At 35.9% G+C, this 57,752-nt stretch overlaps 6 protein-coding genes, 1 long non-coding RNA gene and 1 pseudogene across 9 annotated transcripts in view; 5 read left to right on the top strand and 3 right to left on the bottom strand.

Moving 5' to 3' along the window:
* Nucleotides 1-1,094, bottom strand: part of LOC113061927 (zinc finger protein 40-like) — a 4,475-nt gene extending 3,381 nt beyond the window's left edge. The window contains exon 1 of the mRNA XM_026231440.1: nucleotides 1,091-1,094. Coding sequence (XP_026087225.1) covers nucleotides 1,091-1,094 — 4 coding nt within the window. The remainder of the gene's footprint in view (nucleotides 1-1,090) is intronic.
* Nucleotides 1,095-1,275: 181 nt separating this feature from the next.
* LOC113061975 (uncharacterized) lies at nucleotides 1,276-2,222 on the top strand. The gene is made up of 3 exons (XR_003278477.1): nucleotides 1,276-1,427; nucleotides 1,707-1,756; nucleotides 1,896-2,222. It is a non-coding gene; the product is annotated as an uncharacterized LOC113061975 (long non-coding RNA).
* Nucleotides 2,223-13,240: 11,018 nt separating this feature from the next.
* On the top strand, nucleotides 13,241-16,923 carry LOC113062184 (interleukin-11-like). Its single transcript, XM_026231831.1, has 5 exons — nucleotides 13,241-13,367; nucleotides 15,510-15,676; nucleotides 15,782-15,862; nucleotides 16,080-16,238; nucleotides 16,572-16,923. Exons 1-5 carry the CDS (start codon nucleotides 13,361-13,363, stop codon nucleotides 16,728-16,730), a joined length of 573 nt encoding a protein of 190 aa, XP_026087616.1. The 5' UTR covers nucleotides 13,241-13,360; the 3' UTR covers nucleotides 16,731-16,923.
* A 2,127-nt stretch (nucleotides 16,924-19,050) lies between these two features.
* LOC113062183 (serine/threonine-protein kinase SBK1-like) lies at nucleotides 19,051-24,780 on the top strand. 2 transcript variants are annotated; one of them, XM_026231830.1, is made up of 4 exons: nucleotides 19,051-19,438; nucleotides 20,545-20,689; nucleotides 20,837-21,039; nucleotides 21,728-24,780. In XM_026231830.1, the coding sequence occupies exons 1-4, from the start codon at nucleotides 19,433-19,435 to the stop codon at nucleotides 22,394-22,396; spliced, it is 1,023 nt and encodes a 340-aa protein (XP_026087615.1). In that variant the 5' UTR covers nucleotides 19,051-19,432; the 3' UTR covers nucleotides 22,397-24,780. The 2 variants fall into 2 exon arrangements, with proteins under 2 accessions (XP_026087615.1, XP_026087614.1); XM_026231829.1 differs by lacking the exon at nucleotides 19,051-19,438 and adding an exon at nucleotides 19,472-20,348.
* Nucleotides 24,781-27,432: 2,652 nt separating this feature from the next.
* LOC113062182 (adaptin ear-binding coat-associated protein 1-like) lies at nucleotides 27,433-31,774 on the bottom strand. The gene is made up of 8 exons (XM_026231827.1): nucleotides 31,534-31,774; nucleotides 30,423-30,523; nucleotides 30,192-30,296; nucleotides 29,998-30,079; nucleotides 29,491-29,596; nucleotides 29,140-29,278; nucleotides 28,238-28,331; nucleotides 27,433-28,159 (listed from the first exon to the last, which is right to left on the bottom strand). The coding sequence occupies exons 1-8, from the start codon at nucleotides 31,626-31,628 to the stop codon at nucleotides 28,099-28,101; spliced, it is 783 nt and encodes a 260-aa protein (XP_026087612.1). The 5' UTR covers nucleotides 31,629-31,774; the 3' UTR covers nucleotides 27,433-28,098.
* A 691-nt stretch (nucleotides 31,775-32,465) lies between these two features.
* LOC113062180 (epsin-1-like) lies at nucleotides 32,466-40,296 on the top strand (annotated as a pseudogene).
* A 265-nt stretch (nucleotides 40,297-40,561) lies between these two features.
* On the top strand, nucleotides 40,562-49,142 carry LOC113062181 (germ cell-specific gene 1-like protein). Of its 2 annotated transcripts, XM_026231825.1 has the most exons (8): nucleotides 40,562-42,960; nucleotides 44,676-45,064; nucleotides 45,359-45,582; nucleotides 46,515-46,715; nucleotides 47,325-47,372; nucleotides 47,449-47,607; nucleotides 47,700-47,811; nucleotides 48,123-49,142. In XM_026231825.1, the coding sequence occupies exons 3-8, from the start codon at nucleotides 45,387-45,389 to the stop codon at nucleotides 48,520-48,522; spliced, it is 1,116 nt and encodes a 371-aa protein (XP_026087610.1). In that variant the 5' UTR covers nucleotides 40,562-42,960; nucleotides 44,676-45,064; nucleotides 45,359-45,386; the 3' UTR covers nucleotides 48,523-49,142. The 2 variants fall into 2 exon arrangements, with proteins under 2 accessions (XP_026087610.1, XP_026087611.1); XM_026231826.1 differs by lacking the exon at nucleotides 40,562-42,960 and having other exon boundaries at nucleotides 44,648-45,064.
* A 561-nt stretch (nucleotides 49,143-49,703) lies between these two features.
* Nucleotides 49,704-57,420, bottom strand: LOC113062179 (visinin-like). The gene is made up of 4 exons (XM_026231824.1): nucleotides 57,345-57,420; nucleotides 54,234-54,621; nucleotides 51,119-51,230; nucleotides 49,704-50,914 (listed from the first exon to the last, which is right to left on the bottom strand). Exons 2-4 carry the CDS (start codon nucleotides 54,612-54,614, stop codon nucleotides 50,832-50,834), a joined length of 576 nt encoding a protein of 191 aa, XP_026087609.1. The 5' UTR covers nucleotides 54,615-54,621; nucleotides 57,345-57,420; the 3' UTR covers nucleotides 49,704-50,831.
* Nucleotides 57,421-57,752: the final 332 nt, after the last annotated feature.

The following is a 57,752-nucleotide window of genomic DNA, read 5'->3' as shown; positions in this document are numbered from 1 at the left end:
CACTGTGTATTCTGACACCTTTTCCACCAGAACCAGCATTAACTTCCTGAGCAGTCTGAGCTTATAGTAGCACACGGCAGCCATCTCTCCCCAAATACATACTGATTGGTGTAATTGGTTGAATGCTTTGTTGTGTTTATATTTTAATACTTATTAACATTCACTAAAATCTACTTGTATGTCATTAGAACCATTAGTATCAGGAAAAACAATTGTGGCGTTTAGTTGTTTTTTTGGTGAAAGTGGTTTCTTAGACTGTATGTGTGGTTTCATGTTTTTAACTAATTTAAAAAGAGTCTGTGCTGCACCTAACGCTGAGATACATACTACAGAAAATAAAAAAAGAAAAAAAAATCTGAGGTCAGACAGTCAGAAAAATGTGGATGATAATAGATAGATAGATATAACTATATGGTTAGTTATATTGTTTAAGGTCTTTAATTTATTTATTTTCACAATGCTAAATTCAAGAAATAATAACGTAAATCTGAAAGTTAACTTAAGACTAGTAATAAAATAATAATAATAAAAAAAGAATTGTTTTATTGCAGTGAAGCTTGAAAATTAGTTTGAAAAAACGATGTCTTTACAGTTTACCTAAATTTGAAGTAAATATGGGTACAAAAAACATTTAAAAAGAAAACAAAAAAAATGCATTTGATATGTTAAAGTAAAAGTACAGCAACAAGATTATAAGCAGAAAAGCATTGTGTATAAAATGTGCTGTTACTTGTGAATACTTAACTGTACATTATACAGCTCTATAGAATACTTCATTCTACTTGAATCAATTAATATCTTTAAAAGCCATCAAAATGAGCCAGATATCTCCATATCATTAGCACCTACATACCAAAACTTCCAGTTTGATTCCTATCTATATTCTATGTTTCTTTACAGGAAGGTTTGTTTGTGTATCATTCGCTGCTGATTGTAGACAGTATTTTCTGATTTATAGCGTGACAAAAAAAAGTTATATACAAAATCTCCAATATAAATCTAATATATCAATAAAAAGAAAAAATAGTACTGAACCTATGTCCAATGTTCAGATTTAGGCTATGTTATATAAAAATGTATGTAAACTTACACATACCTAATTAGATTCATTTTCATACTTCAACATAACTTTTGAGGAAACATGTAATGTGCAAAATAAATGTGCTGTGCTTAATCAACAAAGAAGTGTGGTGAAATTCATAGTTTTTTAAACGATATTCACTTGTGGTGTCTTGCCTTAAAAAGTCTCCCAACCATATTATACATAAAAATCACGTTTGACCTTAAGAAGAAGAAATGCATTTTGTAATCCAGTAGTTTTCATTTCTTTTTTTACATAACTACTGATGAAACTCCAGTATTTCCAGTGTTCCTCTTTTATTTCATTTGTTAAATTTTGAAGTGAACGTCTGACAGCTCCGCATCAGGTAAGAGTTTACAGTTATTTATGATTATAAACTAAATATTCAGTAGCCTAGTATTAATTTAATCATTTAATTCGTTTTTTTATATTCTGTGTTACTCTACAGTCTATGTGTGCTACATGTCTACATGTCTTTTTCTGTACATAAAAAAATCAATACAAATGTACAAATATAATTTTGCAGTTATTATAGCAACTGATTATTAGCAAAACACAATGCCAACAGAGGATATAACATTCAAAGCAACATCTGTTTACATAACTAAAAGTGATCATTTCTCAGCAGTATGAGTGGACTTAAAGTCCTGGTTGTCATAATCTGGATGTTGAGAGGTGAGAGACTTGTTTTTGTTAATCTGTTAGGTTTGAAATATTAGTGCTAAATGTAATCAATTAACAAATACTGAATATATGAGTTTCTCGGATGGCATAAGGAATGTAGAATGTGCCCTGTGTGTTTTGATTTATGCAGGTGCTGCCAGCAACAAATGGGAAATTAAGATGCCTAAGAAAATAGACGCGATAAGTGGCTTATGTGTTCAAATTCCATGTCAGTTTGAGATCCCCGACTCATTCAAACAGTCCCTAAAACAATCTTGTTGAAGGAATTTGGAAAAAAATAAGCGCAGAGGGGCCAAACGTACTTAGTTCAAAAATGAAAGTGTCTCTTCTAAAAGGAAATGTGACTGGCAACATCTCGGACAAAATTGCACCACTGTGTTCTACAGCTTTCCTGATGGATACAGTGAAACATTTTTCTTCAGACTTCAGGGTCCTGAAACTCTCTTGTACACATTTCAGCAAGAATAAACATCACAGTCCATAAAGGTAGGAATGCTTATTTTCAAAATAATACCAAAAAAAAAAAAAGCCAAAAATCTTATATATATATATATATATATATATATATATATATATTATATATATATATATATATATATATATATATATATATATATATATATATATATATATATATATATGTATACTGTATGTGTGGATATAGTGGTCAAAAGAATAAATATCTTGCAGAATATGCAAAATATGAATTATTTTACCAAAATGAGAGGGATCGAAAATGCATGTTATTTCATATTTAGTACTGTCTTGAATAGCAAATTTTACATAAGAGATGTTCAGGTTCAAACATGATGCAGTTTTACTATTTTGTTTAAATTATATATTTTTTTCACTTAGTACTGATCTTCTGAAGCTACAGGACATAATTGCATGTTTCCTATGAGGAAAGTAAATAAGTAAATTGACCCTGATCTTTGAAGATCTCTGAAATCCCCCCCCCCCAGCTCTGTGTTTCCTTCTGAACCATAAGTGAATGTTTGAAACGTTTGTAATAATTGCATATGACTCCCTCAGTTGTCAGTGTGAAAAAGACTGCAGCATGAACATCATTCAGTCACAGGTTCCAATATGCAAAATATATACCGTATATATATATATATATATTATATATATATATTATATATATATATATATATTATAATATATATATATATATATATATATAATATATGTGTGTGTGTGTGTGTGTGTGTGTATGTAGGATATTTTGAATATATGTATATCAGAATATAATATTGACAAAAATATATTGCAGCAAATATTTAATATTTATCCCAATTTTAAGACTGGAAATGCATTTATTTATTGCTGCATGGGTCTGTTGGACACACTAATGTGTTTACTCTCTTCTCAATTATAAGATGTTCCCCCGCCTATCTTGAGCCCATATGTTCAGGTGATGGAAGTTCTAGGGCACCAGGTTGACACTGACCTGCTCCACTGTGATCTCATGTCCCTCAGTCCAACCTCAGTTGCAGTGGAACCCACAGCTAGGAGAAAAGCTCACACCAGCCCTACAGGTGAAATGGAGAATGAGTAATGTAAATGACACAGTTCTGTTTCCTGAAATGTAATACAATCCTTGTATTTTTCTTAAGGAGGATGAATTTGGACAGACACTATTGGCCTCCTCTCAGATGTTCAATGTGACTCCTCTAAATGACCAGCTGAAAATCTCCTGCTCTGTTTTGTACTATCAGGGCGCCAAAAGACCAGCTGAAACCAGCATTACACTTAGAGTGTTGTGTATGTAAAACAGACAAAAAAAGCAATCATAAAGCATAAAATCTCTTATTTCTGAATGAATTTTATTATGAGTGATTACTCACAAACAAAAATGCATTTTGTTTTTTACCATTTTGACAAATGATGGTGTCCAAAAGTACATACAATAGCTTCAGCTTATTTGTATTCATTTTAATTCAGTTAAATTTACAACCCTGATTCCAAAAAGTTGGGACACTACATATTGTGAACAAAACAGAATGCAATGATGTGGAAGTGTCATGATGGAAAATGCAAGATCTTCCCTGAAAGAGAAGACGTCTGGATGGGAGCATATGTCGTTCTAGATCTTGGATAGGCTATACCTTTCAGCATTGATGGCGCCTTTCCGGATGTGAAAGCTGCCCATGCCACATGCACTCATGCAACCCCATTACCATCAGAGATGCAGGCTTCTGAACTGAGCACTGATACAACTTTTGGTTGTCCTTGTCCTCTTTAGTCTGGATGACATGGCATCCCAGTTTTCCAAAAAGGACTTCAAATTTTCATTCATCTGACCACAGAACAGTTTTTACACTTTGCCACAGTCCATTTTAAATGAGCCTTGGCCCAGAGAAAATGCCTGTGCTTCTGGATCATGTTAAGATATGACTTCTTTTTTGATCTATGGCGTTTTAGCCGGCAACGGCGAATGGTACGGTGGATTGTATTCACCAACAATGTTTCTAGAAGTATTCCTGAGCCAATGTTGTGATTTCCATTACAGTAGCATTTCTGTATGTGATGCAGCGCCGTTCTAAGGGCCCGAAGATCATGGGCATCCATGGTTTTCCGGCCTTGACCTTACACACAGAGATTGTTCCAGATTCTCTGAATTTTTGGATGATATTATGCACTGTAGATGATGATAACTTCAAACTCTTTGCAATTTTCTCTGAGAAAACTCCTTTATGATATTGCTCCACTATTTTCACTGGCAGCATTGGGGGATTTGGTGATCCTCTGCCCATCTTGACTTCTGAGATACACTGCCCACTCTGAGAGGCTCTTTTTATACCCAATCATGTTGCCAATTGACCTAATAAAATGCAAATTGGTCCTCCAGCTGTTCCTTATATGCACATTTAACTTTTCTGGCCTCTTATTGCTACCTGTCCCAACTTTTTTGGGAATTTATAGCTCTCATGAAATCCAAAATGAGCCAATTATTTGGCATGACACTTCAAAATTCTCACTATTCAACATTTAATATGTTATCTATATTCTATTGTGAATAAAATCTAAGTTTTAGGAGATTTGTCAATTATTCCATTCCTTTTTTACTCACAATTTGTACAGTGTTCCCACTTTTTTTTGAATTGGGTTTGTAATCAAAAATATATTTTAATTATATGAGCACGTTTTATGTACCATTAAAGAAAACTGGTCAAACTTCTCTTTCAGATGCTCCCAGAAACACCATAGCCCTGGTCAGTCCATCGGATCCAGTGTCTGAAGGCAGTATGGTGGTGCTGAGCTGTCATAGTGATGCCAACCCTGCAGTTCAGCGCTATGAGTGGTACAAAGACAGTGGATCTGGAAAGCTAGAGTTACAGAATCAAGGACAGACTCTAACATGATAGCCAAAGTACCGTTCAGGGTCTGTATGTCTGTAGGGTCTACAACATCCACGGGAACCGACCGATCAAGACCTGTCGCTGTGGGCATAATATAGTAAATATCTTTCTGTTTGCATATACTTGCCTTACACTTCTTTGAAGCTAGCTCTTTTTTAACTTTTTCCAGTGAGTAGTAGGCATAGAGTGATAAAAACAATAGTATTGGACTGTATAAAAAATGGACGTAGTGTCCGAGATGTCACCCGTAGTTTTTGGAAGAGCATTTTTGAAGTGCAAAGTGGGTGGAGTGTCCATCACCATCTTGGCAACACGTCATCACGCGTCACTCCCGGATAATTGAAAATGGGCGGGAGCTGGTTGCTGAAGCCACGCCCAACTAGCTCGACAGCAGTGTCAGCAGTGGCATTCCACCTGTCACTCAAGTGGCCACACCCAGGCTAAATATAATTTCAAATGGACGTGTCATAAAAAAGATTTACCCTCCTCACGGTTGTCATGAAGGGAAATATTAGCTATATAGACCAAAATATTTTTTATGAACCAGGCTTTAAACCAAGCTGCAACCTCCCACTCTCTCGTAAAGCCTAAACAGTGACTAAACTGCAATTCATCGACTGGGCGCTGGAGGCTGGCTGCAAAAGGGAGTTAATCCCATAGACTTGCATGTTAAAATGCCCAAAAAATACAGCAGAAAAAAAAACATGTTTACAGCCTGGTGCAAAAAGTGGTTTTGGTCTGATTTTGCCCTTCATGACAGCCTTGAGGGGGGTGAATTTTTATAACTCATCTGTTTAAATTATATTTAGCTTTAAAGTGGATTGCCACTGCTGTCACTGGGGTCAAACTAGGTGGGTGTGGTTTCAGCAACCAGCTCCCGCCTTTTTGCCCAATTTTGATTATCCAGGGTGACACGCTGCCAAAATGGCAATGGCCTGCTCTGCCTACTTTTGGCTTCAAAAATGCTCTTCAGGATTCTACGTCCATGTTTTTATACATTCTTTGCTTGAAAACTTTTTTTATGCTGTAAATTTGTGCATTTTAATATGGGGAGTCTATGGATTGAATCCCTTTTGCAGCCAGCCTCTAGTGGCCAGTCGATGAATTACAGTTTAAGTCACTTCCATGTTGGCTTCATGAGAGAGAGCGGGAGGTTGCCGCTTGGATAAAACTGAGCAATCTCAAGTAATAATTTAATATACTTAACATAGTATGTAATCTCTTTCTCATTCGAGCCATGGATGTCCAGTTCAAGCTGTAAAAATTATTCATGACAATTCATTTAAGTCCTTGCAAAGATTGTAGCATGTCTTCTGTCTTCTCTCTGTATATATAGAGATAGCAGCTTCAGTTAACTGCTTTTCAATAGTAAGAAATAGCTGTAAAAAACTTCACTCAATATCAAACAGAAGAAACGACATGTCAAAACCATAATGTGAACAATGAAGAATTCCAGTGAGTTGCCACTGAAAATATTGATTTACTGTGTCAACACTTGGGCTTATTCAGTTCAAGGGGTAAGAAAATGTTTGTTTGCATTCACCCCTTGATGTTAAATCCAAACTTTTTTTGTTTTCTAGTTCACATGTCCAGGAGCTTACCGTATGCTTTCTTTTCATCATCTTGGACATCTTTATGTGTCATTGATCCATAATCACTTTAGTACAGTGATTTAATCTATGCTTGACTAATGGGGAAGTGATTCATGCTGACAGACTCTTTGGAAAAATTGGTGGCTGTGTTGATGTGGCTGCATAGGGAGCAGTAACTGGACATACCATCAGTTCCTGGTGTAAACAAGCAATTAAATCAGAAACTACTTAAAAACCACAACAAAATACATTCATTTGAGTATCAGTGGGCAATTAGTTAGTGTAAACTTGCTAAGCTTCAGAATGTTCATTCTCAGACCATTTGTAACTGCATGTGGAAACCAATGTGTTTGATGTGAACTTGAGTTATGTATCTTCTTGGGTATTCTGCTATGCAAGTATATTTAATAATATGTGTCTATGTGTCATAATATAGTGATATTAAAATGAGCTACAGCTTTTTTTTCTGTGTTTCTTGTCTGATTTAGGTTGCCAGTGCTCCATTGCATTGTACACTATATGTGGACTTCTGACTCTTTTCCTAATTCTTATTACTGCAGTGGGTTTGGTTAAATACAAAAGGTGGGTTTTGTGAAGTGTTTACAAAAAACAAGATGTTTGCAATTCATATTGTGAAGTTCAGCCTGTTTTTATACATAATTCAGTGTAAGAAGATCAGCTGCGATGTACAGACGTTTATTTCCTTCAAACAAAACGTTTTAATTGCTACTTAATATATATGCCTATTATAATTATAATTTGTTCTTCTTTTTTTTCAGCCTGTTAAACAGACTTGAAGTAAGTATGACATCAGCATAAATCAATTAAGCAGATAAAAGATAAATCAAGCATTCTGTGTTAGTTCAGACAGGCCTCATAGTCACGCTCTGCTTTCGCTTGTCTTAGCTTTCATGGAGTTTATAAAAAGGAAAGGGAATTTAGAACAGAGCCATACTGCCAAATCTAACTTTGCAAGCATGCCAATAAAGGTGAAGTTAAAGGTTTGTCTATGGTCTTTGACTCAAGAGGTCCTGACTAAACAGAATATCATAGCACAAACTTTGCTTTCAAGTAAATTCGTAGACACAAACTAGGGTTTGCAGGGTTTTTTATATAAAAGATGACATGAAGCAAATACAGCATTTGTCATTTTCAGTTGTATTTGTCTTTTGTACTGTTAGGCGTCTGAAAGTTTGCGAGGACCCATGACTTACGCCACCCTCCACGGGACCAGTGACACAGTGTACAATGTAATACAGGTCAGTGTTCTCATATATGTTTTTAGTCTGTTCATATTACATATTAAGTCTATATGCAGAAATACCTTTCCAAAAGTTTAGTATTTTAAAGGTTGATTTTTTTTTTTAAAACTACACACAGAAAAAGAACACTTCTATTTGAACTTGGCATGCAAGTGTACTTTGAAAGATGCATTGAACACAGTTGAACTTCTTATTTCTCTGAAAAACAGCAGTTATATTCCATGTAAGTTGTATTTAGACACTATGGGGCTTTTTCATGACATAATTCGATCAACCGTTAAATCAACTGGCTGACTGGTAATCAATTTCCTGAGACAGGAAGTAGATAATAATTATTTCTCAGAAAAACTAGAGTTGTGCAAGCATATTAAACTCTGATAGGCTGATCACTATTCTCTGCTGACGTGATGCATGTGCAAGAAAACATTCGCATTGGAGTGTGTGCTTGCAAGATAGAGGGGGGAAATTTGTCCTGATTTCATACGAATTGTGATGACACAATGCCAAAATGTCATCATTTGTCATATCCTGATGTTATTTTAACCTTTGTCCTCAAATATGTAAAAAAAATATTCTTATCAAAAATACATTTTTCTTATCAAAATACATTGAGTTTATTATGTGTGTGTGTGTGTGTGTGTGTGTGTGCATATTTGCATTTGTAATGCATATTTTTCAAATGTATAAGTGTTTTATAATGAGTGATGTGTGATATAATGTATCCTCTTTGCTGCAGACAAGAGCCAGCAGAAGTGAAGACGACTATGAAAACAGAAACCTTGGTAAACCTCATCCCAAGTAGGAGTTGTGGCCTAGAAGCTAGCTAAATACTCAATAATGTGGTGCTTAGGTTGAAGATGCAGGTTCCAATCTCTCCTGAGGCCTACATGTCTCCAGCCATTTTCCATAGCCATTTTTGATATATACTGTATACACACACATTGGAAAGAAGTCTCGTGCTAATGGTGCATTTATTTGATCAAAATAACAGTAAAATAACAATATTGGGAAATATTTTGAGTGATGTTTCATGTATTGTGAAATGTGTGTGTGTGTGTGTGTGTGTGTGTGTGTGTGTGTAGACATTGAAATTGTTACAAAATTTCCTGGTTTAGTACAGAAGAATCGATCTTCTTCTTTTACCACCACAATTTGAGTCCCTCGTATTTGTGTATCATGTATGTTTGTGTATTTTACATGGGTTAAAGATATGTGACATCTACTCATAAATTTATTAGATAAAGATAAATTAGATAAAGATGTTTCCTCTCACTTTCAGTCACTCCTTTCTCTTATTCACATTCTGTTCAGTCATTGCCAAGCGCATCAGAAGTGTGATGAAAACGTAAGTCACACTCCCTTCCTCTGTGTGATGATGTCAGAGTGTTTGTGCATCACAAGAAAGTCCTTGTTTTACACACAGTGATGGGGGAATTGCACTTAAGAAGTCATCTTTGTATATTTCCATCTACAAGAAGAAGGACTCATAATTTGAAATAGATGATTACTATAGCAACTTTTGCCACTGCTGACACCTCTGAATCACAGCTTTTATACCACAAACATTTATTCTTAGAAAGGGATAAAGGAATGGAGGTGTAACACTTTTAGTAGAGACAAAACAGTGAATGGGTTAAGGGTCATGGAACAATAACAATGGCGCTTACGCTGCGAGAAAAGTCCTGTGATGTTGTCACAGGTGACCAGAGCCTGATTCAGACTCACTGATGATGACAGATGCTTGGATCATGTTTGAAAAATGTGTGTGAGAGAGCAATTCCGTCTCTGTGAAGCCATAGTGAGACATGCTGTCATAGTAGACTGCAATGACTAAAACTTACCTGTCCGGGCATGTTGGGCTACATCACTCAAAATATTAGAAGTAGTAGCTGGACATTTCGGTCATTCACTGTTTTCGCAATTTCACTTTGCTCAACTGGAAATAATGTAGTTTTGCTAAACATTACAATTGTAGGCCACAAAAGAGATTAGGGTCAGTAACGAGTTATGAAATCCACCGCCTTGCAATTGTTTTGGGATTCCCCTTCATTCACAGATTTAGGACTTTTTGGACTGTAATTTTAAACCTTCCTCCTGGCTCAGTGCCTAAGAAACACATCCTGGTAGGAATGATATGCTTTTACCTGCGTATAATATTTCCTTGTTCAAAAGAATAGAACAAAACAGAGACAAAGACAAAAAACAAAAAATATTTATGGTTGTAACAGTATCCTATAGTGACCAAAAATATAATACATTGAAATTGAATACATTGAAAATATAATACATTATATGATTTAATTAAAATATCATTTTATCTTCAAGTGAAACAACATTCTGGTGATGTAAATCAACACATTAAAATCAGCTTCAATCCAGAAAACAAATGATGGATTATTTTTTGATACACATCTTTTTTTGACACACACACACACACACACACACACACACACACACACACACACACACACACACACACACACACATATATATATATATATATATATATATATATATATATATATATATATATATATATATATATATATATATATATATATATATATATATAAGAGTGGGGAGTTTATCAGATGGCATCAAGTTCATTAACACTTTAATTGTCACCCCCGTCCTGAATACGGGACGCCTACTTTACTTCATTATATTACAATCAAATCTAATCTAATCTTGACAAACTATATATCGTTGGAAAGGTCTAAGACTCCCAAATATATATTTTACCAATTTTTTTTATTATTATTTAGGAAACGTAATAGATTAATTTATGACAAGAGTGCAACCTCAAAAATCTACATTATAACAGGTGTTTTGACCTTTGTTTAAAAAAAGAAAGACGTCCTTGTTTCCTTTTTCTCTATCACATTTTAGAAATCATCAGAAATTATATATCAAGTGATCCTTTAAAACCCATTTTAAAATCAGACATTGCATTACCATGTAAATGGTACATCAATATCATGTTACAAAACTTTTTCAATCATAAATTATAAAAAAATTTAGGTTTGCATCATGCACATTCAAGTCTATCTTCAAAAACGTGAGTGACAGTTAAGGGGTTCATTAACAAAGGAAAGGATGTTGTTTCAGCTTGATCATGCAATACTTTTAGGAATTTTAACATCTCAAAGGATCCACCCACTTGGACTAAAAATAGCTTGCCTTCTGGTGTAAACGCATCTCAATATGAAACAATGAACTTCTGCCTACAGAGCATTAACAATCCACCTCCCCGCCCCAGTGCTATGAAAAGACTGCTGTGTCAATGAATATGATGCAACTTCCGAAGCAGAAGAATGGTTCGCCTGGACAAAGCATGCACTTCTAAACGTTCAATGAGGTGCATGACTCCAGCAAAAGATTCAAATTTTCTGTGGTGAGTAACATTTTTCCCACTTTCTTTTTGGGAAGGGTACTAAGGTGTGTTCTCCATCCACCTGTTGCATCTGAGAAGATGATATCATCATCATGGGATCAACCAAATCCAATACTATTTTATCACAATTATCCATTATTGGACATGTCCCTTTCACTGGAAATGAATCACTTTTACAATGACATCACACAACATTACTAAATAAATAAATAGATAGATTAAAAAAAACAAAAAAAACAAAGGGCTGTGAAAATACTAATAATGGATATTTATACATATAGGGCTTTCACACTAAACCAAGAGTTATCATCGTTCTAAACCCTCATATTAAAGGGGTCATATAATGCGATTTCAATTTTTCCTTTCTCTTTGGAGTGTGCTCTTGCAAAGTTGCAAAGACTTAAATTCAAAAGGATATTCTAAAAGTTGAGGCTTCTCCACGCCCTCCTAAAAACACCTCGTTTTAAACACACCCCCACACTTCTACATCACTGTGTGGCATGTATTGCTTAACTCCGCCCAAATGTTCATGCGTAACTATAAGTGTAACTTTAATAAAAAGTGTAACTTTTATTCTCACTGTAGTATTGCTGTTGCCGCCGCCGCCATGTTGTGGAGATGCTGTGTGTTTTGTTGTGAAAGTGAAACTACTTAGTTTGGCCTTCCAAAAGGTTGAATTCAAGACTCACCCTCATGAAAGAAGAATCAACTGTGACGATGAGCACATATCAGGATCAACTAAAAGTTGGGTTTTCAAAAGTATGTGAAATATTTAAAGTTCGCAGCATAGAATCTTTAAAATACATCCGAGAGTTTTACACACCGGTCTGTTATTGTGGCGACATTTCCACGCCCCGAAACCTGACGCTGAATGAAACAAACTGTGATTGGTTGACATGTCGGTCAAACGGCCTCATGGATGGGCCTAGGCCAATGAAAGCTGAAATGGATTCCAAACCCTTAGCCGTCAGTCTGAAGGTATGGCTACGCAAGACTAATAATGACCCAGCAGGAATAGCTATTTCAAGTTTGAAAAGCCCTATGCGTAATCTATCACTGCATACTAAGTAGACGATACCAGACCACAAGATTCTAGGCTACTCTGACCACTTCCTGAAGAGGTACAGGATATGACCTTGTCATTTCTCTTATCATACCAGTCTCTCTTTTCCTCACAGTCATGGGCCAAACAAAAAAGGAAGACATAAGAATGAGTGGGTGGTGGAGAAAATGAAAGAACGATGAGGAATGAATGCACATATAGATTCAGGCATGAGGCCTCTTGTGTATACTGGATGTCTGAGTGGAAATAACAGCGTGATGTGTCAGAGGAGGCCAAGTGTGTAGACATAGGCCAAGTGGGTAGACATAGGTAGGGGGATTCAGATCTCCTAGATTAGTTTGTGAGTATATTATGTCTGTGTTCTGTCGTGAATTGCACCTAATTTGTCTAAACAAATTGTTTTAAAGCATCTCATCTCTGTGGCATTTCCCTATGGCAAACTGTAATTTGATATGACTGTAGTCTTGTCTGTGTTTATATCTCATGCATATGAAAGATAACCTGTCTAATCATGGAAACAAAGTAGTAAGTATCAGATTATGAGATAAATAAAAAGAAAAACGTCATCTTCTGGATGTAGAGTCTTTTACATACATTACCAGAGATGCTTAATATAAGGTGGTTTATGTGGCACACAAAATACACTAAAATAGAAATTAAAATTAGAAACATAAGGGGCTGGAGGAATCGAGTTGGCAGAATTAACAAAAACTCTCGAGTTCTTCAGAAAAAAAAAAAAGATATGTTTAGTGAGGGGGTGTGTAGGTCTACTATTTTTTTTTTTTTCCCTGAATGTGAGTGACTCACAGTTGTGTGTCATGGCCCATACTATAAAGGAGAACCCTTTCACTAGTCCTAATGTTAGTAGAGTGATAGCACAAAGTTTGTACACTGTGTTTACTACTCGTGGTTTGGGATTACCATGAAATGTAAGTAATTTTATCTTTCTTTACATTAACTTTACAGCACATGGATGGGAATGTGTTTAAGTGAGGGCAAACATGGAAATTGTAGAGGGTGGGTCTATGGTGTGTGGGTGTTTTAGCTATCAATAAATTCTGAATGAAATGTCTTTTCAGAGTAGGTACCAAAATAACCACTCAATCTAGTTAAGCAGCTTGGCTTGTCAACCTCAGTCTAATTCAGTTGATGTAAGTGATGGGTGCTGTGTCATTTAAATGACAAATGCAATATTTAAAAAATGTAAAGCATATTGTGTTAAACACTTTTAAGAAGTTATTTTAATTCATTATCATTATGATAGTCAGGGTTGTAACCACCATGACACTTAATATTACGATTAGTTCTCCACTGATATGGGTTTTTCAATGCTTAAATTATTAGTTACGTTGGGTCTTCAAATCATGTTCTGCATTCTTGATAACAGGTCACATTAAGGTCAAGGGTCAAGGGTATTTTCTCCTAATCAAGTCTTTGAAGATTTTTAACCTACTAAGACTCATTTACTACTCATTTAAATCAGCTAGTTTATTTAATTTTATTAAATATGATGCAATATGATATAATTCAAGACTAAATTTGTTGACTAAACAAAGGAAAATAAGAAATGTTGCCTCAAACTATATATATATAGTATATATAGTATATATATATATATATATATATATATAATAACTTACATTTAACTTAAAATTACCAAAACTGAAATGGAAATCAAAACTAAAATTAAAGCGAAAACCTGAAAAAAAAAGGTTATTCAGATATTAAAATATATACTAAAGTATTAAATGGGTAATATTAAAATAATACTGATTTATGGTCAAGATTTCAGGGTTTTGTAAAGCCGCTGCAGGATCAGTTGTAACCTCAGTCTTTAAACATTCTTACACTGCTTTTGCATGATAACTTCCACTTTTAAAATATGCACACATATTGAATTAGTGCATCATCAATAAGCTCATTTACTGAACACTCCAACAGAATAAAGCTAAAGCTTTTTTTATTGTGCTATCAGTCTAAAAAGTTTAGACAGATGATGTCTGCAAGTGAATCAACAACTGGTCGCAAGGCTGACTGAGTCAATGTGATCTTTGCATGCCTACCACGGTTTTTGATGGGGATCACCAGCATGCCATCAAATCTGCAGGGGTTGCACGCAATGGTTATCATTGACATGAACAATTTCTCCATGTAAAAAGATTTTAAAGGATGCTAATTGCGTAAATAGGCATTCATTTCCTTTGAATGCTTATCAAACTGTTAAATCACATTGTTATCACACATCTGCTGCATGTATTTGAAGGCCTACAATCTTCACACAGACTTCAGTCAAGGCTCATTTGAGTTTGCTGTGACTAAAGACTGGCACATACATCAAACGGGCCAATTATTAGTGGGTAAAAGAACTACATTAGGCCTATTATATACATTTTCATGAAATGTATTAAATGCTCCTCAAAGAATTATGTAAATGTGTATATATTCTTGCTGTGGATTTTAATCAGAGAGTAATTCTGGAAAAACAGGTTGACACTGAACATTTTAGGATATTTAATTGAAAAATAAGTAAGGTCTTAGTCATAAGAAGAGGATGCATGTCTCATTCATTAAAATGTGAGTTTAAGGAAACAGATTTCTTGAAAGAACTCAGAACTGGAAAATTCCTGAATGTTGCGATTCATTTTCCACCAGTTTTACAGGTTTGGTGAGATTTTAGGATCTTGTTTCATGAGCTCAGGCTTAACAAGGGTTAAAAAGCTTTAGGCATGTCATCATGCACAATAAACATTATATCCGGAAAAAAATGCTGACTCACAGCCGTACCTCCAAACAGGTCCTCTCTTAATTTTGTCCAGTCAATGGGAAGTTGATCACAATCCCAGGAACTGATACAAATGCATGTCATACATTAGAAACTGTTGGGATGAATTTTTTCTCTTCTCCAAGTCATCCCATCAGGTGTAACCATTACAAACCAAGGAAGAACTCTCTGTTTTTATGGAGTAAAACAGCTGTCTGGGACTTACACAGAATCACTTCTGACTCAGAGCAGCTGTTCAAATGACATTAATAAGAAATCCTGATTTTTTTTATTTTATTTATGCTGACAGTGTCACCTGACTCCACCTTTCCCCTCATCGTCTTGATGACTTGTGCTGAGCTCTTCACCTTCGTCACAGCCCATTCCACTAATATACCACAAGGAAAACAGGGTCTGCAGATGCTGTATCAAGACATGAGCGTGCTGCTGAAATTAGTATCTCAAGAAAGGGATAGGGTAAGTACCAGTTCTTTAAGTAAATGCTTTTCTAATACATTTTAGGATTAAATGTCAGAATAAAATATATTTTTGCTCAATAAGCTTATTGTTTGTTCTATACAGAATGAGATGACAGACTTTGAACAATCACTCACATCTCTACCCTTGCTGAACTACAGAACAGAAGACCTGAAATCACTCGAGGTAGAACATCCACATATATGCCTGTTTTTTTTTTCTCCATGTCTATGAAAGACAGACAGACAGACAGTTAGAACACACATCCTTTCACATCCCTCTTTTTAAAGATAGATAGATAGATAGATAGATAGATAGATAGATAGATAGATAGATAGATAGATAGATAGATAGATAGATAGATATGATTTGTGTGTAACATCTGACTCCGTCTGACCCACAGGTGAGCAGTACATTAGGACAGCTGTACTCTGGTATCAAATCCTTCAAGTTCCATCTTGACTGGATCCATCAAAACCAAGAAGAAATGGGGCTTGATTATCTTCAGACAAACAAACTTGATGATCGCATCCAAATCATCACCCAATTGGCACTCAAACAGGTTAAGAACCATTCAACACACCTACAGGAGGAAATCAAACGATATTTAAAAAAGTTATTTAAACATTCAAATGCCAAAACATAAAATGTACTTCAAATAGCATGAAAGTAAATTTTTTTTTTAAATATATTTTTGGTAAATGCAAAAAAAAAAAAAAAAAAAACAAGTACAGTATACAGTATATATGTATTGATTAAAAATATATATAAAAATTTTGGTAAAAAAAAATATGAGGTATGAAAAAAAAATTATCTCTTTAATATATATATTTTTTTAATTAAAGGGAAAAAGGTAAGAATTTGTTAAACAGAAATCTTCTAAACTTTCTTACAGATTGGGACGGCACCATCTGAACTGGTTTACCCTTCCCTGTCGCCTTTGAACACAGCCTGGAACTTGTACCAGGCCAATGTGGAGATCCTTGACAAACTGTATTTCTTTTGCAACTGGTACATTAGAGCACTGAGAGTCCTGAAACACAGACAACAGTGATCAACAGCATCATATGACACCAGTAGCACTCATCTCATCTCCATGATGCCTGTCTTGCCTTAATGTTTGACAAGCTGGAATGAATGTTCCAGCCTTTGTAAGTCATTCTCCATTTTGACAGTGTTCTCCGATTAACATTTCTTATGTATGTTGTTATTTTAATTTTATTCTTAATGTATTTAATATTTATTGAGCAGTTCTTTGTTTACAGTTCTTTGTTTACAGTGATTTTATAGTAAATGAGAGAAGTAGCACTTAGGATCTAAGATACATAATATATAAAATATTAAGTGTTCCATTTCAATAAGGGAATTTGTATGCAAAAATCAGCTGCAGGCAGTTGCTTATAAGGACCATTAGGTGGCGCTTAGAAGCCAATTACTGTGGTTATCAATATGATTAATATGATTATACAGTGTACATATATATATATATATATATATATATATATATATATATATATATATATATATATATATATATATATATATATATATATATGTGTGTGTGTGTGTGTGTGTGTGTGTGTGTACACTGTATAATTAAATGCATCAACATTCAGTTGAATCAACATTCTTGTTGTACAACATAACTATCTTCCATTCAAATTTTAAGGTTAAGGTTAGACTTTAGATACAGTTGCCACTTAAACAGCATGGTGGTTAAAGCAACTGTATACTTTTTTTTTTACCTTGAAATATCAGTTTCAGAATAATTCTGAAGAGATAACTTACACCTTTTCAGGTTCCTCACAAACCTCTGTTCTGTATTTGATGAAATACCAGAGATTGTCTTAATATTGGGAGATGTGAGGGTCTGTAGTACTTACCATTGGAAAAAGCGTACAGCTAACTTGGATCACATGAGGCACCTCATACAATATCCTGTGGTCTCCTTCTCTGCGTAGTGCCAATGAAGCAGCATTAGCATTAGCATTAGCTTTTTCAGCTAAAGTTTGCAGGCTTGCCTTCCAGTGGCTCTATCATTCCAGTGAATGATGTTGATCCAGGCCTATTTGGCAAAAGTACAATAGATGGAAGATAAAATTGGGCATTCAACACAAAATAAGTCCAGAGTTTCATTAGGGCTACTGGATGCTGTTGCTGCTGCACCATGGGTTTTTGTGAGCATTGCTAAATGCAGTATTTTGAAATGCACTCAGATTGTATTTTTTCCCTGTGATTATGTGCTTATTCTAAATTAAAGATGCCATCATATTTCAGAAATGCACTGAAAACAAGAAAAAGAGGCCTTACATGACTTGAAAAAACTTTGTTATTGTTCATGATATGTTCATCAGATTACAGTCAGGAAAATGGATTTACAAATGTATACAGCGCTTACAGTTGTGTTAATATCAGATAATTATTAGGTAAAATCATTCAGGTGAAGGGAAAAAGCACCTAAATTCCCTTTGTTTTAGCTTTGCAAGCCCATTGAGAGGAATGTGCTTCAGTTGTGTCCTGGATGTTGTTTATGTTTCATAATTTTTTATATACATATTTATATATTTTTTTATTTATATTTTTGACTATTTAATTGTTTTTGTCATTTTTTTTAAATAAAATTATTTTAAATAAAACATTCATGCCTTTTTTTTACTTGAACTGCGTCAGCAACAACTGAACCTTTAATAAAACAATAATCCAACCATCATCACATCATTTCTGATGTTCTGTATATAATCAGTTACATTAGGATTTTAATATTTGTTCCTTAAATAAACTTGGGTGTCTTATTTGTAGGTTTGTAAATCATTTCCCCCGCCTCATCTGGCTGAGCATTTTCACAGATAGATGCGCTTAACTAGATCCAGACAGTTAAAAATTGCCAGTAATTGTGTAATCAACCATGAATGTCAAAATCTTTGTCATGATGACTAATATCAAACGCTGCAGAATAGGAACTGGATATGGATAAAAGATATGTCATATGACTGCGTGTGAGAGAGTTTAAAAAGCTGAAAAGTCAGGACTTGGCACGTCCTGCAGAAAGAGAGATCTGCAATATAAGCGTTTTGTGTACCACTCTCTCACAGCTGTTGGATTTGTCATGCTCCCTGAGCGAGAATTCGAACATGCTGGCCAGCATCATAACACATTCGTCAGATCCATGATACAGAAAAACAGATAAAGGGCTATTAATTGATTTTCATGATGCAATTAAATCAGATATTCCAGTATTTGCTGTAAACAAGGGGGGTTTGGTTAATCACACAAAATTTTAATATTACACTGACAGCCTAAATAAGACATACAAAAAATACAGAAGGTACAAAATTTGAGAGCATTCATTTATTGACTAAAAAGGGTGGGGTGTATAGTGACAGTACTGTATAGTGCCAATTATACAAACTCTACAGAACATACTGTCAGCAATGACCACCGTAACATTCAAAAGGAGGGGGAATGGCGGCGAGAGCGCATGTGAGTGACCATACTGGAGAATTTAGATAGACACAGAGAGAGAGAGAGAGAGATAGTATAGAGAGACTATTGAACTGTATAAGCATAGGACAGATGCAGTAGCAATCAGGACATGTACTCAGAAGCAAAAGAAACTGTAACCTGCGAGTTGATTTATGACTGGATGACCTGCTCTTACCTGTTTGACCTGCAGCTTTCAGTGACTAGAGTTTATGGACAGACTGATCAATAGGGAACTGCACATCTAAATTCCCTTTCAGCCTTCAAACAGCAATTATGACAGTAAGTCTTTTCAATTCTTTAAAAATGTCTCTTCTATATGGATTGTGCACAGATTTTAAAAGATTTTTAAATAGCATGTAATGTAATTTAAAAGAAGACATTTATTCATGGAATGTGGGCTGTGTTCTATTCCATGGAGCCTTAGGCTTATATGTACACTGTCGTTCAAAAGTGAAGTAAGATTGTTCAAAGTTTCAAAAAGAAGTTTCTTACTTCCACCAAGGGATGCATATACTGTAAATGTGTATAGATGTTTTTAAAAGTTATAGAAGGGTTAAATAGCACATACCTGAAAGTTTTTTTAGAACATGCTATGCAATTCAGTGATTTACAACATTCACAACTAATCCTGAAGAACTTAGATGTGCTGCCCATTCGGCTGTACTTGACAAGGGGTTAACCACACACAACTTCTGGAGAGCTGTCTGTCCTCACACAACTGATGCCCAACAGGTGCATCTTATCCCTCTTATGCAACACTGTCCCCCATCATCCCGAACTGCTACATTACTAAAGAGTGTAACCTTTCTGCTTTGGGACATGAAAACATACAGACTAAAAACCTAAAAACACCGAAAGAGCATCCAGTTCAAATACAAATGATTACATTCAATCATGCTACATGAATAAATGTTGATCAGTTACCAATACTATTACTGAACAGAACACCTAATCCTATGATGCCCGGCTGAAAAGCACAGCTGTCTGGGGACGGTTAAGATGTGTTGACAGAATAGCCAATTCTCAGAACTGAGCCCCTAATCAAACCTTTCGCTGTAGCGACCTTATAATAGTATGCAGTGACAGATCCCAGCAGTATATCTCTGATCCAGCCAGATCCCGTTCACTTTCAACGTGGCATTTTGTGGCGTTTGACAGCTAGTGAAACCTTGTTGACATGCTGCAAAAGGTAGAAAACAACAACAAAAATGCCATGGGTATCAAACAAGAACTTTTGCATGCTAATTAGTAAATAGTGATGCTCTAATTTACTGTCTTTGAAATAAAGTGGGAAAAAAAGGCATGCAAATTCTCCCTCAAATTACATTATGTGTTGAATGTTTGGCACATCCATCTGCAACGCTGACTAGTTTTGCTTCTTACAGACTGCCACAAGACTACTGGATGAGCTGTGTCACCTAACGGCTCAGTCTCTAGAACCACTGGAGCCTTTAGATCACTTCCAACTTATTAAACTTCTTGGGGAGGGTTCATACGGAAAAGTCAAGTTAGCAGTGCACAAGAAAAGAGGTAAGTTATGTTGCTATTGTCTTTTTCTCATCTGATCTTATCCAAGCTATATCACATTTCTGGGAACTCTGCTAGAGTATAAGGTTTCCTTTTTTCTTTGCCTTTGACAATATCTCCATTATTCCTCCAAATTTCCATGGAATCTAGGAACCCCAATGGCCCTTAAATTCTTCCTACGAGACGACACATCTCTTCTGTCATTTCTCAGGGAATATAACCTGTCTTTGGCCTTCTGCACCCACCCCTCACTTACCTCTGCTTTAGGCATCGCATTCTCCACTCCTACTCACTATGTGTTCGCCCAGCAACCTTGCCTCTATGGCGACCTCTATGATGTCATCGTTCCTGAGGTTGGTAAAACTTTAACATCAGTTCCATGCCTCTTAAAGAGATAGATCACTTTGAAATAAAATGTTGGTATGTTTTAGCTTACCTGAAGGGCATCCAAGATGACCTAAGACAAGGAACGAACGGTTTGTTTGAGAAGACGAACAGTATTTATATCGCTTTTACCTCTTATACAACCACATATAAGTGATCTGAGGGCGCTTGAGCTTCCTGGTGTGTGTTCCTGTGCGCGTGTTCTGGCTTGGTCTGCACAAGCACGGAAAGTGCCGGAAGTGTTATCTCGCGCATGGACGTCACTCATTGTTTACTGTTTACCACACAATACGCCACCAATCATACGTAGTTGTGTACAAGAGGAAAAATATAAATACTGTTTGTTTCCTCACACAAACCACTCGTTTCGTGTCTTAGGCCATCAATGTGTACTTACGATGCGGGAATTGTTTAATTTGGAGTTCTCTGTTCTACTGGAGGACCAATGTCCTGCTGAGTTTAGCTCCAGCGTACCCCAATATATTTGCCTGGATGTTTCTAGTAATTCTGAAGACCTTGATTAGTTGGAAAAGGTGTGTTTAACTGAGAATACCTGCTGGGGCAGGCTGGAGCTAATCTCCAGACACTCCAGGAGCAGGAACAGACACCTCTTGGACACCATTGGCCAAAGTGGTAAACTGGTGTTCTTCGTTGCAGGTTGGTCTGGAAGAGAGCCGTGCCCAGGGAGTGGCTTCCCAGATCAGCGGCGCCCTCTCTCACCTCCACTCTCTTGGCTTTGTCCATCGTGATGTCAAACCAGAGAACATCTTCCTATGTGACCGTGAGTGTCATTGGGTCAAGCTTGGTGATTTTGGCATGGTGAAGGCAGCAGGCACCAGGGTACCTTGTGTGTGGTACTGCTCCCCTTACTGCACGCCTGAGGCTGAAATTGCAAGAAAAAATGAGGAGAGCCATTTGAGCCACTTAGGGGGGGAAAGCAATGGGAACAAGCAAAAAAGGGACTCTGGAAAGACTCAAAGGACGTTGGTGTCTGTGGATCCCAGTACAGACAGCTGGGCATTAGGCATTCTAATCTACGCCATGCTCATGGGGAGCCTACCATGGTCTGAGACCATTTCAGACAACCCAGCATATAAAAGCTATCTACAATGGACCAATTGGGAAGATTCAGCATCACAAAAGAAAATTTCAGATCAGCCTGTAAACTTTAACCAGGTGGCACCGCAGTTTGCTGCGTTCACCCCTATTGTGGGTCAGCTTTTTAAGTCCTTGCTCCACCCACAGTCCAGGCTTCGTGGCAGGCCAGATGAGGTGGATAGGTATTTGGGAGAAGCCTGGCTATTGGACAAGGATGTCAGTGGGTGATGCATCCCAAGGACAGGACCGAGATCACTAGGATGTCGTCATCTGGTCATTCACTCCATGGTGGGAACAATGGTTATCACTTTTGGAAGTAGTTAGGGTGTTAACAGGCAATTTTAATCAAAAGCCCGCTGTTTAATATGCTACATAGAAGCATTATTAGTTGAGAGTTTGTTTTCCCAAATGACCACTATATATCTTAGCTGTAAACACTAAGAGCGAGAATTACCAAACAGGGTAAATTAGTGTGAGAGCGCAATCCTATAAAAGCGCCGATATGAGTGGAAAGTTCTGTGGTTAATCTACTGACTATGTGCACATTAAAGACACAGACCCAGCCAGATTTGTTCCATAATGACCCATGCAAATTAGCACAAATTAGTGTCGTTTTTGGGATATTAAATTATTCCACAAATACCAGCAAATTGGCTAGCGCCAACCATATTAAATAGCGTTGCGTAATTCATTTTGTGCCTAACTCGGAAACTCCTACAAATGCAAAAAGGTAAGTCACAAAAATAACTGTGTCCACACCTTTTCAGTGTTTATTTTACACTGCCTGCCTTTAGTATATCCTGACAGTAGCTTTTAACACCAAAAGCGGGTTTGCACTGGTCCAAGCTGTAGAGCTTTGAGAATACACCCTTAAGAGTCGTTAGGGGTTATATAACTGAACATGGGTCCTACAAATATCCATGCTATAACATGGAATCTTTACCAAAAATGTTAGAGTGACTGCAAAAGATCTGCAGCCATCTTAATAACATCTGTGTTTTTAAGTCTATATAAATATTGCTGCCCTCTCCACCTTCTGAAGCCCAACTGGACTTCTCGGGAAAAGAAAATAGTGAAAAAAGCTGTTGTGAGTGGACGTTAACGTTTCTGATAAAAGATTACGAGGGTACATTTATAATAAATGTTACAATATTTTATCCTGGACCTCCCACATGCTTAATGAAGCAGGATCCCATAGGGGTTCATGGTGAAACTGCAGAGAACTATTGGTAGAAATTATAGAAATGTTAATGTAAAATAAATAAAAATTAAAAGTTTGCTCTATCATACAAAAACTTATTATGAAATCTATTTTCAGCAACATTTTGAACTCTCTCTCTCTCTCTCTATTCTATATTTGCTTAATGTCATAAAGATTGGAATGTTCACTCCAGTCTTAAAATCATATTTATGCTTTTAACAACCTACAGTATGCTCATGAAATGCCATCTTCACGTGGAGAACTTGAGCGCAAGAGTTAGAAGCAGCAAACCTCTCAAGTTTCAGCAGAAGACACATACAAACACTCAGACACTATGTGTCCCAGATTTAAAAATAACCCCCACACCATTAATAAAACACTTTCAGCCATCATCACCTCTGTCAGATGCACATTTGAACTCACATACACATGCATGGGCAAACACACACAGTCTTCCTGATCTTTAAGTGTCTCACACGTCTGCATTCAAACCTACCCCCTTCATTCATCAACACTACATGCATACACACACACACACACACGAAGTGTAAAGTTACATGTAACATATGGGTCTTTGGCTTTTGTTCAGACTCCTTCAACTGATCCACGAAAACATAACATTGTAAATTATGGAGTAAATATGACAACCGTATTTGCAAAATACATAGAATGAAAATAATTTCGCATGAATACAAGATAAAAATAAATTACAACTAGACTATCAAATAAGAAAAAAAATACACTGTAAATAAATGAAGATCACCTGACCTTCCAAAACAAAAAAATTGAAGACATTTAAAACTCCAAACATTTGCACCAGAAACTGAATGAATACAATCTAAGCTGCTAAATTAAGACGTCAAAAGACACCATAGTGCCAGATTTTACCCTTTCAGTGTGAAGTTATTTAGGCACCTTGTTAAGAGATTAACAGCGGAAATAGCTCATGACATGAAGGGAGAAGATCCACGAAGATCATCTGACAGCCCTACTATTCCAGCTGCTAACGGTATGAACTTTCCTTTGATATACTATATTAAAACCTATTTATGCACAATTATGCCACCGTTAAAGTATGCTGTCATCTAGCATATGTTAATCTGTAAGTAAATGTGCGAGTGAGAAATATCTGTCAAGAAAGATGATTAATTTAAAGCACTGGAATGCCAGGAATACAAACTTTTATTTGTTAATTGAAAATGTTCGGACAATACGCCTCCTGAAGCTGCTGCATGTCTCATGTTGTGGAAAGTGCTATGAGACTCCATGAGACAAATTTAACTTTAGAGGAAATATTTAAGGTTAGGCTAATTCCATGTAAAAAATTTCATTAAATTGGAATGGAATGGTTTTCGTTACATTTTAACAAACTACTAAATTTAAGATGCATATTTTCATAAATGAACCAAGAATGACACTGGTGTAATAGTACTAATAAACCAAAGTATTAAATAGATAATAGCCATAATTTAATAGAATATTAATAATTTCAATATCAATTTAATATTTTATATCTCATACATTAACTAATTAAATCATGTTCATGTTCATGTTCATACTTGTTAATTGATTATATTTAATATATTTATAAGAAATACACTTTGAAAACATGATAACGTTATTATTTCATGTACTTTATAATAAATCTTTATAATAAACCTTAATTTTCAGTGCCTTATTAGAAATGATTTGAAAATCAATTTGCAGTGTATTTAGTCGTAAGCATGAAATTAATATTTACGTTTTTTAGTACACACCACATTCCCAACACACATACATGATTGCATTACACAATGTGAAATAAGAAAAGGGAATTTAATATAGCATACTTCTTTGACTAATTCCACCATAAAATATATTATATTATATATATATATATATATATATATATATATATATATATATATATATATATATATATATATATATATATGTATATATTGTATGGAAAAATAGTATGCTTTTCTGAATTTAGCTAAACTCTTGATTATTGTATCTAAAACAAGATATAATTTAGTGGGTCCGATTGGCTAGTAGTTTAATGATTAAACCTTTAATTCTAAAGCACGTTTTATTCTCATAAGCAGAACTGGCAGACCAAATGTGTGTGTGAGAGAGAAAGATAAAGTCCATAATCTTTTACCAAGACATGTTGACAGGGTGGTGCCGAATAACACACACGTTCACAAATTCACTCACACATTCAGACTTTTGAATGAGGGCCGATTTAAACTTGCATCAATGAAGGAACAGTTGGTCCCCAAATATGCTCCAGATATATTAGCCAAGAACATTTCCTTGCAGCGTTTCCAAACAAATCTTAACACTGTATCCTAACATGCAACTACCAGGAATATAGAAAGGACATTTTGTTCATTGCTTGGCTTCTATTTCAGCACCATTGCAATGAAGCCCTGACCATTTTAAAATCCCATTTATTCAAAATCTCACTTCACATGCAGTAAATAAACATCGAAAGAAATAGCTTCCTGAATTCATTATCTCCACATCTCGACTACTTTCATAATTACTCACTCTCATGTTGTTCCAAAGTGATGTGAAATGATTAATAATGTACAAGCCACTCTTTCCATAATCATGCAATGTATTTCAAGTGTTCTAAAGCCATATGATGGTTTTAAATGAAAAACAGACAAATTTTTGGTCACTTATCTCAGTTTTGCTCAATAAATTAAATAATGTTATTTCTGATCATTCAAATTATTTGGACAAAAAAAAAAATTCCTCCAACAAACTAATCATCAGACCAGTGTATTATGTTTAGATAGTTTTTACTTAATTTATTTGTATTAATATTATTAATATCATATTTTTTATTAATGACACTAATTTATGATAATCCATACTCCTTTCAAAAAGACATTGGGTACAGCCATCTTAATCTGGTGAAGCGGAGAAAATGAAGTTAGTGTCTTACAGTAGGTCTTGGTGCACTCATATATTGTATATTTATGACAATCAACAACTGAAGCATGATCCAACTGCATGTTAAAAATTTCAAAACCCATTAATAGAAGTCCCAGATTAAAGTTCAAAAGCAATCCAATTAATTATGTTTACAAGGTAAATCCATGCAACACGGTGAAAGAGTCAAAGGTGCAGGCAAAAAAATTAAGAATGGAAATCTAAGCCAAACAGAATGATTTTGTGAACAAACTAGCTAGGTAACAAAGATTAAGGGCACTACAAAGGGTATTAACAGATCATTACTCACAACCAACATGGAGCAGGTGTGCATGTCTTATGAAAACTCTCAGCACTGGGGTGACAGAGACGTTTGGTGGCCAAACTGAAAAGTACAGACTGTTAGAGCGATGGTAGGGAAGAGGTTATCTAGTTAGATATAGGCTAATGAATGGAAACAGATGTGAGACTCATCTAAGTTCTCTGCTGAAAAATCCATCTTATGGTAGTTTCTAACTGGTCCAACCTGGTCATTACAGAACCAGCCAACACGCTCCAAAAACAACCTTGAACTGGGAGCTGATTTGTTGCTGGTCCAAGATAGTCTCTAGCACATAATTATTCAACTAATGACCATCTTGGACCAGCTACCATGGTCCACAACACAATATCACATGAAGTGCAGCAGATTAACCATCTGTATTTGTGATTTTATTTCTTCCTCAAACTCTCATAAGCGAATTATTCAAACGTGAATTTTTGAGGATTCATACTAATATATGCAAATTACTGTATGTTTTTTTGGGGGGGGGGTGGCTACAAAGATCAATTACGGACAGAAGAATTGTACAGGTCATGGTAACATGTTGTCTGACTAAAATTAGCTTTCAGTTTTTACTTTAAGACCATAGAGAGTAAAATGTTTAATCCATGACAGTGTAGTACTGTAATAACTGTGGTATTTTGACAGAAAACGTTTAACATGATAATAACATTTTAGATTTTGTAAGGGTAACAAACAGCAGACATATACCTGCTGTACTTTGGAGTCCAGGGGCTTGATATCTAGTAATAGACCAATCCTACTGTGAAACTTCGGGCCTCCATTACAGTAATATAACACATTTGAAGCGATGCATGTTGTAGTGCTTTCATATATTTTATTTTTGCTTAACATAAATGACTCTGTTAGTCAAGTAAATGACAATACGGATATGTAATGCATATCTAGATATAATCCCTTTATTCGACGGGACATAATTTTTTCTAAATCGTGGCCTTCAATCAGTATTTAGTATATTTATACTGTACAGGTTTTATATATTCTTATGATATACAAGATGTTAAGCACGTAACATATCCAAGCCTCAATTAAATTGTACACTTTCGAAACCTCAGCCTTTTTTTAAACACTCAAAACACACACACATATGTTCACTCCTCCAAAACCTAAGACAAACAAATACAGGTCATGACGACAAAATGGACACAACCAACACCTTGTGGACAAATGGAAAGATACTGAAACAATTTTCAAAACATTACCTTAAAGTTTTACATATAACTCCCATGGGATGTTACTCTCTATTATACAATCTTTCTCATAATTTAATTTGGTTGATTTGTTTTATAAGACTAACAGAATTCCTAACAGCCCATTTCTCGCCTCCATGCTCTGCTAAGATTAGCAGCTTTACATACAGCTTGCCCCTAATTTTCCATACAATTATGCAGTATCTTTTAATTGCAGTAGTTTTGATGGAGGAATGGGAACAATAATGGAATTAAGGAGGATAAAACTTTTTCAGAACTGGACCCAGTTCCCAGAAGAGGGTTCTTGGTGTGAAGCTGGAGGAGGAACAGTGCTGAAAGAAAGAAAGAAGTAATATCTGAGTACAGGAACATTAGTAATGATCAAGAATCAAGGTCAAAAATCATATTACCTTGCAGAGCTAGAGAAGTCACCCCACAGGTCAGAGCTGATGTTTGACTGAACCACAGTATTAGAGTTACTGCTGTCCAGTTCTAATAAACATTCTAAAAGTAGAAAAAGAAAGTGTGGTCCAATCAAATATATATTTATATATAGAAAAACAAAAGTACTATGTTATTAAAAATAACTTTCTATAAATCATATCTGTATAATTCAGTTGTGTCTGTCTTTATGTGCATTAGTGCGCCCCACTGCATGTAGAGTGGGTTAACATATTAAAGGAATAGTTCATCCAAAAATGAAAATTGTCGGAATGTCACCCACAGGCCATCCGAGATGTAGATGAGTTTGTTTCTTTATTGGAAACAGATTAGTAGAAATGCATCATTGCATCACTTGCTTACAAATGGATCCTTTGTAGTGAATGGGTGTCGTTAGAATAACTGACAAGAAGGTTTGTAAGAAACAAAATTATCATTATGCTGTCTCCAGTTAAAAAAAAAAAAAAAAAAAGTCCATCCCGTTGTCCTCTCACATCAAAACCCTAGATGTTAAATTCTTTAATGTTTGATTTTTTTTTTCACCTTAAAAAACATTAATTTGTGGACTGAAGTTGCATGGATTACTTTTAGATTATTGTGATGGGGTTATCAACTGTTTGGACTATCATTCTGATGGCACCCATTCAACTCAAGCATATAATGCTGAATTTCTCCAAATCTGTTCCAATGAAAAGACTAACTCATCTAGAAAATCATTAACTGGCCTAAATGGCTAAACAATTCCTTTAATAAAAATACATGGTCAGAATTCATATTTTACATTTTCAGAATGTATATGTATTTACCTAATCCATGACATCAAATGATGTTTTAGTTTATATTTAAGCAGTAATTAGGTCAAATGATGTACCAGGTTGTGCTCCTCCTGATGGCTGTACTGTGTTGTGATTGGATGGAGGAGGAGGGGCTATCTTTCCTCCTGGAGGCGGAGGGAGGAGCCCCATGCCTCCTGAGCTCTGGGGGCGGGGCTTGTCCCTCTTTTTCCCTTGCTAAATACAAAAAAAAAAAAAACATTTCTCTAATCTAACCCAAACCCATGTTTACTTATGATATGAGAGCATGAAAATAAATCACAGTATATTCTTCTGAAAATTTATTGATGCTTGACTATAAGGCTATAATCTGATTATTATTATTTCTTTATTTTTTATCTAATTCCAAAAGCAGTTTTTAGCTGTTTTGCACTTTAGTTTAGTTTTACCCCAATATTCAGTGTGATGGTCTGTCCCTCTTTGAAGCCTAGATCCAGTTTGGGTCCTGAGTCTGAACCCTCAGAACTTTTGATCTCATTCTCCTGTTTCACCCACCTTACGGAAAAACAGAAGGAAAGATTAAGAATTTTTTTAAAGCTAAACACACAAAAAATAAAGGAGGGTATTGGCACTGATAGTTTCATGAAGAACCTTCATAGAAACATTCAATTCCAAAAAAAGTTTATTCATTCATCTTTTTCCTGAATTCCTAAGAAAAAAACTGTTCTTTTAAGAACTGCTCACTGAATGGTTCTTCGGGGAACCAAAAATGGTTCTTCTATGGCATCATTGCACACACAAAAAAAAAAAAAAAATTTTTTTAAAGAGTGTACATACTAAAAGGGAATGTTATGCCACAAAGAAACTACAAACATCTATCTGCTTCCAAGATGTCACTACAAATACAAAAGCATTTCCAGTCATAAACATTCACATGTCTTTTGATGGAAACTTACTTGAAATGGTCCTGCAGTGCTACATTGAAGTCAAAAGAATCACCTCTGTCTCCAAACCCAACACCAATGAATGCACTCCGACCTAAAATACAGACAGCAAGGATAATGCATGTGTAAACTTTAATATAGAAGTAGAACTTATTTGCGATACATTCCATTATGACAGGGCATGCAAAATAAGATGATAGACTAACCACTGTCATCCTGAATTCGGAGAACGAAATAGCGGCTGGAATCGCCGACTGTCTCCACTGCAATACCAGGAAACTCCTGTACCGGCGCTTGAGCAAACAGCTCACCTGAGGACAATGATTTAAAAAAGAATAACTAAGAGCTTCTTTTGACGCTCAAATGTCTTTGAGAGTCATCCAATCAAACATTTGGTTAATTTTTTTTTTTTTTGGATCAATATGCAGATTTCTGACCTGAGACTTTGTCCTCCAATTTGATATAAGCGACCTTCCCCTTTGCTGTTATGCGCATACGGCCGGTCCAGTCAGGAGTGTCTAACTTCCAGTCAGCCGCCCTGCCATTATCACAGCACAAATGTCATTTCAAGTCCATCCAATTAACTGTAGATGATTTTTTTTTTTTTTTTTGGTTTTGTTTTGTTTTCTGTGGAGAGATCTTTCGTATGAGCTTAACAACAAAAATAAGACATTCTTTTCTGGTGTAGTCAAACATTCAGATACAAGACAGCAATGAGTAAAATAAAGTGACTGTCACAAAAATAATACTGGATGTGAATATTCACCCTACTTGTTTTCTAAAAGCATGCTATTGATCTTTCTGTGAACAGTTCATCCAGGTTTCTTTTTCCCCCCCCTTCTGACCTTGTACATTTTCATTTTAATCTGGTCAGTGACTGGTGAAAATGACCAGAAGACAGTGGCATTTAAAACATTTCCACAGTTTATGGCAAATCCAGCAGTATTATTGCAATTTTCAGAACCATTACAAGCCTTCAAGCTCATCATGAAGCAATACAACAGGGATTTCTCCTCTAAAATGTGTGCCAGTGAATTATCACATTCTCTGTGGGCAAGAGTTTTTAGGACTAATTATACAGCATATAAACTGGATCACATACACGACCCTGAAAACACACATCTCACATAAACACAATAACATATTATATAACAGAATAATGCATATGCACGATGCTCTAAGCACTTCAATTGCATGAAAATACCATGAAATAATTCCTAAATGTAATAAAATGTTCATTTGCTTATTCTACACCACTTCCTATTAATGTGGAGTCGTGAGCTCGTAGTCAAACACCCCAACTATCTGACATCACAATATGTTTTTCTTTCCATCAGCAGAACTGTATGATAAACCAACGACATTACGCTGCCTCTGCGCCACAACAATGCGCATAATAATAAAAATGCTATAATTGCATGATTTATTATCAAATATCGTTCGTAATGGCAGTATAGTGCTGACACAACCAAGACAAAATGGTATGCCAACATTATTTACAGAACAGACACCTGCCATGAGCTCAGGCCCGCACAATCTTTAATTTACCTGTAACCGCGATTCGACGCACGCGGCGGGATGCGGTAAACATTGACATCTGGTTTCACGCACAGAATAGACTCGTATTCTACTTCGGACGCCATCTTGAACTGATTTCAGTGGATGTGAGTAATATTTCTGTCTTCATCCAATTTGTTATTGCGGGCCAGCCGCTTCCACGGGCATTGGAGCGTCAGTGACGTCAGTGATGCATCAGGCACGAGCTTGAGAAACACGCGTAACGCGTCATCAGATCTGAGGGTGTATGGATCGACTCATTGTTATAGAAACCGGGTTCAGTGCATTCGCAACCATGACGTTGGGATTAGCGGATTTGTCCAGCGATTGTCTTTACTATAGGAAGATGTGAGGCTCTATTACTTACTATTGGAGAAAGTTTAACTTGGATCACGTGTGAGGTAAAAACCAATCACATTAGAACCTTGCTGTTATTGAATTTAAATTCAGAGTTGTGCGACGCTCAATCGCAGTTTACGGATACCATAGGAATGAATGGGAAGTGCCGTAAACTGCATACCACCTGTCGCAAAAAGTGAGTGGCTTCTATATTTTCGGTGGTAATCTCTAAAAAAAATCGTTTAATCCAAAAGTATTGTTTAGTGTAAAACATGTTGTAGATTACCATATGCTGTCGATTTATTAAACGATAAGCCGTTTTCTCTAAAAAAACTGTTTATTCTACGTAGTGAAGCCACTCCTCCATTGACATCCATTCAAAACTCCTTTCCCACGTAACGTTACTGGCAAACCGAAAGCGTTTGCTTTAGTCGTTACGCGCTTATCTTCTTTGTTATCGCCTGTTCGTGTCCACAAGTAGAGGATTTGACGATCCCTTTAAATTCACAATTTATATAATATTTGTGTATTGTATAGTATTTATTTGTTAAGGGCTTTAATGCAAACAATACAATAAAAAATAAATTTAAAAATCCGGCAGGTTTGTTTACAATTGTTCGTTTCGGTTTCTACCACTGATCATGACAAACAACGTAAACCACAAAGTCACGCCCACTCAAAAATATTCACTAACCAGCGGATAAGTTCCATTGTAAACCGTCACTCCCATCTCATGAATATTCAGTAAGAGGTTTGGGCTGCATTCGTTTTTAGAGTTTTTGACAGGCAGCCGTAAACGGAAGCAGGAATTTCCGCTAGACTCTGGAAAATCTCTTCATCTTCTCTCCCGTTCATCCTCCAAAAAGGTTGGTTTATATATATATATAATATATATATATATATATATATATATATATATATATATATATATATATATATATATATATATATATATATATCCATCAGTCAGAAAATCTGTCCTCGAGGTGATGTAAGATGCGATGCTCTGTGTAAACCTTTAACTAAGACGCAATGTATAATAATTTATTATTATCCTCTGTTTTTAAAGCGATGGCTCTACGTTCATCAAACCAAAATCTGCTTTTGCAGATGTGTCAGATCAGACTTGTATGATGCGACATTTTCGCAGTTTATTGTATATGACAGCGCACTAGTGCTGGATTTTCGTGTCTGTTATAGTGATTTTCATCATATGATACTTTCAAGCACACATTACCTGATAGGTGTTTGGTTTCTGCAGCATTGGTAAGATGTCTATTGCTATCTGTCTACTGCTAAAATAGAAGCATTCGGATCACAGAGCAACTGGCAAATATTAACAGCGCATGCTGGATTTTCTTCAGAAAACAGCATACAATCATGCATTATTTCAATGGCAGGATGATGCTGTTGGAAAAGATGTTGCCTGTTGATGTTTCTGTTACAAAAGTATTCTATAGCTATTGCAAATATGAAATGCTGTTGTAAATACCAGAGAGTAGCATATAAATAATATATATAGAATCAGAAAGAGCTTTATTGCCAAGTATTTTAAACCAAAAATATACAAGATTGTATATACAGGCTTGCTATCTAGATTAAATAGAATAAAGAATAACTCTTTCTTTAAAACAGCAGTTTGTTACAGAGTTTGTCCCCGTGTTTATGATTCATAGGCTATAAAGTCCACATAGGCAAAAGCTCATGGACTGAAGTGACTGTCTGCAATTTGAGCAATTTAGCCAACAGCCATTCTTTTATTTATCAGGTAAGTGGAGCAAAACAATAAATAAATGACATGACATATCCTAAATTAGTTTGCTTGTGTGTTTCATTAATAACCTGTCCATAAAAGCAGATGTATACCATACATTCTGATCAGGGTTATTATAGTTAAAAGTAAAAATAGATTAAAAAAAATATATATTTAATAATAATAATAACCCCCCCCCACACACACACACACATACACACACACACACACACACACACACACACATATATATATATATATGTTTCATCTGCTCTGTTTCCTAATTATCAGTTATCAAACAATGATTTTGATATGTGATATAAAAGAAGCAGTTTTCAGGATCATATTTTTCATAGAATATAATGCGGATGTTTTTCCAAAAATGGCTTTCTTGAAAAGGTCTAGGACAAAACAGCCATCATGACTCACTCAATGCTGCGACGGCAACTGAAAAACCTTGTTCAGAACTTCTCTGAGGCAGAGGTCAAGGTGAGTTTGACTTGCCTTTATATCACAGAGTTTATTCTCAGTCTTTTATCATCTCTCTTAAGTCGACCCTGTTTAAGTTTCAAGGTGAGACAAATGCATTAATTTTGTCACTTATATTTATCAGATTTAATTCGTCATATACTGCCTCTTGTACTTTTAAAACTAGCATAAAACAGTATTTCCGTGGTGGATGTGTTGTGTAGGTTCGAGAAGCGACTTCTAATGACCCCTGGGGGCCATCGAGCTCGCAGATGTCTGACATCTCGGATCTAACCTACAATGTGGTGGCCTGTAACGAGATTTTGAGCATGCTCTGGAAGCGTCTCAATGATGACAAGAATTGGAGGCATGTGTACAAGGTGAGTGAAGGAGAGAACCGAAGAGAACAGTCGTCAGGTTTAAGGAACCAGATTCTTTACTTGCTTGCCTGCTCAGACGTATTATATATTTATAGCAAGTGATTGTTTATGCGACTCTGTCGCGTAGCTGATCATGTTACTTGATCAGTGGCTGGCTTTTTCCTGTAAGCAGGACCAGTGTTGCTTTCATTGCAGTGTTTGATTATGTGCACGCAGGATTTTCCATTCAGCTTCACTGCCATGATGTTTCTTCCTCTTTTGTGTACTTATGGCTTTTGTAGAAAGAGAGATCGAGTTACACTTTATATTTAGTCATGTTTGCTAGTGAAGCATCCCATAGAAGTACTCTGTCCCAAAACACCCTAATATATGTATTATTTTCATTAGTAGTAGTATTAGTATTTATAACAACAATAATAATAAAAAACCATTTAAACAATATAACTGGTAAAATAGTATTACCAGGCCTGTAAAATGTATATTAAATTGATCCAAATCGCAGTAAAGAGTTAAAAATGTAATGTAATATGTATATTTCAAATAAATTATTTTTTTCTAAACTGTATCATGGTTTCTTGAGCAGCAAATCATCATATTACAATGATAGGATAATGGACACTGAAGAATGGCTGCTAAAAAATCAGCTTTGCTATCAGAGAAATAACTTACATTTTGAAATATATTAAAATAGAACACCTAACAGATAATGTTTTCTCTTTTCTTCTTCTACAGTCTTTAACCCTTCTTGAATATCTTTTGAAAACGGGGTCTGAGCGCATCCCTCAGCAGTGTCTGGAGAACATTCACATTTTCAAAGTCCTGACAGAATATCGCTTCACAGACAAGGATGGAAAGGACCAGGTACTGCAAAATAGTGGGTTTTTTTTACACCCATTACATTAATAATAGAAGAGAAAGGTCTGAAAGCTTGTTACTAATGGATTTACACTTTGTAGGGGGTGAATGTGAGAGAAAAGGCTAAGATAGTGTTGGTGCTGATTGAGGATGAGGAAAAGCGGAAAGAGGAGAGAGATTTTGCTATGAAGACAAAAGACAAGCTGACAAAGACTCCCAGTGGTAAGACTAACCACGAACCAAGTGCAATACAGAAAACAGCCATGGAGCATTTGTTTACAACTGAATTCTTGTTGCATATCTGATGTCTTGCATGAAGAAGCTTCAGAAAGTTTGCATCAGATTAAACTTTAAATGTAATACAATTTATTGTACATATTTTGCATGTTGATTAAAGAGACAGTGCACCCTAAAATGAAAATTATTTCATGATTTACTCAAGGTTGTCATGACTGTTCCATATAATGTAAGTGGGTAGAAAGTTGGAAACTGTCCATTTTTGAAGTGGAAATCTCCAAAAAGGATATAGGAACCACAGAGCCGGATTATCCATAAGGGCACTTGGGCCAGTGCCCAGGGGCACCAACCATTCACAACAACTAGGGGGGGGGCACCACATGACACAAGCTTTAAAAATATTTTTCGTAAATTGTTTTATTATTAACTTGAAATTCTTGAAAGACCCTACATAACTTGTTTATGAACACTAACTTAACAATAATAATAATAACAAATTAAATAAAGATTACATGACCACTATCAGTCCCCCCCCCCCCTTTCCGTCCCCAATCTGTCAGAGTTGAGTTGGTCCACAACAAGTACAAGTGTCATTTTTTATTTTTTTTACAGAAAATGAATCAAAATGGACAGACGAGAGGTTTTGCAAAAAGAAAGTTAAAGAAAGACAAGGATGCTAGACGTTTAGCTACAATTCAAAATGTTTGAATGCATGTCTGAAGTGATTGAATGCACTCTCGCTTGCTCTCCCTGTTTACCATTGAAGTTAAAGTTAAAACATTACCGTCTACAGCCCTGAGAGGGTGCTCTATGCTGCTCAGTGCTCCTGTAGTCTACACTGAAAACATAGAGCGCCCTCTCGCGGCTGTAGACGGTAATGTTTTCTCTTGGCTCTTGGTTCTAAATAAATGCGACTTATACTCCAGTATGACATATATGTTTTTTTCCTTGTCAGGACGTATTTTTGGACTGATGCGACTTAAACTTAGGTGCGACTTATAGTCCGAAAAATACGGTAGTTGGACAAGTTAATAAATTACATTTGATTTGAGAAATCACCTTAATTATGACTTGGGGGGGGGGGGGGGTTCCATTTGAGGTATAGTGCCCAGGGGCACCACACTGTCTTAATACGGCCCTGAGGAAGCACCAAGAAAGTGACACACACAAATTATTAAATTTGTTAAATCTACTATATTAACCACCCACTTCTGTTGAATTTCTTTTTGAACCTTCTAATTTAAGAAAGTCTGTAGCCCTGCTGTACTGTTTTGATCTCTTTATTTGTTTTAAACACGTTCACATTTGTAACATCGAAATTCTAAATATTTATGTTTTAAAGTCTTTAATGCTCTTGTTATTTGATTAAAACTAATATTCTGAAATAATAGTACAATTTAAAATAGGTATTTCTATTTGAATATATTTAAAAATGTAATGGAAAAAAAAAAGTGCTGTGATGTGGCCAAGTAAGATGCTCGCAAATCATTTTTATATAATTTTTTTTTTTTTTAGGATTCTGTAAATGAGTGGAACGTTAAAAAGAAATTTGTTTTAAATCATTTTGTAGCATCAAAAATGTCTTCTCTTTATTGTTTTAAATATATATATATATATATATATATATTTCAACATTTATTTAAAATTTCACACCAAAAACCTTTGAATGGTAGTGTTTTTTTTTTAATGAACATTGTTTTTCTCATATTTTATCTCAGCATCCTCCGCTACAGGACCAGATAAAGAAAAAGCAGAGATCCCGCCGTATACAGGGCTGCCATCACTTGACAACATCCCATCGGTGGCTGACCTGACCGCATCTATGGCCAAGAAGAAGGAGGAGCAGAAACGTCTGGAGGCCGAGAGGAAAGAGGCAGAGAGACGGGTGAGCGAAATGGAAACTTTATTAGAGGATTGTTGAGTATGAACACATTATCTGACTTTTAACTATTATCAGACTGTCCAAGCTGATATAATGGAAATTTGTGGATTCAGGCTAAGGAGGGTGATACAGAGCCAGATCTTTGGGAAAAAGCAGTAACAGCAGCGCCTCCATCCAACTCGGACCCCTGGGGAGCCCCATCTGATCCATCCAACGAATTCGCTCCTGCTACCAACTACCATTGGGGGCCACCGTCTGATGATTCAAAGGAATCCAGACTAGCTACCAATGATCCTTGGGGTGAATCTGTTGATGGGACGAACGGATCTGCACCTGCATCCAGTGATGCATGGGGAGCATCTATGAGTGCCAGGAATAATTCTTCACCTGCTTCCAGTGATCCCTGGGGAGGATCTACGAATGTAGAGAAAAGTTCTCCACCTGCTGCAAATGACCCATGGGGCGAATCTGCTGGATTTTCAGAGGATAAAGCCCCGTCAACAAACGATCCCTGGGGGGCCTCACCTGAAATGGTGAAAAACTCTGATGCAGCAGTGTCAGATCCTTGGGGAACACCTGCGGTTACAATACAGAATTCAGCACCTGCAACCTCTGACCCCTTGGGGGGCGCCATTAGAAGCATCATCAGCTACATCTGATCCATTTGGTGATGGTTTAAAAGCAGATAATGACCCTTGGGGCACAGCAGGTAAGAGAGTGACTGGACTGAAGAACCAGAGAGGTACAACACACCTCAGTGTGCACTAATAGTTAGTTTTTTATTGTCTGAATGAGAATTAATGGGGTCAGTAAGATTTTTTTCTTTTTATAAACGTGTACTCTTATTCAGCAAGAACACATAAAGTTTGACAAGACTTTATTTATTTTCAAATTAATTCTTGTTATGTGGATATTATTATTATCAAAGAATCCTGGGAAAAAAACCTATCATGGTTTCCACAAAAAAATATGTTTTTAACATTTCAATGTAATTATTGAGAACCAAATCAGCACATTAGAATGATTTCTGAAGGATCATGTGATCTACTTGAGCTACTGAAAATTCAGCTTTGCCATCACTGGTAAAAAATACTTTTTCAAATACATACAAATCAATTACTGTTATTTTGAATTGTAGAAATATTTCACAATATTACATTTTCTTAACATTTTTTAATTAATATCTATCTATCTATCTATCTATCTATCTATCTATCTATCTATCTATCTATCTATCTATCTATCTATCTATCGCTCTCTCTTTCTCTCTCTCTCTCTCTCTCTCTCTCTCTCTCTCTCTTTCTCTCTCTCTCTCTCTTTCTCTCTCTCTCTCTCTCTCTCTCTCTCTCTCTCTCTCTCTATATATATATATATATATATATATATATATATATTATATATATATATATAATGCATCCTTGGTGAGCATAACACACTTTAAAAAAACATTCTAAAATCTTACAGACCTTGTGAATGGTAGTGTAAATGTAGATTACAACAGGATTTTTTTTTTTTTTTTTTTTTTGAGAGACGTTGTTGCATGTCAAAAAAATTTAATTCTAAAAAAAACATCTAATCGTATTACTTCTCCCAGCATCTTCACCCCCTGCTGCGACTGACCCCTGGGGTGCCCCATCAGCTCCAACTGATGACCTTTTCGGTGACGGAGGCAGACCAGATTCTTGGGGTTGTTCCTCTGAGAATGGTACTTTTGGAACAGGTTTCTTTTTCTGTTGCTTCCTGCAGTCTCAAATCTTATTTTTCATGGTCAGTTTTGAATTAAAATCTCAAAATCTCAAGCTCTCATCTAATCTACTTGATGAGATTTTACAAAGTCTGTAATGTTCAAGTAGTTGAATCTATAGAAGAGGTTGTTTGAGACACTTGTAAACAAGATAGTTTCTGTTTAAAATTCCTCTTTGAGTTCTATCCAATTTCAGATTTTACATCACTGAATATCTAGAGCATTAAAATTTTGTTCTTAGCATTTGTTCTTTACAGCAGTTAATTTAATATAAGAATCTTTTGTAACGTCGTAATCTTTTTGTATTATAAATATCTTTACTGTCACTTTTAATGAATGTATTGCATGCTGAATAAAAGTGTTCTGTTATTAGAAAACATCTTACTGACTCCAAACCTAACAAGGTAATGTATAATATAAAGCAAGGCTCATTTAAATGGCTTTCTCTTGTTTCAATAGCACAAGGTCATTAAGATTTTGTCTTACTGTATTTATATATTTTTTTTTCTCTATCAACAGGTGACACTGCTAATGAGACTAAAAAGCCAGCGTCCTTCCTCGGAGAAGGTGCTTCATTGGTGGACTTGGACTCTCTTATGTCAGTCAAGCCCAAACCTAAACAGCCCCCTCTCAACTCCATCCCCACCCAAAAAGCCCCGGGTAAGGAGGGCTGAGAGAGAGAGAAAGAGATAGACATTGATAATAAGAGCAACAGAGAAAGAGAGATAGACATTGTATAGTAACTGTATATTTTTTGAGTATTTGTGATGCAGTATCTTTCAAGCCCAGAGTTCATATAGTGATGTGGAACAGAACCTGTACGTACTTGATGTAGATCCCATTTCAACCTTCTTTATCTCTGCTTCTATATGCTATCCGTTTCCTTTCTCCCTCCCTCCCTCCCCCATTACCCATCATCTCTTTTTGTTTGCACCATCAACTTTCAACTTTCCAGGTTTTTTGTCAGAGGCAGGCATGAACAGGCCTTTGGACGGCAGCATATCCAAGGCAGGCGGTTCTACAGCACAGCCTTCACACCCAAATTATTTTGGTTTTAACTCCACAACACCCTGTTCAAATGGCCTGTCCCTAAACACAGCCTTCGGGGTGCCTGTCGCCCATATGGCATCTCCTACCCAGAATACCAGTCATTCAGCTTTGACTATGTCCAACATGTGCTTTTCCATGGCTAGCCCTAGAGTGGCCCATCCCAGCACTGCAGGTACTCTTATTGGTGAGTTGTGTCCTGTGTCCCTCACAGGAACAGTTGCCCCACAAGCTCCAGCTCTTCAGCAACCGCCATTGGTTTGGGGCACTGGGGCTGCTGGGAAAGGAAATAACATTTTTTGAGTTCTCCATCCAGCATCCATTCATCCCTAGCCTTCTCCTTTCCCCACCCCCTTCATCAATCCTAGTTGATGATGTGTGTATAAGTGTGTGCAAATATTTAAATATTAATGAGCAACAGTATACCGTAAGTATATAAAATAATATACTTTCTGTTTTGGGGAAAAAAGGCATGCATACTCCGGAGAGATTGAAGCAGGAATTTTGTATGTTTTCTCTAATGTTTTAGAATTGGAATAGTCAGATTTTTTATATACAACGCCATTCAGAAGATTGGGGTCAGTCATTTCTTAATGCATATAATTGATCAAGTGACAGTAAAGACTTTTACATTGATACAAAAGATTTGGTTTTAAATAAATATGAATGATATTATAAGTAAGTAATAATATTAAGCATTCTATTAAATTTAAAATAACGCTGTTCTTTTGAACTTCCTATTCATCAAAGAATCCAGGGGGAAATGTGTTATGAAACACACCTGTATTCAACATTGATTATAATAAGAAATGTTAATATTTCTTATTTCCTTAATTTCTCATAAGAAATATTTATCACTAGATGCAGTCTTGTAGAGCATAATAGACTGCTTTCAAAAATGTCATTAAAAAAACGTACTGACCCCAAACAGATCTGATGAATAGTTGTGTATTAAAAAATAAATCAATAAATAAATCAAAAATAAACCCAAAAATTCCCAAAATAACCAAGGAAGGAAAGAAATAAGAGACCTAGACATAAAACCATTAAGTTGCTTTTTGTTTGTTTGTATTTTCATTGCTGTCAAAAGTTTGCATAATCATCATTCTGTATAACACACAGAATTATGCATAGGTCTATGGCTTGTAGTGACATTCCAGTCATAAACATTTTTAATGCATTAGTTGATTATGTCATATGAAGAGGTATGGGATGTATCAAAAATGTGAGTGTCCTAATACTTGAATACTTGAGTGAGTGAGTGAGTGAGTGAGTGAGGTGATGAGTGAGTGAGTGGTGATGGAGTATGTTGTTCTCTGGTAAATATCAAAACAAATCTGCTGAAGGCAGCTAAGTCACAATCATGCACAATGTTTGTTGGGAATTGTTTATTGCAGTAAATTAACAGAGAAGTATAAAACTTTTGAATACTGATATAAAGAAAATATTTTTTTCTGTATAAAATGGTTTATGAAGATGCATATTCATCAGACATTTATTTTTATTAGTTTTTATTTATTTATTTCAGACTGTTGTTTGATCCTGATATATATTCTGTCATTCTGTCAGAATTATACTGTTATTATGTCAGTGAAGAACGTATTGAAAGATAAGCAAATGCCTCATAATTAGATGAAATTCAAAAGTGTATGTAGAAAGCATACTTTTCCATATTGACTACAACTATAGGTTCAGTTACAGTTTTATTTTCTATTACGGATTTATTTATTTATTTATTTATTTAACCAGCTATGGTAAACCTGTGGTGTTAACTGTGAAAGTGCACAATTTAAGAATAAAGTGACAAGATCATTGAAAAGTGCATCCTTCAATCTACCTACTTTATTATTTATCTTATGGCAGGTTCGAGGTTCAATAAAATATTTACATTTAATTGTTATACATTTTTATCCAAAGTGGCTTAAAAAATAGGAAAACTTGAAGTGTTTGTTCAAGAGCCTACATGAGCATGTCGATTATCCACAGAAAATATTTCTTAAAACCTTGAGGGAGAGAGAGTTATGCTATTGCAATACCAGTTTTAAACACCAGGGGAATCATTAGTGCTGGGATATGTGTCCAGACTCACCACAGTGTTCATAAAGATGCAAAGGCTTGCAGCCTTAAGATTTCAGAAAAACAAAAAAAAAACACAATATGATGGGATGATATTTTTTTTTAGCAATTGCTAGATTATTCAGAGCAAATTCCCACAGGCACACTGCATTAGTGTGAAGTCATTTATTGGCACTGAACCTGCAACAACTGGGCTAACAGCACAATAATTAGGCTACTTTATCCCACAACTCATGAAAAAGAAAGCATTTCTAGGTTGTATTTAAATTGCTTAGTTTTGGACGCAGACCAGGACAATACAATGTACTCTCTAAAGCTCTTAAAATTATAGAAAGGACAAAATGTGTTTAGGAGAACTTGACACTGTGAACATCTAAAGAGACCATTTTATTCAACAGTGTCACATGGAGATGACTGTAACCTGGTTGTAGGCAAAGGGAGAGAGAGATTTCAATGGAAGAATGGAATGAGGCAGAATCGAAGGAACAGATGGACTTGGGTGGATTACGTGAAATCTGGGAGGGGTTGTTATAAACATTTGCTCGAGTTTGAGAATGAATAAAAGAAAATACACAGTAAGAGAGTGAGAGTGAGGTTATAAAAGTGAAACAGAGGTGAAGTGTCTCTACGGCTGAAGGTGGGTTGCATTTCTTTTTTCTGTCTGTAATATTTTTTGATAATGCATAAAATACTTCTTTATAAAAAGTAATACAGTTTTGTCAGTTTTTATCTGTGTGCATTTTGCCTTTAGTTATTAACAAAAATAAATAAATTGTAGTGCCATATATACTCCACTTATATCTCTGCAAAATTATATTTTTTCCTCACGTGATCATACTTATTTATTTTAGATAAACACTCACTGGCAACTTTAAGGTACACCTTGCTAGTACTGGGTTAGATCCCCTTTTGCCTTCAGAAATGCCTTAATACTTCCTGCTATAGATTCAACAAAGGGTTGGAAACATTCTTCAGAGATTTTGGTCCATGTTGACATGATAGCATTGCACAGTTGCTGCAGATTTGTCAGCTGAACATCCATGATACAACGGAGTTGTTGTGAAGCCACTCCTTCGTTATTTTAGCTGTGTGCTTAGGGTCATTGTCTTGTTGGAAGGTGAACCTTTGGCCCAGTCTGAGGTCCTGGGCACTCTGGAGAAGGTTTTCGTCCAGGATATCCCTGTACTTGCCCGCATTCATCTTTCCCTCGATTGCAACCAGTCGTCCTGTCCCTGCAGCTGAAAAACACCCCCACAGCATGATGCTGCCACCACCATGCTTCACTGTTGGGACTGTATTGGACAGTGATGAGCAGTGCCTGGTTTTCTCCACACATACCGCTAATTAGGCCAAAATGGTCTATCTTGGTCTCATCAGACCAGAGTCCTTCAGGTGTTTTTTAGCAAACTCCATGCGGGCTTTCATGTGTCTTGCACTGAGGAGAGGCTTCCGTCGGGCCGCTCTGCCATAAAGCCCCAACTGGTGGAGGACTACAGTGATGGTTGACTTTCTACAACTTTCTCCCACCTCCCGACTGCATCTCTGGAGCTCAGCCAACGTGATCTTTGGGTTCTTCTTTACCTCTCTTACCAAGGCTCTTCTCCCCCGATAGCTCAGTTTGGCTGGACGGCCAACTCTAGGAAGGGTTCTTCCCAAACGTATTCCATTTAAGGATTATGGAGACCACTGTGCTCTTAGAAGTCTAAAATGTTTTTTTAACTTTGGCCAGATCTGTGCCTTGCCACAATTCAAGCTCTTCAGGCAGTTCCTTTGACCTCATGATTCTCATTTGCTCTGTTATGCACTGTGAGCTGTAAGGTCTTATATAGACAGGTGTGTGGCTTTCCTAGTCAACTCCAATCAGTATAAACACAGCTGGACTCAAATGAAGGTGTAGAACCATCTCAAGGATGGTCAGAAGAATATTATAAATATATGAGTGTCACAGGAAAGGGTCTGAATACTTAGGACCATGTGATATTTCAGTTTTTCTTTTTTAATACATCTGCAAAAATGTGTTTTTCTGTCAATATGGGGTGCTGTGTGTACATTAATGAAGAACATTTTTTAACAAATGGCTGCAATATAACAAAGAGTAAAAAATTTAAGGGGCTCTGAATACTTTCCATACCCACTGTATATACTGAATTCACCATGTTTAAATATTTCATCAAAAATATATATGTATATGTTAATAATATGTTATGTTAACATGTTATGTTGACATATAATGTTGTAATCATGTTAATAATAAATTTATATTTAAATTATAATATTACAAATATTATTGCATGTATAGATCAGACACAAAGATCTAAATTGTAACCTACTTCTTAATACTTTGTTGCTTAGGTGTCTGGGGGACTCAGGACAGACCAGGACAGACAGATGTACCTTTCTCCCAAAGATTAACAGAGATCATGAAGGATTACAAAGAAATAGATGTTGGTGATTAAGACTATAAAATAGTCTTAACAAAAATAGCAAAATAAAAATGAAAAAGAACAAGGTTTTTCTTGATAGAATGCATGTCTTGAGACCAATTTCATCTCTGTTCTGAGCTAAAGAACATACATCTGAGAGACGCTTCTGAATATTCAGCATGAACATTTGTGATCGTCAGACTCATCTCCGTTGACTTTGAGGACGTATTAGTCACACTTGTTGGTTGTAGACCAAGGAAACATGTTTAACACCTTCTGAGCCATTTCTGCATTTCAAAAACTACAAGGAAACCTAAGGTATCGGCAACTGTATTTTCACATGCTCACATCTGTCTAATTCTTTTAAATCATCTGCTCATCATCTCACTTACACAGACCTTTAATTCTGCCTTTGCATCTTCAATTTCCATTTGTTTCTGCTCATTTAAACTCCTCCTATCTGACTTTTGACATTTTCACATTGGCCTGTTGCTTCAATCATCTCTTCTAGGCTTGGTAATCTTACTTTCCCCTGCACAACTGCCTAAGCAGATATGCACACAAAGCTTCTTTCCTTGTACCTGAATGTGGTCTTTTCTTTGTTAATTGCAGTATCAGGTTCTGTCTGTATCATTCCGGCATGTTGGAGCATTTGTCCCGCAGGAATCGGTCGCTGTTGTCTCTCTCGCTGACCTCTCTAGCCCTAACGCTCTCTGTCTTGGCCTTCTGTACCTCATACTGGTGTGAAGGCACACACAAAGTGGTCAAACCTCTCTGTCTGTCGCCTGTCAAAATGAAGAACTGCGGACAGAACAACAGCCAGCCTTATACAACTGGTAAGGAGTGTAACTACACTCTTAAAATTAAAGATTACATAAGGAGGGGTTCACAGCAAAACCATATTTCCGTCATTTTTGGATCCCCAAAAAACCTTTCGGTGAGTTCTTAAATGAAACATTTTTCTTAGTGTTATTAATATGTTGATTATCTAAAGAAACCTTTTCCATTATAAAGAACCTTTTGTACAATGGAAAGTGTTCATGCAAGCATAGATGCCAATAAAGAACATTTATTTTTAAGAATGTACATTGTAAAACAATTTCCACCTAACTTTAAATGTAACTGTTGCATTACATGTTTAAGGGAAATACAAATTGGGTATTCACTGCTATTTTCTTTACAGAAATGGTTGTAAAAAATTCTTAGCCAACAATAGCTACTAAACAAGCTAAAATTGGGGTATTTAATTTATTCATCAAATACTACTTGCAAAAAACCCATAATGTGCCTTTTGAACAAGTATTTTAGTACAACATTGCACTTATGAGAACCTGTAACAAAACCTAACGTCATTCTGTTCTGGTATTTCTTTAAAAGAAATTGGCTGTGAGTAAGCTCCCAAGCCGATTCATTGCATAACATGCTTGACAAACATTTGGTAAGAAGTGCAAAGAGTGCAGTCTGTTTACAGATGAAGATGTGGTTTTTCGTAAAACTACTCATAACCACAGTCAAATCTCATGAAAATAACCTACTGCACTTTCAAACTGTGAATATCTACGATTTCCAGGTCAGTACTTGCAGTGGTGTAATGTCCAGGTCAAATCTCTTAAGATCATTTTAACCCCTCTTGCACTGAGGGAGAATAGCATCTGAAAGTTATGAAGGATTCAAAATGATTGATTCAGATTAGGTTAACACATTCAGTCAGTCTCTTTTTATTTGTCATTGTTCTTTCATCCAGTTCTCCACTCAATTCTTTCCACAGAGGTCCCAACAGCAGACCCCAAGAAGCCGGACTCCAATGTGACAGTGTCCCCAAAGCAGAAGGAGGAACTGGCCCGTATGAGAGCCAGAAATCTGGCAAATGCAGTTCACTACATCTGGGAGACGGGTGAAGACAAATACATGCTGCGCTACTTTCACACTGGCTTCTGGTTGTCCTGTGAGAAACACAATGACGGTGACGGTGAGGGCAAATGCTTCAGTATACTTCTTTCTGAAATCTGTAAGCTTTTAATGATGATGTTAAGTGATATATGAAACCACAAATCATCCAAACTCACTTTTATTGGCAGTTATTTTGCTGCTGTTTGGCTGGAGACTTCCAATGTTCTTTATATAATTTTCAAATTCAATTCAGATCCGAAGAAAATGAGTAAAACAAACAATTAAGACATAAAACAACTGCTGTCATATGGCCATCTGTCAAAGCTGTTCTTGATACTAATGTCCTGATTCAGACTCTTTGAACATGTGTGTCCTGTTGTGGCCTTTCTTAACTCTTATCCAGCTGCCATGGGGTCACCCCAGTTCTCAACATCTGCTACAGTCTTACACAACTCTGAGGACATGACTGCAAGTTTCTTAAGTTACATAATGCACATCCCTGTTTTATAGATAGATAGATAGATAGATAGATAGATAGATAGATAGATAGATAGATAGATAGATAGATAGATAGATAGATAGATAGATAGATAGATAGATAGATAGATAGATAGATAGATAGATAGATAGATAGATAGATAGATGATTCACTAAGAAACAGTTGGCAGACTGTGCTTATTCTTCACAGGAGAGAAATGCCGGAGCTTCATTGAACTAACCCCTGGAGAAACACAAGGTGAGGTGTTTGCAAGCTATACATAGAGAAATTGGCATGAAATAGCTCATTTCTGATTCTGTTTTATATAATGCAGGAGTTCTGTGGCTCTCAGTGATATCAGAGTTTGCGTACATCAGCCTCCTGGCAATGGGTTTTCTTCTGATGTGGGTGGAATTGCTGCTCTTGTGTCTGAATAAGGACATGCATGCGCTCAAGATCAATGCTTATGCTGCCATCTGCACTGTGCTGTCTGGTGAGTTTCTGAGAGATTTGGGGGAAAATATGGTTCTTAATCAGTATGTAACACAGACAAACAGGGAAAACAATATATTTTCTATATTTCAGGTATGATGGGAATGGTGGCACATATGATGTATACAACAGTATTCCAGATGACTGTCAGCATTGGGCCCAAAGACTGGAGACCTCAGACATGGGACTACGGCTGGTCATTTGCGTGAGTCTCCATCTTTCTCTAATCCATCTTTAAATAAAGAACCTTTCATAACTTTCATAATGTAGCTGAAAATTCAGCTTTCCCATCATAGGAATACATTACATTTTAAAATGCAATCAAACTGAAATCAGTTATTCAAAATTGTAGTAATATTTCAAAATATTACTGTTTTTTATTGTATTTTTAATGCAGCCTAGGTGAGAACAAAATACCTTTTTCAAAAAACATTATCAAACCTTACCAACCCACAGATTTTTGAATGGTGTGTTTGAAAGAGAAGTCAAGTTTTGTAATGTGTGCTCCTTCCACAGCATGGCGTGGATCTCCTTCAGCTGTTGCATGGCAGCAGCTGTATTCACCCTGAACTCTTACACCAAAACTCTGATTGAGATGAAGCACCGTGCCCGCATCCGTCAGGAGGAGGCCCGTGCTGCCCGCCATGCGCCGCCCTATGATGAGGTCATCACAACCGGCGGTGGGAGCCTCTACTCCATCAGCCGACTGGTTCAGCAATGCCAGAAGGGCGCGTTAATCGACACCACATGGAGCTGCAGGGAGGAAGTGTCTGGAGGGGGTATGGTGGGGGCAAAAAGTCCTCATGGACTGGTGGTGGAGGGGTGTGGGAGAGAGGGATGCCAGGACTGTGAGAGAGAAATAAATGAAGTGGAAGATGCATTAGAGAGGGAAGGGAATGATGAAATGTGCCTGTAGTTAGTCCTTCATCGTCAGCAGCATTAGCCGCATTAGTGACCATGTTTACATGCATATAATTTTATCATTTTGATCCATATTTTAGTTAGGTCCTTCAAAAAGACATTTTAAAGACATTTACATACTCCGCATCTGTCAAAATATTCCTGTATTCATGTAATCAGCATACTAGACGTGATCTTGTCTTTTATTCTGAGTAACTTTAGACTGTAGTTTTATCATTAAAGGGGTTATTTCACCACCGGAGCAGATGTAGACAAGAATGACTCTTAAGAGATTGAGGTGTTTTGTTGTTGGATGTGATAGTGAACATAGCAGTCGTCATTTACTCCTGACATCTGATCCGCTGAAGACGCAGTGGATTACATTTGTTTCTGAAGGGAATGAGCCCCTGATCTACCTAAATGTGTTCTTCTTCGCATGAATCATTTGTGATCCAGTTTCACCTACAGAACAAATGAATATAATGTTTTTTAATGGATCTTAAATCGCCGTTCCCAATAATGCGCTAATTAGCAAGTTCATGATGATTGTGGCTGAAGTAAACAGTCCCTCATAGAGCAGCTCAGAAGAGAGGGGCGGGGTCAGCAGAGCTCATTAACATTTAAAGGAAAATGCATCAAAACGGCTTGCTCTGAAAAGAGCTGTTTTTGATAGGGTACAAAAAAAGGTGTTTTTACACTACCATTGAGAAATTCTAACCAAACCATCATATAGACTTTTCATTAAGACCCTAAAGAATCATATCAACTTGTGGAAAATAGGCATTCGATGACTTCTTTAAATGTCAATCATGTCCTACACACAAGAGTGGGAACCTGTGTGTCAATTTTGAAATGTAGGTCTTGATGTTTCTTTTACTGTCTGTACAATAACAGTAAAAAAAAAAATGCTTCAACAATGTTTGTGTTCACATATAAAATTAGATTTAGAGTTTGAGCTCTAGAGTTTGAAAACATAATTTTTTATTTGACGAATAAAAATCTTGAATCTTGAATCTTGAGCTCCAGGAATTCTGAGATCAGTTGTGCTTTCAATTTAGTTCAGATCACGCCTGGCACTCTACTGTAGGTTGACATTCTGTAAAATCATTTTTGATTTTTCAGTGAGATCACCAAGCACAATATATCACATAGTCTGAATATACAAATATATAGAGTAATGGACAGATTACAAAAAAACAAAAAACAATCTGGAATTCTAGCAGCCTTAGACAGATGCTTTCAAAAGTTGGACAGAAGATGTGAATAATCTCCAGAGTAAAAGACCAAGATCAAGTGAGAGATAGAGAGAATGAGAAACGGTTAGAAAGAACATCAAAATCACAAAAAAGGACAAGAGAAGAGAGAATATGTTTAGCATGTTTTTAAGCCAATGTTCTATCACTGATGATCAGGTTATGGAATACATAATCACATTATAGTAAAAGTATACACAAAATTGCATTTGTTGTTATTTTTTAAATATTCCAATCAATCAATCAGTAACCAACCAATAATAGTCTGTTTGGAGGAAAAAGTAAAAAATGTCATGTTTACACGACTGTCATACAATAATAGTATTAGGAAAACAATGTAATATAGTGCAAAAATAAACCATGAGAAGCTTGTTTGGATTAACATACAATGAAATGACACCATCTTAATGTGAGAGAATAATAAAAATGTTCAAATCGACACTAAACAATGGCAAACATCAACTGAACATAACTGCAATCCAAAAAAAAGACTATTAGAATTATAAGGTATGTGATTAAACAAAGTGCCATGCATACAAACCTCTAATTCAACAAATGCATGACAGAAATTCAAACATACACAAATTCTAGAAATTACAATCAAATGAAATAGAATACAACATTGCAACTATTTTTAAAAATGGCATCTATCGCTTAAAGCAACTGTATGTAGTTTTGTATATATTTTTTCGACTTTGGTGCCACCTATATTAGACAGCTGTACACGTGCATTTGTTGCTCCCATAAAGCAATCTGCCCTGTTGGCAGAATTTCGCTGAACTTACATACACCCAGACCAGGCATTTAGAGGGAATGTGGTAAACAATCAAAAGCCTTGTTTTTGTCTTATTAGAAGCAATGTACCACCAAAATGACGTTGATATTTCAGGGCAAATAAAACCTTACACACAGTTGCTTTAATAAAAAGATAGGACCATGTGAAACTAGCAGAATACATTGGCGACACAAATCAAGGATGGCGAATCTTTGTTGAACACATTTAATATAAAACAAATGCACATGAAATCAAGCATGACAAAACTGCCGTTTGCATGAACATGATCCCGTTGTGTCATTTATGGTCGTACTGAATGAGCCGTAGTGCAGCATCGTTTGACTGAATGGCCTGGATGAACTCTCCCTCTGCGACTCGTTCTGCATGTGTGAGAGAGAATTTACTTTGTAAATATTTTCTCTGTATGCTAATATTGATTTACAAAGGACCATCTTTAAGGGAAAGTTCACCTTCAGTCACCATTGCCTTGCATTGTATTGTTGTTGTTATTTTCTCCATACTATGGAAGTCAATGGGGGTCAGCCAGTGAAGGTGAACTATCTCTTTAAAGTTAGTTTTCTTACCATTGTCCTTTTTGTCAAAGAAGCCCCAGAGTTTCTCTGCTCTCTTCTCTGGCGTGCTCTCATCACTGGGAAGATTTGCCTGCTTCTCTCTTGGTATGAGATTGAAAATTGCCTGATGGGAAATGAGAGAGAGCTGGATCAAATAGCTAATATATGTTGGCTTTTTCAAATTTCAGTGAATACTGAATTAACATTTAAATAACTGCAGATTTAATGGCCATTTATCATATTACTGTGGCCAAAATACATAATCTCTGTATCGCACTTGTGTCTTTGTTAATGATTCAAGTAACACATTTTACCACATGATATTTATGTTGTTGTTTTTTTCTATGGGTTTCAACATGTTGCATGTAGTATGCTTGTTTAAAATTATTATTTTTATTATTATTATTTGTAATCTTTCAATTAAGGCTGAGTTCAGCTGACACCATAATTGGTGTACTGTATTACAAATCTTTTTTTTTTTTTTTTTTTGGAATGATGTTGTTGATCATTCCATGGACTCATCCTTTGGATAACATCTCATGACGCACAAACCTATTTCCAAATCTGTTATTTTGTCCTGTAATCCATGCTTAACATAGTTTTAATGGATTGTGTTAAGGCTATGTGCTAAATTTATTTCTCCTTGCTTTCCTTCAGCTCCCTATCTCTTTGGCCTCAATGCTATATTTGTCTTACTCATTCTTTAGGGCTTAGCTTGCTTTGGTAATTTGTTTGTATGCTGATTCGGCTCAACCTAATATAACTGAAGTTACCTAACAATAGACCAGGACAAATAAATGAAATGGTGCCAGCGGTGCCAATCTTACTCAAGAGCTTTAACACTATAAAGAGGACAGCCATGTCTGGAGTGCTCTTCTAACCCAAAACATAAATAACAAGGTGAAAAGTATAAGTTATTAAAGTATAAACTAAAAAAACTAAAATTAGCCGACTTTCAATTTAATAAAAAAAAAAAATTCATAAAAAATTCATGAGTTCTGTTCTGTTGTGTTCGATTGAGTTTATTGATTAAATAAGAACCTGACATAAGAGGACACATAAGATATGCCAATAACTTTTATAATATTAATAAGCCAGCATTTTTTTACTCAAATTTATTTTAACTCTCAACTGAGATAAACACATCCTGTTTATTTTATTATAATGAATATTTAATATTACTATTGCCATATTGTATTGCCATTTATTTATAATCAAATAATATTGTGTATTTTGTGTTGCTCCATAATGACGTTCTATTTGAGGGCAGAGTAGTGTAGGTATAGGGCCCAAACATAACCTCAAGCCCAGGACCCCCGGACCCCCTGAGTCCTGCCCTGAATAGAACATTATCATGCATTGGTGTGGATAATATAAAGTAATCATTATAATTAACTTTATTGTAATCATCTTTGGTATAAGCGAACCATTCGTTATTTTTGGAGCTTGGTAAAATAGTCATGTTTAGAACGACATAAAGGTGAGTAAATGACAATTATTTTGTGGTGATCTATCTATTTATATTCCGATAAACCAGTCAAAATAGGCATTTTGCATCTGAGAACGCAAATGTGTTTGTGTAGTATTCTCAGAATGCTCTGAAAAATGTCTTGCATATTATCAATTTTATGTCATGGCAGAGCTACTACAGTTGAGAAAGAATATTGCTGTGCAAATTAAAGTTGACAGATAATTATATGAATAAAAATTACAGTACTCATGTACCACAACCATAACTCAGAACACATATTACGTATTCACAACAGTTATGTTATAATCCAAAAGACAGCCCTGGTTTGACTTAATATACACTGTAGTTTATATTTGAATTAAAATATGCCATTTCCATATGATACAAGGTATATCATTTATACTGCTGATTCATTTTTACTATCTGTGTCCAACACTCTACTCTACTCCCTGGGAAACTGATCGGCCATTTCTGAAAAGAAAGGCTTAAGACATGTCATTGAATCCCCCTGCGCCCATGGTCTTAAATCCTGATTGCATATTGAAGCGCTTATCTCTCTCACAGTACCCACCATCCAATCCGTCTGCCCCCCTCCGCAATGAGACCTTATAGAGTTCAAGCTTAAGGATGATGTCACTCTCTGCTTCTAATCGCTGTTCTTAGGTCAGCTTTATGTTAAATGCTCTTTGTGTTTTAATTGTCACTGTCAAGTGGAGTCTGAGACACATTCAGACATCCATGATCCCATATGATTATGGGGTGTCCCACCACCAGGCAAGTTTGCAGGCAACTGGTCATGGTCAACAGTGTAGCAGATGATCAAGATGGCAAATTGTGTGACCAACTGGAACATGAGCGAGATCTGCATGGGAAACATTTTAGGCCATACTCGAAACTCCCAATTGGACATGGCTAGGCTTCAGTTGTGACTGTGCCTTTACTGTCTGAGTACTGTCAGGATTTAAGTTGATGATTTTTTTATTCTAACGTATTCCCAATGGGTGTCAGCGTTTATTAACTATTACTGTAAAGTGTTAGTAATTGATCTAATTATGTGGCAAAGTCCACAACACAACTTATGATAACAACAAAGAGAAAAAATAATGCGTGAAAAGCTTTAAGAGTGATGTTTTTCCAAGTGATGAACCATAATAAACATTGACAGGCCATCAGAATCTGCCCTTTAAAAAGCTGGAGCTTGAAACTCCTCATTTGGCAGATTCAGAAATGGCTCAAATTAGCTGAGAAAACTTTGCCGAGCAGCTTTAATTGTGAACTTAATAAATAAATAAGAAATACTGGGTTGAAATACTATTATATGTGAAGAATTCTGCAGTTGAATTAACATTGACTCAACCAATGTATTTGGGGGCGGGACTATCTGTTTGTCTGACCAATGACAGATGGGGGAGTGTTCAAAAAAACCTGTTTGAAATCATGAATTATGCCATTCTGTTTGGTGATGCTAGTAGCACAGAAGTACTTCTAGCTAACGAAATTCATCAAGTAAATAAAAACCATAATGTATTTTCATAGAAGATTTTATGATTAATAATGTTAAATATGTGGAATGGTGGTTTGTCTAGTAGAATGGAAAAACAGCTCCTTTGGCAGCTGATTGGGTATAGTTAATGTGAAATGTAATCATTTTCTTACCAGGCTGAGTTCAGTCACTTCAGGTTTTGTGACGTAACCATTCTTGTCCACATCAAACAGTGAGAAGACCCACTCCAGCTTCAAGGATGACTTGCCCGAGGAGGTCATGTGAAGTGCAACAATGTACTCTTTAAAGTCTAATGTACCATCATCATTGGTGTCAAATGACCGAAAAACGTGTTTTGCATAAGCCTTAGCATCACTCTCTGGGAAAAATTTCGCATAGATCTCCTCGAACTGTTGTAGTGTGATGCGACCAGTAGGACACTGCTTCTGGAAGTTCTCATACCACTGGGTGATCTCAGATACTGAGAACCTGGTAGTCAGCTTAAGGTCATCCAGGATCTCTCTGGGAATTCCTTCACTGTGTGCATTTCCCATGACCTTCCTTTAAGTGACAGAAAAATAGAAGATAGAAGACACTGATGTACTGATAAAGGTGTGAAAGTGTGGCCTTAGTAAGGATCGATGGTAGTTAGCACTCAAGGTTTCCAGTCAAGAATGGGAAGCAAGCAAGTAAAGACAAAAAAATTATATAAAAGTAAATCAAACACATAAAAGTGTAGGTCATATTCCACCCCAAAAATTAGTTTTAAATACAGTTTTTAAAATACACCCAAAATACCAAACATTTTAATATTCCTGCAATATATAGTGTGTGTGTGTGTGTGTGTGTGTGTGTGTGTGTGTGTGTGTGTGTATATATATATATATATATATATATATAGTGTATATATAGTGTACATAGCAAGATATATATTTTCTGTCATTTATTATTATTATTATTTGTGTGAGAAATAGACCAATTACAGTCAATAGACAGTTCCCTATCCTTTTTAATATCTTGCCATAGTCATGTTTATTGTACTTCATAATGTTTTTCAAATTGTCTTATAGATGTTCTCTGTCTCCCTCAACGGATAAGTAAGTATCAGTGTTGATGAAAATTTTTATATGAAAATACTTATAAAATACTAATAAAATGAAGAAATGTGACTTAAAATACCTCTAAAAATATATATAGAAATACACACACACATACATATATATATATATACACAGACAAACCTGATTCCAAAAAAGTTGGGACACTATACAAATTGTGAATAAAAACAGAATGCAATGATGTGGAAGTTTCACATTTCAATATTTTATTCAGAATACAACATAGATGACAAATCAAATTTTTTAACTGAGAAAATGTATAATTTTAAGGGAAAAATAAGTTGATTTTAAATTTCATGGCATCAATACATCTCAAAAAAGTTGGGACAAGGCCATGTTTACCACTGTGTGGCAACCCCTCTGCAAACGTCTGGGGACTGAGGAGACAAGTTGCTCAAGTTTAGGAATAGGAATGTTGTCCCATTCTTGTCTAATACAGGCTTCTAGTTGTTCAACTGACTAAGGTCTTCTTTGTTGCATCTTCCTCTTTATGATGTGCCAAATGTTTTCTATGGGTGAAAGATCTGGACTGCAGGCTGGCCATTTCAGTACCCGGATCCTTCTTCTATGCAGCCATGATGTTGTAATTGATGCAGCATGTAGTCTGGCATTGTCATGTTGGAAAATAAATAAGGTCTTCCCTGAAAGAGATGACTTCTGGATGGGAGCATATGTTGTTCTAGGACTTGGATATACCTTTCAGCAGTGATGGTGCCTTTCCAGATGTATTTTCACTGCCAAAGAATGAAGATCAGAAGAACCAATGGCTAAAATTCATGTTGTGTTCACAACATTTCACTGATGACTGCTTTTCTAATCTCGGTGAGTACAAGGCGGGATTTTCAAAGCGTTTGGCCATAAAAGAGGGTTCATTACCAACTTTATTTAGACCAACGAGCATCTCCAAATCACAACGCGAAGTATGATTATGAAGTTATGTGTTTGTTTTTTCCCGAGCGTCTTATCAGTATGTGTGCTGTCTGCAGCCTGTCTGCGCTGATCTTCGTTTACAAAAACGTCATTAAAATGAAGTGTAGCATTCCTGTATGTGATGCAGCGCTGTCTAAGGGCCCGAAGATCATGGGCATCCAGTATGGTTTTCCAGCCTTGACCCCTACGCACAGAGATTGTTCCAGATTCTCTGAAACTTTGGATGAGATTATGCACTGTAGATGATGATAACTTCACTGTTCATTTTTCGCCGCAGCATTGAGGGAATTGGTAATCCTCTGCCCATCTTGACTTCAGAGAGACATTGCCACTCTGAGAGGCTCTTTTTATACCCAAACATGTTGTCAATTGACCTAATAAGTAGCAAATTGGTCCTCCAGCCGTTCCTTATATGTACATTTAACTTTTCGGGCCTCTTATTGTTACCTGTCCCAACTTTTTTGGAATGTGTAGCTCTTATGAAATCCAAAATGAGCCAATATTTGGCATGACACTTCAAAATGTCTCACTTTCAACATTTGATATGTTATCTACATACTATTGTGAATAAAATATAAAATTATGAGATTTGTAAATTATTCCATTCCTTTTTTACTCACAATTTGTACAGTGTCCCAACAAGCAAGCACAAGGTTGTGTGTTCGATTCCCAGAGAACACATGATAGGTAAAAATTGTTAGCCTGAATGCACTGTAAGTCACTTTGGATAAAAGCGTTTGCTAAATGCATTAATTTAATTAAAAAAAAAAAAAAAAAATATATATATATATATATATATATATATATATATATATATATATATATATATATATATATATATATATATATACATAGTCATTAAATTATGAAAGTGTCTTAATAAAATTCAGTAAACAAGAGTTCAGTCTGTTTTTGCCCAACCAACATTACAGATTTAGTTTCATAAAGGTTCATTTCGAGGCATTTAATATTGACATAACTAATACAAATTTTAAAATTTTAATAAATAAATAAATGAATAAAGTATGTCGGAAGCTGTAATGAGTAAAGCCACTGACTGGGACACGTTTATAAACGTATAATGTTGTGTATTTTAATAAAATTATAAATAAAGTTGCAAACCAGCATATAATATGCAAGATCTAATTAAAATTACTAGGGTCAATAGCAGTTTTGCTCTAGAGAGAAATCCAAAATCTTATATCTGTATGCATGAATAGGAAACAATGTGCTTACCTGTGGTTGTGGACGAAGGATGAAGAATCAAGGTGCAAGTTATCAAAGCAGAGTGTGGAAGAGTAATGAGGCAGTGCTGAAGGAGACGGCTACCCCTCCATAATAGGTTAAGTCAATTAAACAAGCTTGCACAAGGCTCAGCCAGAAAAAGATTTACATTTCATGTTTTGCATGGTTGGTCTTTGTGTCCTGTTCTGTTCAGTTCTAAGTGGTTATGGTCTTCTCGTCATGATGTGTTGTGCAGATTTACAGCATCTTAATATATTCAATGACTTTGATAATAAAAACAGTTCACTTTTCAGTAGTTGAAAAAAAAAAAGAAACCATGAAACTTGAGATTATTTAGTCAATGACATTATCAGTGTTATAAAAAAAAATTAGAGGTTCAGTTTGAATATTGAATATCTG

The sequence above is a fragment of the Carassius auratus genome, chromosome 44 (genome assembly GCF_003368295.1).
Source record: "Carassius auratus strain Wakin chromosome 44, ASM336829v1, whole genome shotgun sequence".
NCBI lineage: Eukaryota > Metazoa > Chordata > Actinopteri > Cypriniformes > Cyprinidae > Carassius > Carassius auratus.
This window is presented reverse-complemented; position numbering and strand designations above follow the sequence as displayed.

Bases quoted from the DNA above. Each gene is read 5' to 3' on its own strand.
- LOC113062184 (XM_026231831.1), top strand. The intron at 15,677-15,781 runs GTAAGTACCAGT...TGTTCTATACAG, and splicing joins TATCTCAAGAAAGGGATAGG to AATGAGATGACAGACTTTGA. The intron at 15,863-16,079 runs GTAGAACATCCA...TCTGACCCACAG, and splicing joins AAGACCTGAAATCACTCGAG to GTGAGCAGTACATTAGGACA.
- LOC113062183 (XM_026231829.1), top strand. The intron at 20,690-20,836 runs GTAAGTTATGTT...CATGGAATCTAG, and splicing joins AGCAGTGCACAAGAAAAGAG to GAACCCCAATGGCCCTTAAA. The intron at 21,040-21,727 runs GTTGGTAAAACT...TCTTCGTTGCAG, and splicing joins ATGATGTCATCGTTCCTGAG to GTTGGTCTGGAAGAGAGCCG.
- LOC113062182 (XM_026231827.1), bottom strand. From the start codon at position 31,628: ATGGCGTCCGAAGTAGAATACGAGTCTATTCTGTGCGTGAAACCAGAT. The intron at 30,524-31,533 runs GTAAATTAAAGA...TGATAATGGCAG, and splicing joins GCGTCGAATCGCGGTTACAG to GGCGGCTGACTGGAAGTTAG. The intron at 29,279-29,490 runs GTAAAACTAAAC...TTTTGTATTTAG, and splicing joins CCATCACACTGAATATTGGG to CAAGGGAAAAAGAGGGACAA.
- LOC113062181 (XM_026231825.1), top strand. From the start codon at position 45,387: ATGTTGGAGCATTTGTCCCGCAGGAATCGGTCGCTGTTGTCTCTCTCG. The intron at 47,373-47,448 runs GTGAGGTGTTTG...TATATAATGCAG, and splicing joins AACCCCTGGAGAAACACAAG to GAGTTCTGTGGCTCTCAGTG. The intron at 47,812-48,122 runs GTGAGTCTCCAT...CTCCTTCCACAG, and splicing joins GACTACGGCTGGTCATTTGC to CATGGCGTGGATCTCCTTCA.
- LOC113062179 (XM_026231824.1), bottom strand. From the start codon at position 54,614: ATGGGAAATGCACACAGTGAAGGAATTCCCAGAGAGATCCTGGATGAC. The intron at 51,231-54,233 runs GTAAGAAAATGA...ATTTCCCATCAG, and splicing joins AAGTGACTGAACTCAGCCTG to GCAATTTTCAATCTCATACC. The intron at 50,915-51,118 runs GTAAGAAAACTA...TCACACATGCAG, and splicing joins CTTTGACAAAAAGGACAATG to AACGAGTCGCAGAGGGAGAG.